Here is a 60,948-nt window from a genome sequence, read left to right on the forward strand (position 1 = left end):
AGCCCTTAAGTCATTAATTACTTTAAAGAGATACTCGTTCTTTCCCGAGAAAAGATACTCTTTTCTTTTTTAAAGAGATACTCGCTCTGTCAAAGAGTGCTTGAGCTTACTCTCAGTCACTCAGTCGTGTCCTACTCTTTGTGACCCCATGGACTGTAGCCCACCAGGCTCCTCTGTCCTTGGGATTCTCCAAGAATGAATACTGGAGTGGGTTGCCATTTCTTCCTCCAGAGGATCTTCCCTAGCCAAGGATCTTGCGTCTCCTGCATTGGCAGAGATGATAGGGCAAAAGGTTATATGTTTTCTCTTCAATTCTCTTTTCATGATTTACAACTATATTGTAAAATAACTTTTCATTAATGTAAGATGTTTGAGCGCCTTAAACAATTTAGAGAAAAGCTTAGTTCAAAGGCATAACAGCACTGAGTATTGACTGCAACTTGAAATTATAAATTACTGAAAACAAGTTAAGCCACAGTCAGTGTTACCTGTTGCCCTTCAGTATGGTAGTAAATTTACCTATAAGTTTTTGAATAGGTGGAACTGTATTAGGTGCTTAGGTAAAGCCAACACCAAGACTTGATATATTGAAGAAAAGCATAAAACAGTGAAACAGGTACATTATGAAATCATCATTTCTTTACTCTGGCATCTTTTACTGGAAAACTTTGGTGTGCTTATTATCTTTTACTGGAAAACTTTGGTGTGCTTATTATCTTTTACTGGAAAACTTTGGTGTGCTTATTTGCTTTATTTTTAAAAATTAATTTAGAAAACTTTTCACTTTTGGAAAGTAAAAAGAGTCATTGAAATATTACCAGTATTCATTCTTCATGCTAATAATGTTATAAGGGTTTAGAGCTGAAAAAGTACCTCACCTATTCATGCAGTCTTTACAATAACCATGTTACCCTTCCCATCTTGCCCAAGAGAAGTGCAGTATTCACAGAGATTGATGAGACCAGTGTCTCCTAACTGAGCAGTATCAATGTCAGATCCACATTGTCTGAGTTCAATTTTCCTTTTATTCTACTCCTGTCTTGTTGCTCCTTATCTTTTGTGGTTCGCATTGGTACACTGTGAACTCCTGTACAAACTCCCTGTATGTTATTTTAGTATAGCTAAAGCAAAACAGAATTAACAATAAAAACATTTAGAGAGATAAACTTGTCTGTTAAAGACAACTAGCACAACATCAAACAATAAAAGATCCTTCACGTGGTGAAACCAGAGTGGCTGAGGAGCCATCCTGGTTTGTACAAATCAGATATTGGGGTTACTCTTTATTAAAAAAAAAAAAAGAATTAAAGGGCAAACCATGATGTAAAACAGTTTCAGACCCAACAAGGGAGGAGCCAAGTGTGTTGAACTTAAGCTTTGCAAGACTACAGAGCAAAGTTTACAATTTTTTTCCTTTCCCACCATGAAGATATCATCTGTAGCAGTTTCATCACCTTCAAAAAAAATGTGTTTTGAACTCTGCCTGAAATTTTCAAAATAGAATACCCAATTTCAACAATCATCAACATTTTGCCAAGTTTATCTTTACTGCATTAAAAAAATTTCTTATTTTGGTTGAAACATTTTAAAGCAAATTCCAAACATGTTTTCATAAATATTTTTGAGTATTTTTGAATAGAAACATGTTACCCTAAATATTTTAGTGTGCCTCTTTACAAATAATAAAATGAGGGACATTTCTTTACGTAACTAAATGCTATTAATTTATTTAATAACATTAATGATAATTCATTAATATTATGTAATGCTAAGTTCATATCCAACTTTCCCCAATTATCTAAACATAAAAACAAAAGAAAAACAAAACTAGGGACAAAACATCAGCTTCCAAAGAAGGTTCACACATTATTGGGTTGTACTGTCTCTAATTCTTTTTTAAAATTTCTCAATTTAGAACAGAGTTCTTCTCTCTTAATATATTCCATTGAAGATTAAAAGTAATATTACTTCTAAGTTTACTTAGATATACTTTCTTCTCTCTGTTAGAAAATGGCATTAACTTAATATCCAGGCAGATTTATTTAGTTGTTTGCTTTTAATGTTTACAGACAACATATTAAGTTTTGTTTTTTATTTATATAGAAAGATTTAAAACACACCAAGGTAAAACCTATGAAACAAGTTTTGCTTCCATCCCTGTTCTCTTTACCCTCCCTCTTACTAACATAATTTTTATTGATTTTGGCTTATCAATCCACTATTGTTTCTTTTTGCAAATATTACCAAATATGCAACTTATACAAAACACAACATGCTAGATAACCTATTACGTACTTTCTTTCTTTCATATCATTTCCCATTACAGCTCCATCTTATTTCATTATGTTGATGAACCATAGTTTATTAATAAGTTCTCTATTACTGAAGCCTTCTTGTGGCTCAGACAGTAAAGAGTCTGCCTGCAGTGCAGGAGACCCAGGTTCAATCCCTGGGTTGGGAAGATCCCCTGGAGAAGAGGATGGCAACCCACTCCAGTAATCTTGCCTGAAAAATCCCATGGATAGAGGAGCCTGGCAGGTACAGTCCATGGGGTCACAAAGAGTTCAACTGATCCATTTCACTTTCACTTTTCTCTGTTAATGATCTTTTTCTGATGGGCGGGGCCATGCTCAGTAAATCTTTAATCCAATTTTCTGTTGATGGGAAAGAAAGTGAAGTTGCTCAGTAGTGTCCGACTCTTCGTGACCCCATGGACTGTAGCCCACCAGGCTCCTTCATCCCTGGGATTCTCCAGGCAAGAATACTGGAGTGGGTTGCCATTTCCTTCTCCAGGGGATTTTCCTGACCCAGAGATTGAACCCAGGTCTCCCGCACTGTGGGCAGACGCTTTAACCTCTGAGCCACCATGGGAGGGGCTCTGTTACCTCCTTGTTGTTTGACCTGAGACCAAACTCTCATGGAGGTAATGAAGGTAATGGCAACTTCCTTCAATAGAAAATTGGATCAAAGATTTACTGAGCATGGCCCCACCCATCAGAACAAGACCCACTTTCCCCCACAGTCTCTCCCATCAGGAAGCTTCCATAAACCTTTTATCCTTATCCATCAAAAGGCAGACAAAATGAAAACCACAGTCACAGAAAACTGATCAAACTGATCACATGGACCACAGCCTTGTCTAACTCAATGAAATTATGAACCATGCCATGTAGGGCCAGCCAAGACAGACGGGTCATGGTGGAGAGTTCTGAAAAACAAGGTCCACTGGAGAAGGGAATGGCAAACCTCTTCAGTACTCTTGCCTTGAAAACCCCATGAACAAGATGAAAAGGCAAAAAGATATGACACTGAAATATTAACTCCCCGGGTCAGTAGGTGTGCAATAGACTACTGGAGAAGAGTAGAAAATAACTCCAGAAAGAATGAAGAGACAGAGCCAATCCACAACAATTGTGGATGTGACTGGTGATAGAAGCAAAGTCTGATGCTGTAAAGACAATATTGCATAGGGACCTGGAATGTTAGGTCCATTAATCAAGGTCAATTGGAAGTGGTCAAACAGGAGATGGCAAGAGTGAACACTGACATTTTAGGAATCAATGAACTAAAATGGACTGGAATGGGTGAATTAAATTCAGATTACCATTATATCTACTACTGTGGGCAAGAATCTCTTAGAAGAAATGGAGTAGCCATCATAGTCAACAAAAGTCTGAAATGCAGTACTTGGGTGCAATATCAAAAATGACGGGATGATCTTTGTTCATTTCCAAGGCAAACCATTTAATATCACAGTAATCCAAGTCTATGCCCCGACCAGTAGCACTGAAGAAGCTGAAGTTGAATGGTTCTATGAAAACCTACAAGACCTTCTAGAACTAACACCCCAAAAAGATCTCTTTTTCATTATAGGGGTCTGGAATGTAAAAGTAGAAAGTCAAGAGATACTTGGAGTAACAGACAAATTTGGCCTAGGAGTATACAATGAAGTAAGGTAAAGGCTAACAGAGTTTTGCCAAGAGAACACACAGGTCATAGAAAACACCCTCTTCCAACAACACAAGAGAAGATTTTACACATGGACATCACCAAATAGTCAATACCAAAATCCTATTGATTATATTCTTTGCAGCCAAAGATGGAGAAGTACATTCTGTACATTCAGAAAAAACAAGACCAGGAGCTGACTGTGGCTCAGATCATGAACTTCAGTTCAGTCACAGTCATATCTGACTCTTTGCGACCCCATGGACTGAGGCGCTCCAGTCCTCCCTGTCCATCACCAATTCCCAGAGTTTACTCAAACTCACGTCCATCGACTTGGTGATGCCATCCAACCATCTCATTCTCTGTCGTCCCCTTCTCTCCTGCCTTCAATCTTCCCATCATTAAGGTCTTTTCAAGTGAGTCAGCTCTTTGCATCAGGTGGCCAAAGTATTGGAGTTTCAGCTTCAACATCAGTCCTTCCAAAGAATAATCAGGACTGATTTCCTTTAGGATGGACTGTTGGATCTCCTTGCTGTCCAAGGGACTCTCAAGAGTCTTCTCCAACACCACAGTTCAAAAGCATCAGTTCTTCCACATTCACCTTTCTTTTTCGTCCAACTCTCATATCCATACATGACTACTGGAAAAACCATAGCCTTGACTAGATGGACCTTTGTTGACAAAGTAATGTCTCTGCTTTTGAATATGCTGTCTAGGTTGGTCATAGCTTTTCTTCCAAGGAGCGAGTGTCTTTTAATTTCATGCCTGCAGTCACCATCTGCAGTAATTTTAGAGGCCCCAAAAATAAACCCTGACACTGTTTCCACTATTTCCCCATCTATTTCCCATGAAGTGATGGGACCAGATGCCATGATCTTCGTTTTCTGAATGTTGAGCTTTAAGCCAACTTTTTCACTCTCCTCTTTCACTTTCATTAAGAGGCTTTTTAGTTCTTCTTCACTTTCTGCCATAAGGGTGGTGTCATCTGTGTATGTGAGGTTATTGATATTTCTCCCAGCAATCTTGATTCCAGCTTATGCTTCATCCAGCCCAGTGTTTCTCATGATGTACTCTGCATACAAGTTAAATAAGCAGAGTGATAATATATAGTCTTGACATACTCCTTCCCGATTTGGAACCAGTCTGTTGTTCCATGTCCAGTTCTAACTATTGCTTCCTGACCTGCATACAGATTTTTCAAGAGGCAGGTCAGGTGGGCTGGTATTCCCATCTCTTGAAGAATTTTCCACAGTTTATTGTGACCCACCCAGTCAAAGGCTTTGTCATAGTCAATAAAGCAGAAATAGATGTTTTTCTGGAACACTCTTGCTTTTTCAATGATCATGAAATCTTTATTGCCAAATTCAGGCTTAAATTTAAGAAAGTAGGGAAAACCACTAGACCATTCATGTATGACCTAAATCAACGCCCTTACAATTATATAGTGGAAGTTACAAATAGATTCAAAGGATTAGTCTGATAGACAGAGTGCCTGAAGAACTATGGATGGAGGTCTGTGACACTGTACAGGAGGCAGTGTTCAAGACCATCCTCAAGAAAAATAAATACAAAAAGGCAAAATGGTTGTCTGAGGAGACCTTTCAAATAGCTGAGAAAAGAAGAAAGGCTAAAGGCAATGGAGAAAAGGAAAGATATACCCATTTGAATGCAGAGTTTCAAAGAATAGTAAGGAGAGATAAAGCCTTCCTCAGTGATCAGTGCAAAGAAATAGAGGGAAACAATGAATGGGAAAGACTAGAGATCACTTCAAGAAAATTAGAGATACCAAGGGAACATTTCATGCAAAGATGGGCACAATAAAGGACAGAAATGGTATGGACCTAACAGAAGCAGAAGATATTAAGAAGAGGTGGCAAGAATACGCAGAAGAACTGTACAAAAAAGATCTTCACGACCCAGATAAACATGATGGTGTGATCACTCACCTAGAGCCAGACATCCTGGAATGCAAACTCAAGTGGGCCTTAGGAACCATCACCACAAACAAAGCTAGTGGAGGTAATGGAATTCCAGTTGAGCTATTTCAAATCCTAAAAGATGATGCTGCGAAAGTGATGCACTCAATATGCCAGCAAATTTGGAAAACTTAGCAGTGGCCACAGGGCTGGAAAAGGTCAGTTTTCAATTCCAATCCCAAAGAAAGGAAATGCCAAAGAATGTTCAAACTACTGCACAATTGCACTCATCTCACACACTAGCCAGTGTTCTTGCCTGGAGAATCCCAGGGACGCACAAGCCTGGTGGACTGCTGTCTATGGGGTCTCACAGAGTCAGACACGACTGAAGCGACTTAGCAGCAGGAGCAGCAGCAGTACACACTAGCACAGTAATGCTCAAAATTCTCCAAGCCAGGTTTCAACAGTATGTGAACATCCAGATGTTCAAGCTGGATTTAGAAAAGGCAGAGGAACCAGATATCAAACTGCCAGCTTCTGTTGGATCACAGAAAAAGCAAGAGTTCCAGAAAAACATCTGCTTTATTGACTATGCGAAACTCTTCTGACTGCGTGGATGACAACAACACCATGAAAAATTCTTAAAAGAGATATCAGACCACTTTACCTGCCTCCTAAGAAAACTATATGCAGGTCAAGATGCAACAGTTAGAACTGGACATGGAACAACAGGCTGGTTCCAAATAGGGAAGGAGCCGAAGAATGGATGTTGGAGAAGACTCTTGAGAGTCCCTTGGACTGCAAGGAGATCCAACCAGTCCATTCTAAAGGAGATCAGGCCTGGGTGTTCTTTGGAAGGAATGATGCTAAAGCTGAAACTCCAGTACTTTGGCCACCTCATGCGAAGAGTTGACTCACTGGAAAAAACTTTGATGCTGGGCAGGATTGGGGGCAGGAGGAGAAGGGGACGACCCAGGATGAGATGGCTGGATGGCACCACTGACTCGATGGATGTGAGTTTGAGTGAACTCGGGGTGTTGGTGATGAACAGGGAGGCCTGGCGTGCTGCGATTCATGGGGTCCAAAGAGTCGGACATGACTGAGCGACTGAACTGAACCGAACCAAACTGAACGTCAAGGCTGTATATTGTCACCCGGCTTATTTAACTTAAATGCAGAGTACATCATGCTAAATTCCAGGCTGGATGAAACACAAGCTAGAATCAAGATTGCTGGGAGAAATATCAATAACTTGGCTTCCCTGGTGGCTCAGACGGTAAAGCGTCTGCCTACAATGCGGGAGACCCAGGTTCGATCACTGGATCGGGAAGATTCTCTGGAGAAGGAAATGGCAACCCACTCCAGTACTCTTGTCTGGAAAATCCCATGGACGAAGGAGCCTGGTAGGCTACCGTCTGTGGGGTTGCAAAGAGTCAGACACGACTGAGCGACTTCACTTCACTCATATACACAGATGACACCTCTCTAATGGCAGAAAGCAAAGAAGAATTAAAGAGCCTCTTGATGAAAGTGAAAGAGAAGACTGAAAAAGTTGGCTTAAAGCTCAACATTCAGAACACGAAGATCATGGCATCTGGTCCCATCACTTCATGGCAAATAGATGGGGAAACAGTGGAAACAGTGTCAGACTTTATTTTTTTGGGCTCCAAAATCGCTGCAGATGGTGACTGCAGCTATAAAATTAAAAGACGCTCGCTTCTTGGAAGAAAAGCTATGACCAACCTAGGAAGCATATTAAAAAGCAGAGACATTACTTTGCCAACGAAAATCTGTCTAGTGAAAGCTATGGTTTTTCCTGTAGTCATGTATGGATGTGAGAGTTGAACTATAAAGAAAGGTGAGTGAGGAAGAACTGATGCTTTTGAACTGTGGTGCTGGAGAAGACTCTTGAGAGTCCCTTGGACTGCAAGGAGATCCAACCAGTCCATCCTCAAGGAAATTAGTCCTGAATATTCCTTGGAAGGACTGATGTTGAAGCTGATACTTCAGTACTTTGTCCACCTATTGAGAAGAATCAACTCATGGAAAAGACCCTGATGCTGGGAAAGATTGAAGGCAGGAGAGAAAGGGATGACAGAGGATGAGATGGCTGAATGGCATCACCCACTGGACGGACACGAGTTTGAGCAAGCTCCACCAATTGATGATGGACAGGGAAGGCTGGAATGCTACAGCCCATGGGATTGCAAAGAGCTGGACATGACTGAGCGACTGATCTGAACTGATCAATGATCACTTGGGTTATTTCCAGTCTTTTGCTGTTTCAAATACTGCCATGGAAAGTAAACCTGTGCATAAGTTATATTTTTACAATAACAGTCTTTTTAAAAGTATGGAATAATGGGGACTTCCCTGGTGTCCAGTGGCTAAGAATCTGTCACAATGCAGGGGGCCTAGACTGGATCCCTGGAAACTAGATCCCACATGCTGCAACTAAGAGTTCACGTTCTCAGCTAAAGAACCTGCATGCTGAAAATAAAGATCCTTCACGCTTCAACAAAAATCGAAGATCCTACATGCGGCAATAAGACCCAAAGCAGCCACATTAATTAATTACTTTTTTAACAGTAGGGAATAATGAAAACAAGGATTCTTTAGTAGGGAATGTTTGCCAAAACTTATCCTTCTATTTTACAATACTGGCAAATGAAACCAGCGTACTAATAATAATAGATTACACATACGTAGGTCGCACAGAGTCGGACACGACTGAAGCGACTTAGCAGCAGCAGGTCTCTCAAAAACACCTCTGCCTTCATGTTTTGTGTCTGTAAGCTAGGTAATTAGCTAGGGAGGGCTAACTGCTGTAACAAACAACAAAATTGTGGGGACTAAACACAATGCAAGTATTTGCCTGGTATATTTTCTTGGCAGGTGGCTTTTGTGAGATTGATCTCATGGTTTTAATCTCCTATCTTACTTGGAAGTCTCCTGCTTTGCATCCAACTCTCAATAGAGAAAAAGAGGGTGGAGAAGGCACACTTACTTTCAAAAGCCCTGATGTGGAAATGACGCACACCACTTCCACACATCTTGACAAGAAACAGTCACTTGGCCACTCCCTCTGCGTGGAGCAGGACTTCTGGTGGAAAGCTCAGGAAGAAAACATGGGCTTGATGAACAGTGAGCCAGTCTTGGTCAGTTAAGGCTCTGGTTATCTGCTTAATATTCTTCAATATATTTGCTCCGATGTTTCTATAGAAATCTGTGACCCATAAAAAGATCGTGTCACTGAAAAGGTGCTGTGTCCCACTTGCAAAATTGCCTTTGGATATGTGTGAGGCAAGTGGAACAAAGATCCATGACAGGCGCAGCTTTCTATGTGTCTGTATTTTCACACGAGCTGTCATTCAACACAAAGTTTCAGCACCTAGGAGTGACTTGGGGAGATCTGACCTACCTCCACAATAAGCAGGCTGAATAAAAATGTGATGTTTTGTAAATGCAGTCTCAAGTCATGTCCCCTACTTTTGGGAGGCAATCAGATTGCCACAGACAACCAAGAGTAGAGCCTCAATATTTCGGATCCTATTTGAGAATTTTTAATATATCATTGGAAACAGAAACTGAACTATAGTTTAAATCAGCCACAAAGAATGTTTGTAAACCTACTTAGTAGAGAACACAAAATACAAACATTTCCAAATATATATTATAAAAGTTCTTGATCTTTAATACATTTATATATCATTAATGCCATTATAAATTCTTTTTTAAAGCAAATCTACTAATATTGTTCTTGGCAAAACTATCTTCTGGTCACTTGGAGTGTTATATATGATCTTCCTAGGTGGCGCTAATTAATGGTAAAGAATCCACCTGCCAAAGCAGGAGATGTAAGAGACATAGGTTCGATTCCTGGGTCACAAAGATCCCCTGCAGAAGGAAATCACAACCCACTCCAGAATTCTTGCCTGGGAAATCCCATGGACAGAGAAGCCTGGCGGGCTACGGTACAGAGTCGCAAATAGTTGGAGATGACTAGTTCTTGGCAAAACTATTTACTGGTCACTTGGAGTTTTATATATATTCATATGTAAAAGTATTATACCTTTGCTATATGTTTATTTTTATACATATCATATATATTTATCAAGTGCTCTGTAATTTATAATTCATTAATTTGAAACAGCACTTTCTGTAAAATTAGTAAAGTTTTATTACAAAATCAGTGTTGTGAAACAGGTTCTACATTATAATTATATATATAACTCTTTTCTCTCTTCTTCAGATTTTTATAAAATTCCTGAATTGTCAGCTAAGTTTGGAGAAAAAGTGATTTGTTTCATTTTTGAGAATTAAAATGAGTACACTGTTTTACTTTAAAAACAGGAAATAAAAATCTAAACAAAGAGCCAGCATGTAAATTTCCATATCCTGTGGTGAAATATGACAAATGACCTGGCCAGCTCTTGCCTAGACTTGTTGGAATAATCTATTAATGGAGGAAGAGTTCATCTCAGGCTGCCTCCTGCTGAGGTTCTGAGCAGTAGAGAAGGCTTATCGAAGAAATTAATAACTTATTTCACAAAACATCAGGACACTAGAAGATAATGAAAATGGTATTCATCTAGAAAGAATAACATTGATGTCTTCAAAATTGTTCAGAGATTGCATCTATTTCATTTAAAACAGAGATAACCACAGCTATATATGGTCATGGGCACTAATCAAATCCTCTTCCAAGGTTTTTAACTCATTAATACGAAACGATAAAAGAGCACAGAGAATGTACATCAGGTCTCTTTTATCCCTGAATGTCCCCTAAGTCTATTTCTTCATCTTTTAAAATGAAGATAAGCCATGATCACATCTACCTCAGACATGTTTAGGTTGAAATTTGACCTCTAGGTCAAATTCCATAGAAAACTCATAAAATGCCTTGTAAATGTACAGAATTTACAAGGTTCAAAAAAGTATTTTGAGCAATTGATCTTGCTTAATATCATGCCTCAAATATCCTAAACCTAGTGACTCATTAATCATGATCTGATAGCCTTATCTATTCCTATGAACAAAAGCATTGCTGTTTCACTGTCTGCCTGGGCCCAGACAGTGCAAAATCTCAATGAAAGTAATTCTATAGCAAACTGGGGAAAACTTAAAGCGGTTACAAAAGTAAACAAGATGATTCTCAGATAGATTGTTGGTTGGATTAATTAGCTTTCAACATTCAGAAAACGAAGATCATGGCATCCGGTCCCATCACTGATGGGGAAACAGTGGAAACAGTGTCAGACTTTAATTTTTTGGGCTTCAAAATCACTGCAGATGGTGACTGCAGCCACGAAATTAAAAGACGCTTACTCCTTGGAAGAAAAGTTATGACCAAACTAGATAGCATATTCAAAAGTAGAGACACTACTTTGCTGACTAAGGTCCATCTAGTCAAGGCTATGGTTTTTCCAGTGGTCATGTATGGATGTGAGAGTTGGACTGTGAAGAAGGCTGAGCACTGAAGAATTGATGCTTTTGACTGTGGTGTTGGAAAAGACTCTTGAGAGTCCCTTGGACTGCAAGGAGATCCAACCAATCCATCCTGAAGGAGATCAGCCCTGGGTGTTCACTGGAAGGACTGATGCTAAAGCTGAAACTCCAGTACTTTGGCCACCTCATGCGAAGAGTTGACTCATTGGAAAAGACTCTGATGCTGGGAGGGATTAGGGGCAGGAGGAGAAGAGGACGACAGAGGATGAGATGGCTGGATGGCATCACTGACTCAATGGACGTGAGTCTTGAGTGAACTCTGGGAGTTGGTGATGGACAGGGAGGCCTGGCGGCCTTCGACTCATGGGGTCGCAAAGAGTCGGACACGACTGAGCGACTGAACTGAACTGAAGAGTCGGACATGACTGAGTGAGTTCACTTTCACTTTTCACTTTCATGTATTGGAGAAGGAAATGGCAACTCACTCCAGTGTTCTTGCCTGGAGAATCCCAGGGATGGGGGAGCCTGGTGGGCTGCCGTCTATGGGGTCACACAGAGTTGGACACGACTGAAGTGACTTAGCAGCAGCAGCAGGTTACTCTATGCTGACAAATAATTCCAAGCAACCACTCCCATTTCTACACACACACACATATACACACATACATAAAGTGAAGTGAAGTCACTCAGTCATGTCATACTCTTTGCAACCCTGTGGACTGTGTCCATGGGATTTTCCAGGCAAGAGTACTGGAATGGGTTGCCATTTCCTTTTCCAACACACATACATAGCACCCACACAAAATAAAGCTGGGAAAGTCTTAGGGTATGGAAAAACCCTCAGCTTCTTCTCTGAGCCATGATCATCCTACTGAGAGGCCTAGGGAGTCGCACTTATCTGTATAAGGTTTTAACAATAGGTGTGATGGTTACACCTTTTATATGGTTTTCCCCTGGGGCTGAGTCTGTAGAGGACTGTGCAATATAAACTGAATGGCCTTAGACTCTTGCCTTTTTTTTTTTTTTTTTTTGGTGCTCCCTTAACTTCTCAGGATGAAAGTGGCATTTCGATTCCCAACAGTACTAAGATAGCCTTGTGGAATGTCTGATTTACTGAATTTAACAAATGGACTTTTCTCATTACCTTATAACATTGAGCAAAAAATATTTACTTAATAACCAAGACTTTTGATAAAGCCATTTAGTTTCAGAATTTATGGCAACATCATCATCTTTGGCAAACAGAAGAGAGGAGTAAAGACCAAATGCAGATTCCTCTTTACCTAGAGTGAGCAGTATACATGTGATAAACATCATGTTACTAGACATAGTAACTACAGTTTTCTAGTTTAGTGTGGAATCATTACATCTAGTGAGACACTACATTTTACTTCTCTAGATCTTTTTGACTGCTCTTCAGCTTTCAGTTGTATTCACTCTTTTCCTTGGTATTAGCATCTGTGGTGTCAAATTAAACGAGGAGGTTATTAGACTGAGGTGGCTCTAATGCTCTGAAAATAGCCTAAAATCTATACCTGTGAATGCCTCAAGACTATGAAATCAAAACCTAGAGATGACCAATTGCTTTAAGTTAATCAAATCTTTTTAAACCAATCAAATAAGTTCCTTTCTTTGCTTCCAGACCTTCCCTAAAGAAGTCTTCTCCCCTAGCTCCTGTTGATGGAGTACCTCTAACTACTTCCAGCTTGGCGGTGCCAATTCCAATTGATTGCTTTTTTTACACATTAAATTGATGATTTTTAAAACATGTTTAATAACAAGAAACTTTAAGTAAATGTTAGTTACTCAGTCACGTCCAACTCTTTGTGACCCCATGGACTATAGCCCACCAGGTTCCTCTGTCCATGGGATTCTCCAGGCGAGAATACTGGAGTGGGTTGTCATTTCCTATTCCAGGGGATCTTCCTGACCCAGGGATCAAACTTGGGTCTCCTGCATTGCAGGCAGATTCTTTACCATCTGAGCCACCACTTTGTTGAATTACAAATTTCATAATGGCTCACTTAATTTAAAAGTGGATCCAACCAATTTTTGCTCACATAAACTGTTAAATATGCCTCATGCTATCTTGTAACAGTGCTGATATCATCACCTAAAGTTTCTTTCTTAGAGATGCTTCTTAGGATATATTTTTGAAAATTTTTCTTTCACAAACTCTTGCCCTCATTGTCAGCATACTTACTAGAAAATTCCACTTGGATTCCCCGAATGGCAGCTTAAACTTTTCATAACATTCCTGGCTTTCCTCTTTCTTCTCTCCTCTGCTCATCCATGTCTACCCTTTTGGCATTTTCATTTCTATAGATGCTACTTCATATCCTAAACCATCAATCTAAAAAACCTGAGGATCTGCTTGTATGCCCTTTCTCATTTACACTTTATCCTTCCTACACTTTCTTAAATGCCACACCGAGTTACTAAATATTACTCAGTCTTCCTTCAAGATTTTACATCCTTGTCTTGGTTTCAGTGTTACATGGTTTTAGAGTTTATACCTAAATGACGTACATCAGCTTTATGACATACATCAGTCTTCTCACAAAAATTTTCTCTTTTATGATTTGGCTTTTACTCCATGCTAAATTAGTATCTTAAAATTGAGGAACACTGTATTCTCCCCTTCTCAGAAACAGTGATGGGTTTCTCAGTGCTGCAGAGTAAAGTGTGCTTTCTTTCCCCAAGATTTAGGTTGTTGCCTTACTATAACAGTTAAGATCCATTTCAGCAAGTGATAGGCAATCTAAAATTAAAGTAGGGACTTCCCTGGCGGCCCAGTAGCTAAGACTCTGCTCTCCCAATGCAGGGGGCCTAGGTAGGTTTCAGGCTTGCATTGTGGCTTTTTACTTTCATGTCAAAGGAAGACGGTGTGGTAGACAGGGGAAAAGATTTAGGAATCAAAGATACTTTATTTCATCCTTCCCCACATCCAATGTAGAGGACACCATCATTATCATCTGCTGCTATGTGATAAACACATGTTGGAGCATACATTGCATACCTTCTCCTTTAATCTTTCAACAACTACCTGAGAATAGGTGTTACTGTACTCTTTTCATAGAAGAGAAACTTGAAGCTCCAAAAAGTAACTAAGATGACACACTGAGAAGGAAGCAGAGCAGAGTTCTCTTCTTGCTCCAGAGCACATTCTCTTAACCACTGTTCAGTGAGGCAACAGTGAATTCCTTTAGCTGGATCTCATAGCAAAGAGTACATATTATCCAAACTGGAAAAGGTATTAATGTCGGCTTCTAAAGTACATATCAGGAAGCCTCAGCAGGGCTCAGATTAACTATTACATCAGGTTTCACAGTTTTAAAATGTCATTGTAACAATTCCGTGGGAGAACTGATTAACTCTTGCTACTGATTACAATGTAAAAATTCCTCATTTGTAAGGGGAAGAAAATAACAAAACTCTGTCAAATTGTTGGGAACTTCTTCACTGGAACTTACTTATCTACCAGATATGGAAGGGTCCTCTAATTTGATAAAACCTTTCAAACTGAAACTCAAACTACAGTACTTAAGAATACATATATTAAAACTTTTGGACATCAGAAATATATTTAATATGTAATACACTATTAAATGCTATAAATATAAAAGACAGATCATTACTGTCTTCAAGCTGCTGGACATGTACACAGGTGTTATTAATCTATTAGTTGGACGACTAAGTAGCTGGCATTATGATAGTGCTGTGTGTACAGTACTATTTTTTAAGCCCATCATTTGCAACTGATTACATGGACCATCTGTAACTGTCCTTAAATCACGTTAGAACTCACCGCACTGACATTTACAGAACATTTGTCATGTAGCAAACTGTTTAGCATAGAAAAGTTGACACAGAATAGCTTTGAGGTTTCATTAAATCAACTTTAGACACCAGGCTATAGGTACAACCCATTGATGTGTAATCTCCAGAAAGACACGGGTTATGATTTGATTAAAGAATATCGTCTCACTCCAAGCCCTCTAGGGGCAGACCGAAGTGTCTTTTCTGACCAGCAAGGGGGCTTTCATCACCGTTTTTCCCGTGAAAGTATCCCACTGGGGTGGAGGGGGGTGGTTAGGGCATTCAAAAATGGTGAGGAAAGACGAGGGAGTTAGAACTGAAAATGACGTGGGAGCAGTGGATCATGATCAGTCGGTGGCTCGAGACTCGCCCAGGGGGGTTAGAAGACTGAAATCACTATCAAGACTGTGGTCAGGGAAGGAATTGGGGCTCCTCTCACTGGACGCGTTCGCGCCACCTGTCAGACTGAAAAAGCTGGGCGATGCTGAGGTACCAGGGAAAAGAGTACCCCGGGCCTCGGAAGAAGGCTGTGGACTGCTGGGTCTCTGCCTTCGAGGTGCTCATTTGGAAGGGGAGGGCAGGAAGTGGGGCGCGCTAGACCCCGCGGAGACTTCACGTGGTCTCTGGAATCAGGCTAGGAGACGAAGGCGAACGGGTGATGGTAGGGTGCGCGATACTGCGTGCCCCTCCCGTGAGCCTCTCAACTCCGCCTCTCGGACACGTGACCACAGCCGGGGCGGGGGCGGGGGCTCCCCTAGCTCCCGCAGCATAGCTCGCTCTGTTTCTTCCCTCCCGCCGCTGTGCCCTTCTTCTCCCCAGTTCCAATCCCTCCGCCCTCCCCCACCTCCTTCCGCATGCTCCAATAGGGATTCGAGCTGTGAAGCGCCCGCCCCTCCGCCCTTTTCTTCGCTTTCTCATTGGCTAAAGCTTCAAGGACGCGTCCCGAGGGCGGGGGGCAGCCATTGGTGGGATGAGCAATCCGAGTTCCCGGATGAGGGAACATTCTGCAGTATAAAGGGAGCGGGGAAGGCGGGAGACAGCGCAGTTTGAATCGCGGTGCGACGAAGGAGTAGGCGGCTGGTTCTCGCTGGGTGTCTGACTAGTCCTTTCTCTGCCTTGCTTGTTTGAGCTTCAGCAGAATTCGAAATGGTAAACTTGGTGGAGACGCTCGAAGACTCCGCGGGTTTTTGCCGGCGGGAGAAAAACCCGTTACACACGGAGATGGGGGTGAAGCGGCGACGGTTGGGAACGCGCGGAGACAGGATTTGGAAGAGCAAGGGGAGGTGTTTTGTCGGCGGCGAGCGGAGCAGCCTCGGATCTCGCGGCGGGCGGTGACGGTTGGGTGGCGCGCGCAGCGCCGCTGGGGGCCGGCGGGCGGCGAGCGGGCGGACCGAGGCGCGCGGCCGCGCCGAGCGCGCGGCGGGGGACGGGCGGGCGGGGTCGCCCTTGCGGCGCGCCGCGGGCCGGAGACCCCGGCTGGGCACGGGGCCGCGCTCGCGCCCGAGCCGCGGCGCGGTGGGGGAAGGGCCCGCTGCTCTGGTAATCCTATATTCTGCGTTCCTCCTTCGCTCGCGGGCGTGTGCGCGCCGCAGGCTGGCGGTAAGGCTGGGAAGGACTCCGGAAAGGCCAAGACAAAGGCGGTTTCCCGCTCGCAGAGAGCCGGTTTGCAGGTCAGTGGTTGTTCGTGCATTCTGGGAATCGTGGCGTTTTTCTTTCCCTTTCCTCTCTTGTTTATCATCGCTCTAGCTGAGCGTTTCGTCTTTGCGTGGGTGATAGTGTCGCGACTTGGTTTACCGATGCAATAAATATCGGGGGGGGTGGCGATCACGTGTGTCTGTGGTGGGGCGCGTTGCTGCACCGGCGTCCATGACCCTGCCTTTGGCGCGCGTATAATTAATTATCTTTGGCTCGTCTATCTTTGTGCATTTATGTTTGTGTATGCTAAAAACGAAGTTCCCAGTGGGCCGTATTCATCGACACCTGAAATCTAGGACGACTAGCCATGGACGTGTGGGCGCGACTGCCGCTGTGTACAGCGCAGCCATCCTGGAGTACCTCACCGCAGAGGTAAATGGGTGTACGCCTATAATCTGGAAAAGGTTGGGAGGGGGTGGGGGGAGGCGGCGAGAGGGAAGGAGGAAAGTGATGCAAGAAAACTCCCAGGCTCTGAACGCAGCGAGAAGCTTCCGACAACGCTAGAGGGGGCTGGTGATCATGATGGGGATCCTCCTGAGCTTGACTTTGCGGCCTTAGGAAATAAAATTGCGTGCCCTCTTTATGGCTTTTGCTTATCTTGCCATTCAGGTAGTGGGGGAGATGACAGTTGGTAGATATACCTTCATCGTGAAGGTTTGATTCTTGTCTGGATCTTGACGTTAATGAAAGTTGGAAGGAGATTGATTGCATTCTGCCTTCTAGGTACTTGAATTGGCAGGAAATGCATCAAAAGACTTGAAGGTAAAGCGTATTACCCCTCGTCACTTGCAACTTGCTATTCGTGGAGATGAAGAATTGGACTCTCTCATCAAGGCTACAATTGCTGGTGGTGGTATGTAAATATTAACTTATAAATTTCTCTAGAGAAAAGAATTTGCTTTTAAATTTCCCTCTAGTAATTTTCAGTCTAAAAGAGGACACAGTGTATTTTCATTGATCTGTAGTATGGTTGCATTATGAAATTTGATTTCTCTATGTATTTCTGAATTTTTACTCTGCACTTACATTGAAAGACATCTTCCAAGTTGAACATTAAACTCTTGGTTTTAAAGTAGTATGTTATTTTATCCCTTTTCTAGGTGTCATTCCACACATCCACAAATCTCTGATTGGAAAGAAAGGACAACAGAAGACTGTCTAAAGGATGCCTGGATTCCTTATTATCTCAGGACTCTAAATACTCTAACAGCTGTCCAGTGTTGGTGATTCCAGTGGACTGTATCTCTGTGAAAAACACAATTTTGCCTTTTTGTAATTCTATTTGAGAAAGTTGGAAGTTTAATTAGCTTTCCAACCAACCAAATTTCTGCATTTGAGTCTTAACCATATTTAAGTGTTACTGTGGCTTCAAAGAAGCTATTGATTCTGAAGTAGTGGGTTTTGATTGAGTTGACTGTTTTTAAAAAACTGTTTGGATTTTAATTGTGATGCAGAAGTTATAGTAACAAACATTTGGTTTTGTACAGACATTATTTCCACTCTGGTGGATAAGCTCAATAAAGGTCATATCCCAAACTAGTTGTGTATAAAATTTGCTTGATTATAGTAGGAACAGCTTTGTTTTGAATAGGTATCTTAGCTTGCAATAACTTAAGCACATTTCTTCCCTTGAAATTACTGTTAATTCTGTCTGTAGATCAACAAAGTTAAAAGGCCCAAGTATTTTTTTTTAAAATACATTGTAATGAACTATTAAAAGATTTTAAAACTTCAGCACAAGTTGATGTTTTTTAGGCTAAGTTTAACCATCTGAGTTCATCAGCTTTGTTTGCTGTTTGTGATAGCAGCAAGCACTACACCAGAGCACTGTGGGGACTTGAGTGGGATTGGGGAGCAGAGGCCAGGTAGGAAGGTCCTGTATGTAGCTACCTACCTACACAGTCTAAACTTTTCAGTTTAGACTGATAATGTTTGCAGTGTGCTACACGCTCTTTTGAAGGTTACTTGCATTAAATTGTTCAGTATATGGTAACATCTTTGGGGAACATACTATTCACATTTAACAGAGAAGAATCAAGATTTCTTTGAAAGTCCTGAGTTACCATATTTGCTGCTATGGTAGACAATATCTTTAGTGAACAATGTGTGAAAGTAGTTACTTTGTAATTAGGTTAAGTGGATCATTTTGACACTTTCTGGCAACGTAATACCAAGCAAAAGGTGGGCCCTTTGCCTCCACTTAGGATACCAACATGGCAATTATTTCACAAGGGTGATGATTAAAATTAGGTATACCAAGTTTACCTATATGAGGTAATACATTGACAAAGAACTGATTCCTGTCCTGTTTTGGTCATGGTTACTAGCGTTTTGGTTTTTACCAGAATAAGTGCAAACTACAAATTAAGTGTTTGTACTTCTTGGGATGTACTAAGAGTTTAATGGCACTGAGTCAGAAAAAGAGTATGAATGAAATAAGGCAATGAAACAGGAGTTAGGGTCAAAGGACACCCTACTGGGCTCCTGAACAGCTGTGCCGGAAGCGGTGCCCAGGGACTGGCAGCCCGGTCCTCAACTGACCGAATTCTCCCTAGTCTGACCTAGGCTGAAGGGGGCCGGGGGGTGGGGGCTTCGATCCCTGGGGATTTTCCTGAAAACGAATGTCCCCAACTCCACTCGTCGGCCGGTCGCCAGGAAGGCGGCCTGCCGCCTTCGCGGGCCGCGCAGGGGGTTGGAGAGCACCGCGTTGCTGAGGCTGGCGGCTGGGTCCACGCCGCGACGGAACCCCTTCAGGGGAGCCCCTCTGGCGGCCAGCCGGCCTGGTATCGCCCGCACGCCCCCCTCACCCTCCAGGTCGGTGAGCCCCGAGCCTGTCCGCGCCGGCAAGGATCAGCGAGCCGGTTCTGACGGCCCGGCGGTGGAGCCCAGCCCAGAGGCCAGAGGGATGCGGCTCGCGCCGTAGCGACCCGCGGGGGGCGGGGAGGCCGCCGTGAGGAGGCGGAGCTGCGAGCCCGCCAGTGCGCCCGGGCCCCGCCGCCGCGGTCGCCTGCGCTCCTCCCCGCTCGCCTTCTCACGCCCCCAGCCCCGGCCGGCCTTGCCTCCTCAGCGGCAGCGGCGGCGGCGGCTTCCGCCCCTCGTTGCTGAGCTCCCGCAGGAAACGGAAGAAGGCGCAAGCCATGGAGGGGAACCGGGATGAGGCGGAGAAATGTGTCGAGATCGCCCGGGAGGCCCTGAACGCCGGCAACCGCGAGAAGGCCCAGCGCTTCCTTCAGAAGGCCGAGAAGCTCTACCCACTGCCCTCGGCCCGCGGTGAGGCCCTCGGTCCCTTTCCTCCCCGCCCTGTCCCCGGGCCGCCGCGCAGCCCGCCCCCGCCCCCACCCTCGCCCTCATGGAGCCGCGGAGCCCCCCACCCGCCGGACCCCGCCGGTCGGACCCCCAGAACGCTCCTCGCCGACACACCCCCGCTCGGGCCCTGAACATCCGGGCCGGGCCGGCCGTGGGCTCCCCGAGACTCCCTCCTCACCGGCCTACCTGCGAGATGCCGGCTCTGAGCCACCGGCTAGAGTTGCCGGTTCCCCTATCGGTTTTCATGAATGTCCAGCTGTCATTCTCCCAGGAGATTCATCTGGTCCTGCCTTACCAGATGGGGCTTTATATCTGGATGTGTGGTTGTGTGACCCCCTCCCTCCTCATCCTCATCGTCGATTAAGGCCTAGGTCCCTAGTGAAGTGAGAGGAACAGGGAACTCAGTGGTTAATATACAGGTCCCTGGTTCCACCGCCTCTGGGGTGGAAAACGCTGTTCCCAAAGCAAACATTTTCGAACACCTGAGATGACATTGCTTTTCCCTGGGAGAGAGTTCTTTAGAAGAGAGGACGACAAGAAGGATAAGAGTCAGTGAGGGTTTGCTAAATAGTGTCCGATTTGATAGCACCATAATTATCGACAAATGAGGCACATCTTTAGGAACAGAGCTCTAGACTTCCGTTAGTCGAAATCCTGCTCTTTTCTTGCTCTTCAGGCTCTAAAGTAATTATAGCCAGCACTTCGTGAGTGCTTGTGAAGTACCTACTGTTTAATATGACTTATTTCGTTTATTCCTCAGTTCGATCCTAGAATTCATTTGACCAGGCTCACTCTTATGGAAACAGACCTTTTGATGAGTGAATGAATGAATGAGTGAATGAATGAAAATATCTTACCCAAGGTCACACAGTAATTTGTAGCAAAGTCAGAATAGTATTTGAGCTCTCCAGCTTCAAAAGGCCCTTAACCACGACATTCCATTATCTGGTCCATAGGATACAGTTTCACTTGAGGTTCAGGATATTTCCACGTTAAGAAGAAAATTAGCAATAAGTCAGTAAGACTGTGGGGTTACCTGTTTTATATTGTTGTTTTCTTAGTTTTTTTCTACTTTTTGAAGTCCTTGAATTTCTATACTTTTCTTTGTCCTTTTAATTTCCCAGCTGTTGAGGAAAAGGAAAGAGGGAAATGAAAGAAAATAAGTGATTTTTTTTCTTAATGTGGCAAAAACAGAAGCTTACCAACTTAACCATTTTTAAGTGTACAATTCCATAACGTTAAGCATTTTCACACTGTGGTACAAAAGATCTACAGAATTTTTTGTCTTAACAAAACTAAAACTTTATGCCAATTAAACAATTCCGTTTCCCCTTTCCACCCAGCTCCTCGTAACCACCACTGTACTCTCTTAAAAATGTGGCTACTTTGGATACTTATTATATAGTAAGTGGAATTATTTAGTGATTTGCCTTTTTTTCACTGGCTTATTTAATTTAGCACAATGTCCCTGAAGTTTATTCATGTTGTAGCATAAATCTGATAGTTCCTTTTTGAAAGCTTCATAGTATTCCATTGTGTGCATATACCACATTTTCAATATCCATTCACCATCAAGGAATAGATTGTATTGATAGTTTCCATATCTTGGAAACCATCACAGTCTATATTGTAAATAAGGCTATAAGAACATGGGTGTACAAATACCTCTTTGTGATCCTGCTTTAATTGGTTTTGATATATACCCAGAAATGGGATTGCTGGATCATATTGGTAATTTTATTTTCACATTTTTTGAGGAATTGCCATACCATTTTCTGTAAGAGTTGCACAATTTTACATTCCTACTAACAGTGGGCAAGAGTTCTTGTTTCTCCACATCCTCATCAACACTTGTCATTTTCTGTTTGATTCTTTGTTGGTTTTTGACAGTACCCATCCTGGCAAGTGTGAGGTGATATCTTATTGTGGTTTTGATTTGCATTTCTCTCAAGATTAGTGATATTGAGGATCCTTTTATTTGCTCGTTGGCCATTTTTATATCATTTTTTGAGAAATATTCAAGTCCTTTACCCATTTTTAAATTAGGTTATTTTTAGTTGTTGAGTTATGCCGGTGTGGTAAATCGCTTCAGTCTTGTCTGACTCTTCGTGACCCTATGGACAATAGCCTGCCAGGCTTCTCTGTCCATGGGATTCTGCAGGTAAGATTACTGGAGTGGGTTGCCATGCCCTCCTCCAGGGAATCTTCTCAACCCAGAGATTGAACCCACATCTGTTATATCTACATTAGCAAGCGGGTTTTTTTTTTTTTTACCACTCATGCCACCTAGGAAACTTACCAGATGTCTGATTTGAAGATTTTTTTTCTCCCATTCTGTAGGTTGTCTTTTATTCTGTCGTTTCCTTTGATACACGGGAGTTTTTTCCTTTTGATATAGGCCCATTTGTCTATTTTTTCTTTTATTGCCTATGCTTTAGGTTTCATTAGAGCTTCCCTGGTGCCTCAGATGGTAAAGCGTCTGTCTGCAATGCTGTAGACCTGGGTTTGATCCCTGGGTTGGGAAAATTTCCCTAGAGAAGGAAATGGCAACCCATTCTGGTACTTTTGCCTGGAAAATTCAATGGATGGAGGTCCATGGGGTCGCAAAGAGTCAGACAGACTGAGCGACTTCACTTCACTTTGGTTTCATATTCAAGAAATCATTGCCAAGAGTTAAAACTTTTTGAATTTTTCTACTTATGAAGGCATAATTTCATTTAGTCATTATATAGTCTTAGGGGGTGCTTCCCAGGTGGCACTAGTGGTAAAGAACCCGCCTGCCAGTGCTGGAGATGAAATAGATACATGTTCAGTCCCTGGGTTGGGAAGATTCTGTGGAGGAGGGCAAGGCAACCCATTCCAGTCTTCTTGCCTGGACAATCTCATGGACAGAGGGGCCTGGCTGGCTACTATCTATAGGGTTGCAAAGAATCGGACATGACTGAAGTGTCTTAGCACACATGCATGTAACCACTCCAGACGGAATAACTTGGCTTTTGAAGCCTCACCTGTAACGCACTTGTAACCTTAATCTTGGGCAAGTTAGATAACCTATCTAGCTTGTAGCTTTTCTGTCTGCAAAATAGGACAATAATGTACCAATTTCATAGGGGTGGCATGAGGATTAAATGAATTAATACATGGGAAGCATTTAATAGTGCTTGAAAATTTGGTGTCATTTCCATTTAACAAGTGAGACAATTTTTAAACCTGTAGTCTGTAATTCTTCTATGAAACAAGCAATTTGAATCAATCTACTAAAGATACTGTAAGATATCAAAGCACAATACAGCTGTTGCTTTTAAAGACATGAACATTGGAAAAATTAAGACAGGAAGAGTGAAAGTTAATAGTACAATGTATTGTAAGGCAACATGTGATTATGACATAAAGTGATTAGCTACAGTTGTGGTGTAGTCTGAAGACCTTATTCAGATATGGACTTTGCCTCTGACAGATCTGAGTTACTCTGACAGGGATGAGTTACTTATCATTGCCAAGCCTTGTTTAGTTATGTATAACATAAGGATTTCATTACAGGGTTGATGTTAGGTGAAATAGATCATGTGCAAATACTTAACAAAGTGTATTTTACATAGAATGTTCTCAGATGTATACTGGAATAATTTAAGAATCCAGAGGAGGAGGAAAAGATCTAGAACACTTGTATAAGCTCCTGATAAAATATTTAGTGTAGAAGGGAATTGAAGCTGTTGTTTAAAATTAAATTAAAAATTTTTATCCCTGAATTTCATGTATTCTAGACCACTTTCACATCTTTATAACTTAGAGCTTTGGTTAAAAATATTCCTCTTGGATGTATTTTCATGCTAAGGTAGGCAAAATAAAACATTGCATTTTGATTTCTCTTATTTTTATATAGTGAATGCAAAAATGTGAGACTAAATTCTAGCTAAATTCCAGAGCTTTTGTCCCCTTTACAATTTTATTCTTGCTAGGTAAGGAATCTGATTGATAAACCACTTAAAAAAATTGGCAAGAGTTTTCCTTAAGGAAAAACTGCATCTTCAAAAGAATCTAGGACATTGCTTGCTTTCTAAGTATTTAGTTGAAATATTATTTTACAGTTTATTTAAATGGGCTTCTAAGCAAATTTGATTTATAACTTTCAAATATTTTCATATTATGAGTTTGGTTTACATTTGAAAGGGTTAATATATGTATATGATGCTACATAGGAAATATAAACTGGGAAAATATCAGCAAGAAGAAGTAAATTGCATTTTGATTTCTTAAACTTTATGTTTACTGGATTATTGATATGTTTTAGATTTTTACAGAGAGATACAGCCTCGCAGTTTTAATGCTTTACATTGCTTTTTTTTTACATTGCTATTTTAATACTTTAGTGTTTAATTCTAATTGTCAGGCAGTTTGAAGTATAGATTTTTTTTCAGAGAAAAACATTTTAATTATTTTCAAGAGTTTCATAGTAATTTGAACCAAATGGCAGTCTACAGCTTCAAAAATGACCATCCTGTGTCTACTTTAATGAATAGATAACTTATATAATTTGCAGCCTCTATCTGTACAATAGCAAATTAAAATAGTCCTCTTTTTATTATTTCCCCTCAGGTGAGAGCTATGTGTATAGATTTTTCTTCCTTTTTTTGCTACTTTATTTTAAAAAGTTCAAAGTTCTGTTCCCTTTACTGCTGCTGCTAAGTCGCTTCAATCGTGTCTGACTCTGTGCGACCCCATAGATGGCAGCCCACCAGGCTCCCCCGTCCCTGGGATTCTCCAGGCAAGAACACTGGAGTGGGTTGCCATTTCCATCTCCAATGCAGGAAGGTGAAAAGTGAAAGGGAAGTCGCTCAGTCGTATCTGACTCTTAGTGACCCCATGGACTGCAGCCCACCAGGCTCCTCCATCCATGGGATTTTCCAGGCAAGAGTACTGGAGTGGGGTGCCATTGCCTTCTCCTCTGTTCCCTTTAGTCTCACTTAAAATGATAAAACAGTTAAAACTGTCATTTCACATCTGGAGTATTATCCAGCCTATTCCTTTGAAGATAATACCATTTTCTTTCTGTTTCTGACTTAATCAAAATTTATTGATAAGTGTAAATTATACATTCAAAACATTATTTTGGTAGCACTAGTTAAATATTATAAAATTATTTCCACATTTCAGCTAATAACCAAACTGTTTCAAACATTATAGTTGAAGAAAGAATACTAAACTTAGTTTTGAACCTTAATTTAATGGTTTTATGTGTTTATATCCATAACTGTCTTTCTGAGCCTCAATTTTGATATCTGTAGGATGGGGATATATTTATTCAACAAATATTTACTGAATCTGTGCTTCCTTGTGGCAGGCACTATTCTCAGAACTAGGGAGTCAGTGATCAATAAGACAGTTCTTGTCCTCTTGGAGCTTACATTTTAGAGAAATGAAATAGGGAATCTCTGCTAGACACAAAAATGGTTCAGTTCCTATCATTCCCGTTTCCTTTCCTGAGCCACAGTTTTCTCATCTGTAATCTTCACAGGATTATTATGAGGTTAGTTTATTAAGTGCTATAAGAATTTCATGTATTAGTACAATGGAAAAAGTATTTGGATGATTCCTTGGAGTTGCTTATATAATAATTGTCTCTTTTCTGTCATTTTTTATTTACCTGTTTAACATAAAAAAATTGCCTTGTTAGGATGATCTCCATGGGAATCCAGGTACTCCTTCCATTCTTAGTTAATATGTAGTTCTCCCTGCTTTGCATTTATTCCTTGTATTATTTATGTATATAGCTCTTCCTCTCCTAGATTAAAAACTGTTCTTCTGTCAGGAACTATTTTAATGTTATCATCTTTTCTACTCTTGTGGTGTCTACCAGTCTTTTGCATATACTTGTGGCATCTATAAATCCTGGTTTTCTGGAATGATACCCGTTTAGGTAGTTTTATCTCTTATCAGTGAAGACAATTTGTTCATAAATAAATGAAAAAGTTATAGCGGTAAGGCTTTTTGTGATAATATATTCACAAATGAAATTTTCCCACAACAGACAAGTATGGGAAAATGCATATAAGGGTTGTCATTGTAGCAAAAATTTGAAAAGAGTCCATCATTGGGAATTGATTAAATAAATTGAATTGCCTATATATACTGTGCACTTAAAAATGATGATATGCCTCAGTAATTTTCCATTCAGTGACCCACCTTACCATGCTTATTGACAATAAGTTTCCAGTTGTCTTTACTGAATTCAGAGTTCAGCCTGCTGTCACTCCCCTATTGCAATAGTCCTGAATAAGGTCTTAAAAAATAAAGATGATGTGCACCTAGATTTATTGCTATAAAATGATATATGTTGAATTATAAACCTATTAAGGGCAGGCTACCAACATATGTAGATTATTCTCATTTTGTTTCAAAATATGTAAAAAGCTAGACAGCTAGCCAATTAGAGTAGCTAGAGTTAAATATATCACAATGGTTGAGTGATTTTTTTTTCTTGTGTGTGATTTATAGGAGATCTTTGCTTTGTTATCTTTTTTTAATGAACTGAACAACATTACTTTTATAATCACACAAATAAAAGCTATTTTCAGTTTGCCTGGAATGAAAAATCTGTTTTCCAAATCATATATTCTTATTTTAGGTTTTGTTAGTGATGAGTATTATATATAGTAGATGTGCAGCAGAACCTTATGAAATAAAAATAGATCTTGGTTATTCACTTTTGGATTATCCACATAAATATTTTTAATACTATGTTTATTTTTTCCCTGGTCCTTAATATGGGATATGTGTAAATTAAGTACAGATTACATTAAAACCATACAAATGACATTAATTAAGACATACAAGCAAAGCTATATGTCTGGAAAGTGAACATACAAAATAAGGTTGGACAGCTTTAAAACCAAAAGTAATCTGGTTTATAAGCAGATATCTTATATCGGTCCAACTAATGTTTGTAATACTGCACATTATTATAAATGTGATCTCATATAATAGCTAAGACATTTAATAGATCAGAAAAAGGTTGTGAGTTCCAAATTCTGGCAGTACTTGAACTGAACCACATTACCTTCTCAGGCATTGGTTCCAATGATTGTTAATACAGAAAACCTTGCTGATTCCATTTTTAAGATGATAAAACTGGATGTTGGGACACAGAGGTAATGGAACTTGTTCAAATTTTCACTGTTTGGAGCCAAAATGCTTGGTGTGAGTGCACATATATACATAGCCATTGTTAAGCAGAACCGCTAGGCATTGTAGAAAGATGTTCAGTGTCATAATAACTTGAAAATTTAAAACAACTATATGATCTTGCTTTAGCAATATCCAGCATCTAGCTGTTAGCATGGAATATGTCCAGAAAAACTGAGAGAATGTGTTTGTGCAAAGAATGAAAGGGAATGTACAGATAACTTCTAACTAGCATGCATAGGGACTTTGTGGCCACCTGTAAATATAAATACATATAACCACTTTCTCATCTGGCTTCACAATTTTTTCAAAATAATTTCTTCCTTTTAGGCTGAAATACTTCTATAAAGAGACACTTTCCCCTCACCTATCTTAGGGTTACACAGTGGTACAGTTCATATAGGAAAGGCAAGATATGATAAGTGCTTGACTGCTTTTATCAGTTTTCATGAAAAGGAATTGACTCCTGTTTTCCAAAAGCAGATAATATTATTTTTTAGATGTGGCCAGTGGAACCTCTTTAGGTTACCTCCTAAGTTTCATAGACACATTCCTAATAATCTTTAATAATTTTATTTTTCTTTGGTATGACAGAAAGTTTCAGGTTTCTCTTATACATTCCCTGTACTAGATCTTGAATCAACCGTATCTCCAATGAGCCCTGGTTTCTTTTAGTGGAAAATGCTGTTTTAGTATCATAGTCTGGTACTAACGATGCTGTGGTTAATAGATTGGTCATTGTTTCTGGGCCTTTTCAGTGTACAGACTAGGGATTTTTTTTTTTTTTTAAGTTAAAACAGCTTATACATTTATACTAGTAAGTGAAGTTTAAATTAAGTATTTTGGGGTCTTTAAACTTTTCTTGCATATATTTCTATCTTTTTCCTTCTACAGTAGTAATCCTGGTTTTCAAGGCCATGGCAAATGGTAGAATATGTCATGTTTATTTATTTGCTTTATGCCACATGATATATGTAATAGTTTCAGAGTAACATTACCAGTACTACCTCACTGATAAAATTACTGAAAACAGTTAAATTTTCTTTGCATATACTTTCTCCGTTTTCCCTCTTCATTTTAGCTTTTTGAAAATTCTGAAATATTTTGAAGCTTATAGGAAAGTCTTAAAAATAGTGTACACTTCCTATATACATTTCACTCAGTGCTTCCTATTTAATAAAATTTTACTGCATTTGCTTTATCATGCCCTGTTTTTCTCCCTGCTATCTCTCTTCCACCCCCACAGGTATATAGTTTGTTCTTATATTTTTTCCAGAACCAATCAAAAGTAAGTTATAGACATGATATCCTATTACACCTAAGTAATTCAGTGTATGTTTTTTAAGGACACTCATACATAACAACAGTATAGCTGTCAGAGTCATGAAATTAATTACCTCATTCAGATTCTGCCAGATCTCCCTGTTTCATTGCATTTATTTGGCATATTTTGTTATCTAGATACCATCTTTTCTCTTTTCCTTTTTTAATTTTTGTTTTATATTGGAGTATAGTTAATTAACAATTTTGTGTTGGTTTTAGGTGTATAGCAAGGTGATTCACTTATACATGTATCCATTTATTAAATTCTTTTCCCATTTGCACAGAGAGATCCTTGTTGATTATCTGTTTTAAATAAAGCAGTGTATTTAACTCAAACTCCCAGTTTATCCCTCTCCCCTACTCTTCCCCCCCTCATTCCTTCTCTAAGTCTGCAAGTCTTTCTGTTTTGTAAATAAGTATATTTGTATCATTTTTTTAAGATTGCACTTATAAGTGATATCATAAGATACTTAGCTTTCTCTGACTTACTGCACTTAGTATGATAATCTCAGGGTCCATTCATGTTGCTGCACATGGCATTATTTTGCTCTTTTTAATGGCTTAGTAATACCCCATTGTGTATGTGTGCCACGTCTTCTGTACCCACTCGTCTGTTGATGGATTAGGTTGTTTCCATGTCTCGGCTATTGTAAACCATGTATCAGGGAACACTGGGGTGTACATATCATTTTGAACCATTTTTTCTCTGGATATATGCTCAAAAGTGGAATTGCTGGTAGCTCTGTTTTTAGTTTCTTAAGGAATCTCCATACAGTTTTTCATAGTGGCTGTACCAGTTTGCATTCAGTCTCTTTTCTTTCTTGATCTTGTGTTTTTGATGAATGCAGGCCAGCTATTTTATAGATTTTCCCTCAATTTAGGTTTGGCTGACATTTCCTTATGGATTTTTGGCAGGCATACTATAGAAGTAATGTTGCATTCTTAGTGTGACGTATCAGGGAATGTGCTGATTTGGTCCTTACTGGTGAGGTTAACTTTGATCACTTGGTGAAGTTGGTGTTACCAGGTTTCTCTACTCTAAACTTACTTTTATTCCCCTCTTGTAGTTAATAAATATTTTGTGGGAAAATACTTTAAAACTCTGAATATCCTATTCTACAACAAACTTCCACCAGCTCCTTTTAACATCCAATGATGATTCTTTCCAGAATAAATTTCTGATGGTTGCCAAATGTTGGTTTTCTTATTCCATTATTCCTTCTACAGTTTATTAGTTGACATTCAACCATATCTATTAAAATGGATTTATGGATTCTTAATTACTCTATTATTATCACTGTTCATTTTGATGTTCAGATTGCCTCAGATTTAATCGTAGGAGCCCCTTCAAGCTCCTGTGTCTTATGACATATCCTCATCATTCTTTGAATTTCTTTACTTTCAAACACAAAGTTTTCAAGCTCATTTTCTCTGCCCTGGGAATCAATTCTTTCCCCAGGAGTCCTGATTCTTTTTAGTGGATAATGATACTTGGAAACTAAGATATGGACACTTGATAAGCTCATCGCTACAACTGTGTCATTGCCTCCAGATCCTCTTAGTAGACAGAGCTAAGACATATATGTATGCATGATGCATGAATGTATGTTTATGTGTATCTGTGTCTTATATGCATTTGTGGATATACACATACCTATAGTAATTTACACTATATTAATTTCGCAATCTGTGCAAAGATTCACATACCTCCCTCTGAAGTCCATAGGATTCATTCTTGCCTTCTGCATTTTCATATTTGTAATTCCATTCTCTGACAGCCAAGAAATGTGGCTCTTGTTATCATCAGTTTACTTATTTGTTCATTTCCCCCTATATGTAATGAGTTGCCTTTTTGACCTCAGTGATACATTCCCTATCAAGCTCAGTCATGCTTTAGGCTTTGAGTGTTACCTTGGTCCCAATAAGTTGTCTTGGTCCAAGACTCAGCTGCCAGATTTAAAAGCAAGAGAAGACAGTTTCTGGCCTCCCCACCCTCGCCACAGTTAAAGGAAAGACAGAGGAAGCCTACCACTTAAAAATTATCGAACCTATCTACAGTGTCAGAGTTCATTATCACTACATACTATGTACTCTTTTTTAGTTGTCATTCAGTCTTAATACAATAGGTCACTGTACATTTAGTGCTTACCGTTGGTCCTTTTGTCCTTGTTTATCTATTTATTTTGAATTCCTAAAGCCTTTAGTAGATTTCTACGAAGGCCTTGTAGGAACTGTGTTCCCTAAGTTCTGGGGAATGTTGAAAACAGTTCATCTGTGGGTCTTAACACTTGAAGTTAGTGATGGATACAAAATCTTTGGCTCAAATTTTCTTTCTTTGGATATATCAGTATATTATTCTATTGTTTTATACAAGTGCTACTGATGAGCAAAGACTGACGATCCAATACTCTTTCCTTTATAAGCCATTTAATCTTTTTGGCTAGATCTCCAATTAATTTTACTAGAATATATCTTGATGTTGGTTTTTCTGGGTCAGTATTTTTAGATATGTAATTTGTCCTTTCATTATTTGGTTTCAGATATTTTTATTTTTATATCAGAAAAATTTTCTCCAGTTATTGTTATATTGATTTTATTTCCTTTAATTTTCTTTTTCAGGACTCCTGTGTATGTTGGATCTTCTTTAACTACCTTCAGTATTTGCTATTTCTTTCTAATTTTTTGTCTTTTTCATTTAATTAAGACATTTTCCTTCCTTTTTATGTTCTCTTTTACTTAGACAACATTATCTGTTGTGTTTATTAACTCTTTGTTTCTTCTAGTTTAGTTCTTTTTTGAATTGATTCTTCCTTTTATTACCGCCGCCCCCCCTCCCCCCCGCCCGAGGTTTATCACTTAAGCAGTGGGTAGATAATTTGGGGTGTTGTTTTCATTCTAATTTATGTTGTTCTTCTGTATAATGTATAATTTTTAAGTCTTTTCAGCTTGTTTTGAAATAGTAGGTTATAGTGTTTACCTATTATGTTGGCAAGTATTTTTGGTGTGCTTTCTTTCATTGTGTTTGGAGATCTGTCCTGTTTTCTTTTATCTTTTGTAACTCTGTATCAGAGTTAACTTTTATCATTTTATTTATTTTTATGTGAAGTTAGCCTGTCAAATACACAGAGATCTCCAGTTTCTGTGTAGTGTTTGAAAATATGTCACCTTGATAAATAAGATCTCTTCACTCTCTCCTTCCTCACTTGATCTGAATTTTCTGTTTTCTTTTCTCCATTCCCCTAGCCTCTTCAGTTTGGATCTTGTTCCTAGAAATTTCTTCTTTATGTAGCGCTTTGCTCTAGAGAAGAGCTTTGACTGATTAGTTTTAAGAGTTCTAGTGACTGGAGTACTCTATGCCCTTAAGACTTTATTGTAAATCCTTTCAATCACATGCTATTGTAGTGAGCAAAACCCATTTCTTTTTATTCCTTTTTCTCATTTTTGCCTGCTGTGTTTCATAGAGAGTCCTTGCTGGCTCTTTTGGAGTTATTTTGTTCTATGGGCTGGTAAAATGCCCTGTTACTGTCCTCCATATTTCCCCACACAGATACTAATACCCACATAGATCTTGCAGCTGTTGGTGGTTTGTCCCAGCTTCTTGTATTTTGGGATTTTGTACATGATGCTTTGATTTTGTTATCTAATTGCTCTGATTTTATGAGATTTAAAATTTAAGCTTCTGCCTTCCCAGAATTTCCACAAAACTTTTCATATTAGAAAGTTGTGAACCACTACCCCCTAGACCATGAGGGCTTCTACTCTCAAGGTCAATATGATTGCATTAACTGTGAACTATAGTTCCTGGGCTTAAGAGGGCAGATGAATGTGGTCTCAGCTGGTCCCAAGAACTGCTTCTTGTATTTGTATTGTTCTGTCCTAAGAAATGGAGCCATCTTAAAAATAAAATCAAAGAACTCAAATTGTCTGTTTAGTTTGCACATTGTAACTTATAAGGGCTGCATAAGGTAACCATGTTGAGTCAGTATTTTCATTTTTATTCCAGCACAGATATTTAATGGAGGAAAATGATTGAGTCATACATGTGAAATTAATAGGTATTTATGAAATATTTCCGAAAACTTTTATTAGCAAACTTCAAAATTAGAAATTTTTACTTTTGAGTTTTTGATTTTCAGAAGTATTTTTTTTAACCAGTAGAATAGAATAATTAGATATAAAAATGGGCTTTGAAAAATTGACTTAGAAATGCAACCCAATAGGAATACATCCTTTTTTAACTAACTTAAAACTGTCATTGGAGAAGGCAATGGCACCCCCCTCCAGTACCCTTGCCTAGAAAATCGTATGGACGGAGGAGCCTGGTAGGCTGCAGTCCATGGGGTCATTAAGAGTCGGACACGACTGAGTGACTTCACTTTCACTTTTCACTCTCATGCTTTGGAGAAGGAAATGGCAACCCACTCCAGTGTTCTTGCCTGGAGAATCCCAGAGACGGGGAAGTCTGGTGGGCTGCCGTCTATGGGGTCACACAGAGTCAGTCGGACACGACTGAAGCGACTTAGCGATAGGAATAGCAATAGTTAAAAATAAACTATATGTTATTATCTTGTTAAACTGCTAGATAGCTACCTAATTAAGAGCCTTTCTGTACCGTCTACAACTAAATTGTTATAAAAACTAAATATCTTATGTCTTTGGTGACCTTGAATGCATGAGCTATGAAAAAGATTCGGAAGAAAGTTCTCTTATATGTTCAGTTCAGTTCAGTCACTCAGTTGTGTCCAAGTCTTTGCAACCCCATGAACTACAGCATGTCAGGCTTCCCTGTCCTTCATCAACTCTGGGAGCTTGCTCAAACGAATGTCCATCGAGTCAGTGATGCCATTCAACCATCTCATCCTCTATCGTCCCCTTCTCTCCTTCCTTCAGTCTTTTCCAGCCTCAGAATCTTTTCCAGTGAGTCAATTCTTCTCATCAGGTGGCCAAAGTATTGGAGTTTCAGCTTCAGCAACAGTCCTTACAATGAATATTCAGGACTGATTTCCTTGAGGATTGTCTGGTTGGATCTCTTTGCAGTCCAAGGGACTCTCAAGAGTCTTCTCCAACACCACAATTCAAAAGCATCAATTCTTCGGCACTCAGCTTTCTTTATAGTCCAACTCTCATATCCATACATGACTGCTGAAAAACCATAGCTTCGACTAGACAGACCGTTGTTGGTAAAGTAATCTCTGCTTTTTAATATGCTGTCTAGATTGGTCATAACTTTTCTTCCAAGGAGTAAGCGTCTTTTAATTTTATGGCTACAGTCATCATCTGCAGTGATTTTGGAGCCCAAGAAAATAAAAGTCTGTCACTGGTTCCATTGTTTGCCCATCTATTTGCCATGAAGTGATGGGACCAGATGCCATGATCTTAGTTTTCTGAATGTTGAGTTTTAAGTCAACATTTTCTCTCTCCTCTTTCACTTTCATCAAGAGGCTGTTTAGTTCTTCTTCACTTTCTGCCATAAGGGTGGTATCATCTGTGTATGTGAGGTTATTGATATTTCTCCCATCAATCTTGATTCCAGCTTCTGCTTCATCCAGTGTGGCATTTCACATGATGTACTCTGCATAGAAGTTAAATAAGCAGGGTGACAGTATACAGACTTGACATACTACTTTCCCAATTTGGAACCAGTCTGTTCCATGTCTAGTTCTAACTGTTGCTTCTTGTCCTGCATACAGATTTCTCAGAAGACAGGTAAGGTGGTCTAGTATTCCCATCTCTTTAAGAATTCTCCAGAGTTTGTTGTGATCCACACAGTCAAAGGCTTTAGTGTATTCAATGAAGCAGATGTTTTTCTGGAATATTGAAAATAATTACTGGTAGTTCTCTGGTGATCTACTGGTTAGGATTCAGCACTTTCATTACCATGACCTGGTTTCAGTACCTGGTCAGGGAGCTGAGACCCACAGGCTGTGTGGCAATGACTGCTGGATTTTTTTAATATCTATATAGCAGCTTTGGTGGTGGTGGTTTAGTCACTAAGTCATGTCTGACTCTTGCAACCCCATGGACTGTAGCCTGCCAGGGTCCTCTGTTCATGGGATTCTCCGGGCAAGAATACTGGAGTGGGTTGCCATTTCCTTCTCCAGGGGATCTTCCCGACCCAGGGATCAAACCTGGGTCTCCAGCATTGCAGGCAGACTCTTTACCGACTGAGCTACAAGGGAAAATATATAGTGCTTTATTGAGATGTAATTCACTTATCTCACAGCTCATTCAGAATATACCATTCAGTGGGTTCAGAGTTGTGCAGCCATTGCAACCATTAATTTTAGAACATTTTCTTCATCACAGAAAGAAACCTCATACTCACTAGCAATCACTTCTTACTTCTCCCAAATTTCATCCTTCCCTCCCCAGTAGCCCTTGGCAACAACTGATCTTTCTGTCTCTAGATTTGCCTATTCTGTTCATTTCGTATAAATGGTATCATACAGTATATTGTCTGTTGTGACTGACTTTTTCCACTTAGTATGTTTTCAGGGTTCAGCTGTATTGCAGCATATATCAGTACTTCATTTTTTTTTTGATTGTCATAGTATTCCATTGTATGGACCTGTCACATTTTATTCATCTACTCATCAGTTGATGGACATTTCAATTGTTTCCACTTTTTTCCTATTATAAACAATACTGTTATGAACATATGTGAACCAGTTTTTGTATACATGTATGTTTTCATTTCTCATGGTTATACACCGAGATAGGATTATTGGGTCAGGTTATAACTATATGTTTAATCTTTGAAAAAACTACCAGATCTTTTTTCAAAGCAAGCATTGCATTTCCTATTACCACTAGCAATATATGACTGTTCCCATTTTCCTAGTAATACAGCCTGGTCAACGTGTTATTGTCCACCTTGTTGATTATAGTCATCGTAGTGGATATAAAGTGGTATCTCAAGGTAGTAAATATCTTCTAGTGAAATCTTAGTGATAATTTTCTCAGTCTTTGTTTGAAAATGTTTTTTTTTTTAAATTTTAAAATCTTTAATTCTTACATGTGTTCCCAAACATGAACCCCCCTCCCACCTCCCTCCCCATAACATCTCTGTGGGTCATCCCCATGCACCAGCCCCAAGCATGCTGTATCCTGCGTCAGACATAGACTGGCGATTTAATTCTTACATGATAGTATACATGATAGAATGCCATTCTCCCAAATCATCCCACCCTCTCCCTCTCCCTCAGAGTCCAAAAGTCCGTTCTATATATCTGTGTCTCTTGCTGTCTCGCATACAGGGTCATCATTACCATTTTTCTAAATTCCGTATATATGTGTCAGTATACTGTATTGGTGTTTTTCTTTCTGGCTTACTTCACTCTGTATAATCGGCTTCAGTTTCATCCATCTCATCAGAACTGATTCAAATGAATTCTTTTTAACGGCTGAGTAATACTCCATTGTGTATATGTATGAAAATGTTTTTAATCTTATATAATTTCCAGAAAATTAGTGCAGAACTCCGGAGAAGGCAATGGCAACCCACTCCAGTACTCTTGCCTGGAAAATCCCATGGATGGAGGAGCCAGGTGGGCTGCAGTCCATGGGGTTGCTAAGAGTCAGACACGACTGAGCGACTTCACTTCTACTTTTCACTTTCATACATTGGAGAAGGACATGCCAACCTACTCCAGTGTCTTGCCTGGAGAATCCCAGGAACAGGGGAGCCTGGTGAGCTGCCGTCTATGGGATCACACAGAGTCGGACACGACTGAAGCGACGTACCAGCAGCAGCAGCTGCAGCAGTGCAGAACTCAAGTTGACAGCTATTCTCCCTGAGCATTTTGAAGCTATTACTGAATTTAGCTGCCATTGTTGCTGTTGGGAAATAAGTATGTGTGTGTGAAGTTGCTCAGTCGTGTCCGACTCTTTGTGACCCCGTGGACTGTAGCCCTTCAGGCTCCTCTGTCCATGGGATTCTCCAGGCAAGAATACTGGAGTGGGTTGCCATTTCCTTCTCCAGGGGATCTTCCCAACCCAGGGATCAAACCCGGGTCTCCTGCGTTGCAGGCAGATGCTTTATCCTCTGAGCCACCAGGGAAGTCACCAGGGAACTTCTGTTTCTTTGTAGATAATCTCATCGGCTACTTTAAGGATTATTGTTTTCTTTGGTATTCGGCAGTTTCACCATGATATTACAAATAAAATATATCATATGAAATTAGGTGATAGTAATTTTGAGTTATTAACATTAAACTTAATATTCTACTTCTAAATAGTGATTAGTGATCTGTGAACAGCTATGTACATAAGGGAATGCTTACTATCTATTTAAAAAGGCCCTGTGGTGTATCTTTCTGGAGTACACATTTTGTCAGCTTTATAACTTTCTTCTCAAGACCATGTGTATGTACCTTGATGTAAACAGATGGAGTATGCTTTCCATATCTTTCTACAGCACTGTTGGAAATTATCATGAAAAATGGAAGCACTGCTGGAAATAGCCCTCATTGCCGAAAACCATCAGGTAGTGGTGATCACAGCAAACCTAATTGCACAAAGGACAGCTCATCTGGTAGTGGTGAAAGTGGAAAAGGCTACACCAAAGACCAAGTAGATGGAGTTCTCAGGTAGGAATGAATATGACTTAAATATATGTCAATTGTAGTTGATACTAATGTAAGTTTAATGTTGTAAGACCTAAAAAATGGGTTTTAATTATAATTCAATAGGAGAACAAACATTGAGGAGTTGAACTCTTGGTGTCTTATGCTTTATATTCTTTATAAAGTAGTGTAAATTACCAATTCTATTGAAATTTCCATCTTTTCAATATAAGGCACAAAACTAATTACACAAAAAAATTTTTTTTAGAAAAATTGCTTCAGTTTTTTGAGACAGTACAGTGAAACCTTCCCTGATGGCTCAGTGGTAAAGAATCCCCTTGCCAATGCAGGAGACGTAGGTTTTATCCCTGGGTCTGGAAGATCCCCCATCAGAAGGGAATGGCAATGCAGCTCCAGGATTCTTGCCTGGGAAATCTCATGGACAGAGGAGCCTGACGGGCTATAGTCCAGGGGGTCGCAAAAGAGACAGACGTGACTTAGCAACTAAACAAAGAAAAAACAAAACAAACAACAACAACAAATGCATATATATATGTATGAAGGAGAATTTCATGAGGAGAATACTGAGGGCGGTTGCAAAGCGTTTTCAATTTTCTACTTATATACATGAAGGAAATTTTTTTCTATTTATATTATTTCTTTAAGGCTGTCTTTATATATAGCAAATACTATAGTCTTCTCCTTTTAATATTTTTTCTTACTCTCATTGTTCTGCTTCAGTGTTTTATTTTTACTTCATGATACACCTCTACTTAAAGTAGGAAAATTAGGTAGAATTGGTAAATTATGAACTGGGTTTTGGAGATTTAACTTTATTAATTTTGTAATTAAAATCTTTTCTGGAAAGAAAATGAACTGAGTATGAAACACTAGAAAAAATACAGTTATTATTTCCTTCTACAGCTTAAGGATGCTGTATTAATGTGGTACTGAAATTGAGCTCTAGGGAATCTAAAGTATAAGAGTGAAGGACTCTGAACAGTGATTAATGGGATAATTCAACTTGGAGAGTGAAGGAGAAGGCAATGGCATCCCACTCCAGTACTCTTGTGTGGAAAATCCCATGGCCGGAGGAGCCTGGTGGGCTGCAGTCTACGGGGTCACTAAGAGTCGGACACGACTGAGCGACTTCCCTTTCGCTTTTCACTTTCATGCATTGGAGAAGGAAATGGCAACCCACTCCAGTGTTCTTGCCTGGAGAATCCCAGAGACGGGGGAGCCTGGTGGGCTGCCGTCTATGGGGTCACACAGAGTCGGACACGACTGAAGCGACTTAGCAGCAGCAGCAGCAGCAGCAGCTTAAGTGAAGAGTAGGTAAAGCTAGTTTTCTTTCTCTTTTGCTCTTTCTTATCCTCTTTTAACCTTACTTCCTTTTTTTTTTGTTGTTTTTCCTTTTTTTCTCCATTCTTATTTTTAGTTAGTTCTTTTTAACTCAGCATTATTTGGAATTGAAGTTATTTTTAAATTAAATATCAATGTATTTATAGTTTACTTTTTTTCATACATATGCTAAAGTTTAAATGTAACATTTTATCTGTGTGTGACCACAATAAGAACAAAGACTCCCTAATTATGATGAAATCATGATAAAGGGTATTCGATTGGCCTGAATGGTAGTGAACTCCTTTAAGAATTATAAATAATGTTGGTGACCACTTTCATAACTGTAGTGTTGCATCAGAGGCTGAATAAGTGAGATAAGTGAATAAATGCGAGACTTGCTTTTGAATTTCTTTAAGAAAAAGCTTCTACTAAACTGTGCTGAAATGTGTTCTAGGAAGCCATCTCTCTCCAAAAACCAAATTGTATTTTCTGGTAGAAATTACTTTTTACTAGGAGAACATATTCTCAGTAAAAGACCTAGAGTGAATTTTGTTATATGTGATTCTTATTTAGAATTATTTTATAATTTGTTTTTAAAGAAAGACTATAGAATCCCCTATACATTGGAAAATATACCCCCTTCCCCAAATAATTGAAATTTTGGAGAACAGGAATCGCCTGAATCTGATATTATTTTTTAAAAATCTCTTTTCTTCGTTTCTTCTACTCTAGCCTTGAAGGGAAAAGAGGAGTAGCTCAAGGAATGGTAGAAATAAAGAGAGAAGAGCAGTGTTTTGTTTTCCTCTCTTTCTTAGTAGATAGGCAGGGGGACGTTTTGAGAATGGAAGAATGAAAGATGATGGCGGGTACAGACCCACTTTTGTATGTGGCCAGAATTGGGCAGATGGAAATAAAATGTTGAGAGAGATCCTGTCTGTTGGGTCTGTATTCTCTGTGAAATTGGAGATGAAGTTATCCTCTGAGGTTAGAAGAAAGAGATAAGATTGAAAGCTTGAGAAGAATGGTGAAAGTATGGAATACTTGCAGACAGAAAGGCAGACAGGAAGGGAGGATTGCTGGCCAGCACTGAGGAACCAGCCAAGTTTCAGACTGAATCCTTAGTGAGTTACAAGAATTAGCTTAGGTTTACGCCTGTGTTTAGAGATGGTTTCTCTGATCAATTTTAGCATACCTTTTTATTGTATTACGTAAGTGTAGTTTTGGGGGGGATTAATATGATCAGAACATTCTTTAATAGAATCCCTGAGTTATTCAGAGTATTTCATTTGCTACCTTATATAAGAGTTGCTTAGCTTTAGCTAATCATGTAACACTTATTCATCATATTAGCCTTCATAAGTGTGGCTTTAGTGAGGTAACAGATCACCAGCAAACACTTACATGCTGTGTGCTTTTGTTTTACCTGTACACAGGGGATTTTTCTGAAGAAAGCCATGTTATCTTGTTGGTTAGCATGATTATGTAAACAAGTTGCTCAGTGACATTTTGGCTCAAAGGGAGAAGCCATGCAATAATACTGCATCCATTGCATAAGTAAGAGCTAGCATACAGTAAGACTGAACAAAAAGTGTGTAACTTTGTAAAACTCATATTCTGTGAAACTAAGCACTATTTATTGTCTTTGAGTGTTGAAATGCATTGAAAAATCACAGTGCAAAAGGTGTCCTAGGTCTTATTTGAGGAGATTTTTAATATCTCATTGGGAAAAAAGCCCATCTTTTTGTTTTAAAAATATAAGATCAGTGTGAAATCATTAACTGGCCATCATTATGTTTATCAGTTAGGAACACTTCTGTATAACTGTTAAAATTATTTGAATTATGGGGATTTCATTAGGATTGGTTTTAAGCTATACTTCTTTAAATGGAAACAAATCATTTTGCTAAATTTATAGAATAAATAATCTTTTGTCTCAGGAATAAATAATTATTTTCCTAAATACCAATTAAATTTGGAGTATATTTAAAAATCATCTATAATAACAACAACAAAAAGTCATCTATAACATGTGAAAAAAGAATAGAATGAGGCCTCCCTGCCCTGGCCAATATGCTTTCTAGCACATAAAGGAAGACATAAAGTTGAGCCATGCGTACTCCTCCCTTGTTGAGCTCCCAGACACATCTTTCTGGCCTTTGTCCACATATTTCCTTCCAGCGCAGGTAACAGTTTACCTCTTTTAATTTTCTTTTTCTCCCTTCCTTTCTTTTTTAATTCTTCAGTGAGGATGGAGAAGAAGGAGCAAACTATAAAAAGTGTGACAAATACATTAGCTGGTGAAAAGGAGTATGGGTTAGAATAATACGTGAATGGAAATCTCTTACTTAGGTGTGAAAAGTTAAGTAAATAAGTATATTTTTAGCATTACTTGAAATATGTAGTCTACAGTTTGTCCATTGGTGACGTTGACTTTATACCTCTCTACTGGCTTCTCAAAGAATTTCTCCTCTTCTGGACACACAGATCCAGATTGTGCCTCAGATCCATTAACCTCTTACTACCTGTACATGTCCTTCTTCCCTTTATTTCTGTCACATAGTTTCTTAACATATCTAGGAAAATGAGTCTCTACAAAGATAGAGTAATCATTTTCTGTTTTGTTCATTAACTGATCTCAAGAACCCTGGGATATGAATATTATTGACTCAATAATGAATCAATAAATATTAATTATTTTTTGCTCAATAAACATTATTTCCTAAATAAAGGAAATACCATGATTATGAAATAAAATTGACTTGTGTCGGTATTTATTATCTAAAGTAGAAAAGTCTAATTTTAATTATTATTACTCTGAAGAAGACTGCCTAACATATTTTTGTTGATGTGATTACTAAAGAATTCTATAATCTTTTCAGTGTGTTCTCTTTTTACCCTTGTTCATATAACAAATGATGAATGCTTTCTTTATGAAAGGAGAACTAAAGTTCATTTATTCCATAAATATTTACTGAGAACCCCTCATGTACCAAGCACTGTGATGACTAATAGGTTTAGTAGCAAAAAAAGGTCAATCTTGTCTCTTTTCTTAGAACACTTAATGTTAGTCTTTGCAGTCCTCTAGCTGTCAGTGAACAATTATGCCTCAGATCCATTAACCTCTTACTGCCTGTCATCAAGCCACTCATACATGGAACACATTTAAAGTCATAAAGTACACACCAGAAAATATGTAAAATATATCTGTATTTTAGTGAAGGAAAATTATTAGGTCATGAGAAAATATAAGCATCCAAAAGGATTAGTGTTCTTTGCTCCATTCGCAGTACTTCTTTTCCTAACCTACTTCAAAGACTCTGGGCTTAAATGTCACATATTTAGGGTTATAAAATATGTAAGTAGTCTTTTAAGAGTATGTTCATCAAAATGAAAATCAGGTGTAACAAATATGTTTGAGTCCCATAATGTGTTTTATTATGAGATTTTATCTTTCATAGAGAGTAACACACGTGAACTCTCTTTAACATTGCCTAGCTGAATTCACTTGCTTTGACATTTAAGCCATGGGATACAGTAGTTGTTTTACATGCACTAAACTGTTGCTTTGCTATTTGGTTAGGTTTGCATTATGCAACCACAAAACTCTTAAAATGCAATGTCTGTTACTCCTTAGCTGTGACATCTTGAGAGCAGTTTTGGGATTTCTCATGTATTTAAGAGTACTATAAAGTTGTTCTTATTCTCTCATTTTAGTATGTGCTCTGTCCTCCATCCACATTTGTTATGAGCTTTGGTTTACTTCTCTGTAGTTGTGATAAATTGTACAAGGACATTCTCATGGTCAATTCTTATTAGAGAGGGGTTGGAGAAATGGTCTGTGGTTGAGAAGAAAATGGAGCAATGACCCTTAGTGGATAGACTATCATTTGACATTGAGAAAACAATCCACAAATAGTTCTTTATACTATTCTGGTGTTCATTGGGAGGACTGATGCTCAAGCTGAAACTCCAGTACTGTGGCCACCTCATGTGAAGACCTGACTCATTGGAAAAGACCCTGATGCTGGGAGTGGTTGGGGGCAGGAGGAGAAGGGGACGACAGAGGATGAGATGGCTGGATGGCATCACCTACTCGATGGACGTGAGCTTGAGTGAACTCTGCGAGTTGGTGATAGACAGGGAGGCCTGGCGTGCTACGATTCATGGGGTTGCAAAGAGTTGGACACACCTGAGCAACTGGACTGAAGTGAACTGAACTGAATCAATAAAAAATTAGAAGTATTACTCAGAGTTCTTCCTTGAAATTTACTTATAACACACTCTCTTGTTCACAGCATAAACAAATGTAAAAATTACTATGAAGTACTTGGAGTAACCAAAGATGCTGGTGATGAAGATTTGAAAAAAGCTTATAGAAAGCTTGCTTTGAAGTTTCATCCAGACAAAAACCATGCACCTGGAGCAACAGATGCTTTTAAAAGTAAAGTAAACCTTTTAAAGCAGTTTTCTAAGCTCTTTTTAGAATTCACTTTACAGTATTTCAGATACTAAGTCCTACCTTTAGATTTGGAGCATAAGCATTTTAGACTGGTGAGGACCAGCATAAGCATGGGTCCTCAAAATCCTTTAAAACTTAACTTGTTATACCAAGAGCCAAACAAATGCTATTTGGCTTCACAAAAGCATCATGTCAATTTTTGCAAATTTCAAAGTAACTTTTCTAGATACACAACATGCTTTCTTGTTTACCACACAAGTAGTGTGATGACTATGCATGAACTTCTAGCATATTATCAGCTGGTTCTAAAGGAATTAAAAGCAAAATATATTGTCTATGAGTTTTTGAAATATTAGAGACTGTCTAAAATTGGAAAATTACTTAGAATCACTGTTTGTCCAGTGTTCTAATATTTCTGTTAACTCGAGACAATTTTTTGCATTTTTCGTATGTAGTTCTAACATGATTTTTTTTTTCAAATATGTTTCTTTCCTCTTAGCTACTATTCATTTTTCTTCATTTTCTTTATTACTTCAGTTTTATTTTGTCAATTTAGTAAATAAGCGTGAGAGAACTGATTTTATAATTTCATGTTTATTACAGTTTATTCATAAGAGTTATTTTCTGATTAATAAGAAAATGCTTAAGTTTGTAATTATTTGTTTTTGTGAATTTGGCATTCATAGAGCCAACGTATGATGTTTACGGTGAAATGCTGGGGCCTTGGAATAACAGAGAGGAGACACTAATTTTTTTAATTTTCCTAAAAAATAGGTGACTCAATTGGTCATTCAACAAAATACCATTAAAATTGTTTCCAGAATGGTTTTATTTCTTAAAGGATGTTGCCAATCAGCATACATTTGGGGTTTATTAATATAGTTCAATAAAAGCAGCTGCCAAAGTGGTACTGGAATTAAAATATCACTGTGACAGTGAGAACCTTCTCTGATTGATTCCTTAAATTAAAAGTAGCATATTAAAAGTACAGGAAAAGCTTCTTTACTCAAGAACACTAACTTTTACCACATATTCCCCCCACCAAGTTAAAAAACCTTTTTTCACATTCTGAATTAAAATCATTTAATTTAAAATTTTTGGTTTTTAAGATGTTTAAAATGTTTGGCAGTGAATTATTTGCACGTCTGTGATCTGTTAGATGATTTCAGTATTAATTCTTCATTAATGCTAAGAACATGCTTCTTTCTCCCATTTCTGTATTGAAGTTGTGTTATTAATAGCATTATTGGTCTTAGAATAACAGTGGGTGGATCTACCAATATTTTTACAGCTTGTGTTGTGTTTTGAAGAGATGAGCAACATAAATGTCACCCCACACAGACACTCAGAGAAGTTTTACAAAGGTGATGCTACTTTGATGTGGTACATTTCAGAATCTAATGCTCTAATTTGCAAAACTAGAAACAATATTTATCAACATGCTGGGTGGTGACTCATCTATAGAGGAAAGGTGCACATTATTCAATCCACAGAAGGTTATTTGTAAATCAGAATGCCAATTTATTAATCCCAAAGAGATCATAATAGGATGGTGGTTGATGAACCCATTTTTCATTGAGTAGATACTACATAGAAAACCCAGATTGTTGGAACTTCCCTGGTAATCCAGTGGTTATGACTCTGTGCTTCCATTTCAAGGGGCATAGGTTCAATCCCTGGATGGGGAATCCTGCATGCCACATGGTGCAGCTATAAAGAAATAAAAGAAAACCCAGACTGTAAGCCACAGAAGACTGGTGAACAAAGGTAGTTAATTAGACAATATTACTGCTAGTGTGTCATCACAGAGAAGTGGCAAGTTTCCTTCATTCAGCACATAGGATCTTTGCATGACCTTCTGAATCATCTTATTTTCTCTTTAATCAATTGATCTTAACTTCTGTGTCTAGGATACCAAGCTATTTAGTCTAAATAAAGACTATAGTTTTTTGTTTGTATAAGAGATAAGTATAGATTTATTGCTCTGTGATTGCTAAAATACTTTTTACAGAAGATGGAAACCCTTTTTGTTTTTATTTCCTTCAAGAATAGAAAAAGAGACAATTAGTTAAAGGAATGAGATTAGATAGAAGATATATTTTCGCTGTGTGTTTTGTAAAACTTTAAAAACTTACCATCAAAGAGGGTAGATTAAATGAACTCTTAAGTTCATGTAGCTCTTTGTCCTTTAATTAGATTTGTGAATTTCTCAAAGCAGGGAATATTTTATTTACATCTAGACAATAACTTGCATAATACATATAAACATACCTTTAAAAATATTTGAAATGGATCCCTTTCCTTCTCTCTGATATATTTTTAAAATATGCCCTGTCTGCATTATCTTCAAAGACTCCAAGTATTTCATAGACTGTTTGAATAATACATGTGCCTGATGACATATGCATGAATCTGATTACAAAGGGCATTGATTAAGTGTTTATATGTTTGTTTGTTAAATAATAATGGATCAGATGCTACTGCCCATGTCAGGTTTTGGTAGTTCAGGATTCTTTTTTTTCTTTCTTTCTTTTTGACTGTGCTAGATCTGCATTGTTATGTGGGCTTTTCTCTAGTTGTGGCAAGCAGGGGCTGCTCTCTAGTAATGTTTCATACGCTTCTCATTGCGGTGGCTTCTCTTGCTACAGAGCCAGGCTCTAGGGCACACAAGCTTCAGTAGTTTTGTTTCCCGGGCTCTCGAGCACAGGCTCAATAGTTGTGGCTCACAAGCTTAGTTGATCTGAGGCATGTGGTGGGATCTTCCTGTACTGAACCTGTGTCATCTGCATCGGCAGGTGGATTCTTTACCACTGAGCCACAAGAGAACCCCCTCAGTATTCTTAACATCTAGAGTGAACTTCTAAGAATAGAGAATTCAGTCTACCTTATGGGCTAGTTCTAGAGAAATACAAGAAGAAAATATAAGATATCCTCTTATTAAATGAATTTGTAATTTATGAAGAGGAGACAAATCTCACACAGAACATTTGGAATCATAGTAATACCTAACATTCAACAAGCATTTTATAGTTTTTCATTCCCATTTTTAAAACTTTAATGTTATTAAAAATCTTCTGAAGTAAACAGGGACCAGTGTCATCCCTTTGCAAGTAAGAAAATGTGAATCTTAAAGAGATTAACATTTACCCAGGATCTCCCAGAAGACTGAATGTAATTAAAATTCAAAACATAGAATAAAGATATCCAAAGAAAAGCCAGAAAGATACAGCAGAGTTATAATCAGAGTAATTGGAGAAGCTTTCATATTATAGGTGAGAATTATGTATTCTCAAGATGAGTATGATTTCTTTGGTTAGAGAAGATGGCAGAAACTTGGGTATGAGAATGAGGGAAGTGATTTAAAAGTCAGTGAGGACTTCCACTTTCAGGAAGACTTTTCCCTGTTACTCACACTAAAGTACAACTGAATTAGTTATAAAACAAAACAAATATAAGTTATTCAGCATAGTGTTGGAAACTCTAATCAGTGCATTTAGGTGAGAGAAAGAAATGAAAGGCATGCAAACTGTCCCTATTTGCAAATAACATGATCATGTATAAAATACCAAGGAATGTACCTAAAAGAAAAAAAATCCTAGAACCAATAAGTGAATCCTGCAAGATTTCAGGGTAAAAGATAAACATAAAAAGATTGATTATTTCCGCATACTAATGTATACTATTTAGTATATTTCTGCATACTAATATGTAGACACTGAAATTTAAAAATGCATTACTATTTATAATCACACACACACAAGAAATACTTAGGTGTAAATTTAACAAAACTTGTGTAAGATTTGTTTGCTGAAAACTATATAATATTAATGAAAGAAATCAGAGAGGATCTAAATAAATAGAATGATATATCATGTTCATAGATTGAAGGACACAGTAGTAAAGATGTCAAGATTCCCCAAGTTGATACACACGTTTAATACAGTTCCTGTCAAAATCTTAACAGACTTCTTTGCAGATAAAAGGAAGTTTATTCTAAAAGTCATATGGAGATACAAAGAACCTGAATAAGTGATTCATTAAAGTAGGAGTAATAAGTGTACCTGATTTTAGGACTTACATTCTAACTATGGTTAGCAAAATAGTATAGAATTGGCAGAAGGAGAGACACATAGATCAGTGGAACAGGATGGGAACCCATAGAGATATTACAGAGGCGCAAAATCAATTCAGTGGAGAAAAGGTAGCCTTTTCAACAAAATAGTTTTGGAGCAACTGGACATTCATAGGCAAAACAAACAACAAAATTTAACCTTGAAATAAATCTCATGCTTTATATAAGAATGATTTCAACATGAATCTTATGAAGTATAAGAGAGCACTTCAACTTTTAGCAAAAAATCATAGGAGCAAATTTTTAGGATCGTAGGCTATATAATGACTTCTTAAAGTTTAACACGAGACAGTTTATAACACAAAAAGTAGATAAGTTGGACTTGATAAAAAGTTTTTTTGTTTACTTTGCAAAGATGCTATGAAGTAGAAGAAAAGACAAGCAACAAGGAAGGAGAAAATATTTGCCAAGCACCTACCTATCTGACAAAGGACTAGTGTCCAGAATATATAAAGAACTCCCCCAAACTCCCAATTAAAAAAATAGACAACCCTATTAGAAAATGGATATGAGACATGAAGAGACATCCTACTAAAGATTATATACACATGGCAAGTATGCATGTGAAAAAGTTTTTAGTATCATTCATTAGCCATTAGAGATATTGCAAAGTAAGACCAAAATGAGATTCTACTGCATACCTATTAGAATGGTTAATATTAAAAAAAGTAGGAACACCAAATACTGGTACAGATGCAGAGTAACTGGATCACTTACACATTGCTGATGGATTATGAGATGACATTGTCACTCTGTAAAACAGTTTGGCAGTTTCTCACAAAACTAAGTATTTAGCTAATAGACAACACAGCAATTGCATTTCTAGGAACTTATCCTAGAAATAAAAATATATATTTACACACAAACCTGTTCATGAATGTACACAGCAGTTTTATTTGTAACAACCAAAACCTAGAAACAATGCAGTGTTGTTCATTGGGTGATTAGTGAATCAGTGATACATCCATACCATGGAGAACTAATCAGCAATAAAAGGAATGAATGACTTACATAACAGCTTGGATCAATCTCCAAAAAACTATGCTGATTGAAAAAGATCAATCTAGGAGATTTCATTCCATTTATATACCGTGTTATTCCATTGATTTAACATTCTTGTAATGTCAAAATTATAGAAATAGAGAAGACAAGTCGGTAGTTGTGGGCAGTTAAAAGGGGAAGGGCGAGAAGGAAGTAGGTGTGGGTATAAAAGGGCAGCCTGAGATGGTGCTGGAAATGTTTTATATCCTGATTGTTATCAATGTCAGTATCCTTGATATAATAATTTTATAAGGTACTACCATGGGGGAAATTGGGTAATGGGTAGAAGAGTCTATCTATATTACTCTTTACAACTTCATATGAATCTAAAGTTAACCTCAAAATAAACAGTATAATTAAAGGGAAATTAATAAAGTGGAATGTATCTTTTTGTGAAGTAAACAACAGTGAGATGGAAATGTATTTTGTGAGGCTTTGAATACCAAAATGAATTTTGGTTTTAATTTTTAAGATAATAAAGAACTGAAAAAAAGTATTGATTATAGGTATAGCACAAGGTAAATAAATAGTAAATTAGTCACAGTAGATAGACTAAATTGTCTTACATATACAATTATGAATTATGACAATTTTTCACAAATATCATCTAAAATATCATAGCATTTGGAAATTATTTTTATAGCAAAGTCTTAGAAGTAGAATTGAGTTGCCAACATGTTAATAGTTTAAAAAGTAATAGCATTATGAACCTGAAATAGGTTCAGTGTATAAAGGTTAAGAATCCTAAAACTGTTACTAATACTGGAAGTACAGTTTTGGCAGATATTGATAGATATGCTTCTTTTTTGGGTAGGTACCTTGGTGGTGTTTATAAGTACATTACTTGGATCTCTGATTATGCTTTCCCATTGGAGCAATATTATAAATTATTGCTATATTTCTGAGTCATAGATCTATTTGGAAATCTAAAGAAAGTTTTGGGCCATCTCCTCAAGATAAATGGACTATTCACCTAAATTTTCATTCCATAGTGTTCACAGATGACTGGAAAGCTATCTCTGACTCAGAAAAAAGTTCCAGAGTATCTGCATATAATTAATTTCAATGTGATATGCAGTCATCCAGAAACAACTACCTAATGAGCATCTATTTGCTTGTTCAGTACCTATGACAACCACCACATGGGATCCAGAAAGTATTTTTAAAATAATCCCATATGCAAGAGGCTTATGATCTAGTTTGAGAAGCAAGTTGTATTTGTGAAATGATTAGTTATTAGAAATTTCAGAATAAGAATAGGGTAATTCCTGCTGTTAGATTAAAACAGTATAGTTTTTGTAAATTACCTCAAGAAGACATTTTGGTAATTAATGTGCTCTTTTGGACATGGAAATATGAGGTAGGAAATCAAACTTTTTATGAATATCACAAAAGTAGCAAAGTAAGATAGGAAAACTAGAGACTATATGGATTCATTTTTTTAAAAATTCAGACTTTATGCTAGACCATGGAGATTATGCAGTGAAACACACAATTCCTACCTTCATGGAGTTGACAGTTTAAGAGAAATAAATTGTTCAGGATTAGAATGAAGAATAGCTCACTCTGGGCTGGCGTGTGCAAAAAAAAGTTTTACGGTGTCGCTTGCAGAGAGATTACTTACTATGCTAAAATAACTTTGATCTTGAACAAGTTTCCTAACCCTTTTGAAACTTGGGGACTTCATCTGTAAAGTGGGGATAATAATGGATAATGTAATAAGATATTTGGGTTCAGAGCCTGGCAGTTGGTAGCTATTGCTGTTACTAGTGAGTGACTAGATTAGGATACTCAAAAAGTAAATAACAGCAGGCTATTAGGGGTAGAGCACAATAGTAAGAAAGCAAGATGGGCATTCCTTTATGTTCAAGGCAGTAGGGAGACTATACAGTATAAAAAATTGTATTGGGAGGCAAACATATAATTATAAGCAATGTATATAATACCTTTAAAAGAAATTGTTACTGTTATGTTTTTCTTCTGATTAGCCTCAAATATTTTTTGTTGTTGTTTGACAAGTAGTTTTTATATGGTACAGTCTTTTTTACTGTAAAAACTTTGCTTATCAACTTCTCATTACTTTTTCAGAGATTGGAAATGCTTATGCTGTTTTAAGCAATCCAGAAAAACGAAAGCAGTATGACCTCACAGGCAATGAAGAACAAGCATGTAATCAGCAGAACAATGGTAGATTTAATTTCCATAGAGGTTGTGAAGCTGATATAACTCCAGAAGATTTGTTTAATATATTCTTTGGTGGCGGATTTCCTTCAGGTATTTTAGTGTTAATTATAAATATTATATTTTATGAAGCTAGAGATCCTCACCACCAATTAGGCTATTTAGAGATTTATGTACCTCCCTCTGACATTTCTTATAGTATTATGATCCTGTGATAGTTCTTCATAAAAATAGGAGAAAAATATAGACTTATTAGCTTTATTGTAAGTCTGTCTTTTTCCCAGAATATATTTTAATTTTAAAAAGATGTTTTTTACATCTGTATTTTACATAAAGCTGAAGAAAGGATCTGTAAGTAGGAAATCAAGTGGCAATGTCTTAGTTAAATGCTGTTACAACTATAGGAAGTAATCTGTCTCTTGGACGACTATTTGACATGGGTTCTTTGAAGATCTTCATAGATATTTCATTAATAACATTATAAATATAGTATGAATACATGTGGAGATATTTTCCATTGAAATATTAAAATGTCTGAATCATTGGTTCTATATGAAGTGGGTTTTAACAACTTACATTACATTAAGATAGAAATAATTACTTGAACTAGTCTATCAAAGTAAAGTGCTGTAGAAGTACTGCTAAATAAATAGACTTCATAGTACAGCATATGTAGTATTGAGTTTTACTTACATTTACTGTGAGTTGCTTGTGTGGAAATTAATTTTTTTTAGGAGTAGCTTCTGTAAGGTGTTTAAAATTGTAGCTCTAGTCTTGTTTACCACAGTTTAAAAAGGTGCTGAGTTAAATATCCCATTCAAAATTAGGAGAGTCTTTATGAATGTAGCAGTATAATGTGGCCTGGTAGCACTGTCTGAATATTATTGAGAAACATTGTGGTCATTGATAAGGTATTTTGTAAAACATTCTTGAAAGAAAGAGGATATGTAAAACAAATTAATGCCTGAAAATATAACCTTGAGACGTATTAGGATATGTAATTCCCTCTCATAGAAAAATTATTCAGACTAATAATTTGGACTAAAAATATGCTAGGAACAATTAGAAATCTTTCAGGAAATAGTGAATTTCTGATTGCTGATTTGCAGTGTTTTTGCTTGTCTTAACATAGTTTACTTTATCAGTGATAGCTATTGCTCACTGGTCACCTTTTCTTGAAAACAGCTTGAATGTCATCAACAAGAAAATATTGGAAAGTTGTGGTCCACCTGTATGATAGTATATTATACAGCTGTTTTTTTTTTTTTTAATGAATGAAAGTAGTATCATTTGATTTCTAGAGATACTTGAGATTCGTTGACAAATGCAGAAGGCAGAGTTTCAGATTAATGATCGCAGGTTTGTAAAATCAACCAACCACAACAAAAGTCCTGTTTGTATGCAGTATTAGAGAGGAATTCTTACTCGAATTTTCATCAAGAAAGAGTTTCTCCTTTACTTTAAGAGAAACAAAGAAGAATCATTCTGGGTTTTGTCTACTCTTCGTTTACAGGAGGGCAATAAGAGTTCATTACTCAAATGTGCATTATTTTAGTAATTAAAAAAATAAAAATATAAAGGAAAATATAATTTTTCTGATCATAACTTTTCTCCCTAATTTAACCTTGCTTTTAATTTTCTAGGTAGTGTACATTCATTTTCAAATGGACGAGCTGGTTATAGCAATCAACATCAGCATCGACATAGTGGACATGAAAGAGAAGAAGAAAGAGGAGATGTATGTTTATGAAATGATTAGAAATAAGAAAATGGCAGATTCAGCTCAGGAAAAGGATAGAGTTGTATAAAAACAGATCATGTTGTTTTAAAAGGAAGTAATGAGTTTTCTTTTGCCAGAGGTGTTCAGCATAGACTAGAGAATCCCCTAGGGATGTTGAGGGATCAGGAGAAGAAGTCAGGGTGGCAGGTGGTTGGGCAATATGGCACCTTCACATTTGATATTCTATGATTCTAATGAAGATAAACCTCAAATGTTCATGTTCCTAAGGTAAATTCTTATTGTTAGGTCTAAAGAATTTAGAATTAATACTGAAAAACTTAAATTAGAGGTAACTTTCCTTGTTCTAATACAGTTATACATCATTGCATATAGCAGTTAAATTACACGAAGGAGAAAGGTAAATGGAAAGAGCTCTAGACTAGAAATTAAAAGGTCTGGGCCCCAGTTCTGCCATTTTCATCAGTGTCCACGTTCCACCCTCAAATCCAAGGTAAAAATAGTTTTGCAACCTGCTGCATATTGATAGAGTCTCTGTATGGGAAAAAAAAAAAAAAGAGGGAGACAGAGAACTTCCTCATCTGTAAAATGAGATCAGGTTATATCAGTTCAGTTCTGTTCAGTCCCTCAGTCGTGTCCAACTCTTTGTGACCCATGGACTGCAGCACGCCAGACTTCCCTGTCCATCACCAGCTCCCAGAGCTTAGTCAAACTAATGTCCATCCAGTCAGTGATGCCATCCAACCATCTCATCCTCTGTTGTCCCCTTCTCCTCCCACCTTCAATCTTTCCCAGCATCAGGGTCTTTTCAAATAAGCTGGTTCTTCACATCAGATGGCCAAAGTATTGGAGTTTCAGCTTCAGTCCTTCCAATGAATATTCAGGGTTGATTTCCTTTAGGATTAACTGGTTGGATCTCCTTGCAGTCCAAGGGACTCTGAAGAGTCTTCTCCACTACCACAGTTCAAAAGCATCAGTTCTTTGGTGTTCAGCTTTCTTTATAGCCCAACTCTCACATCCATACATGACTATTAGAAAAACCATAGCTTTGACTAGACAGACCTTTGTTGGCAAAGTAATGTCTCTGCTTTTTAATATGCTGTCTAGGTTGGTCATAGCTTTTCTTCCAAGGAAGAAAAAACAAAATGAAAACCACAGTTATGGAAAACTAACCAAACTAATCACATGGACCACAGCTTTGTCTAATTCAATGAAACTATGAGCCATGCCATGTAGGGCCCCCTGAGATGGACGGGTCATGTGGAGAGTTCTGACAAAACGTGGTCCACTGGAGAAGGGAATGGCAAACCACTTCAGTACTCTTGCCTTGACAACCCCATGAACAGGTTATATCAGTGTTTTCTAGATCAATGTCAGTATCTCTAGGTGAAGCACCTAAAAAGTTGTATTTTTAAGAATCATCCCAGGAAGTTGGTTTGATCAGGCAGATTTGGAAGCACTGAATCAGATGATCTCAAATGTCATTTCTGCCTCTAAAAATGTTCGACAACTGTTGGATTATTGACAACTACAGTTATATTGCAATATTGTTATTCTTTGATGATTTTTTACAGGGAGGTTTTTCTGTGTTTATTCAGCTGATGCCTATTATCGTATTGATCCTCGTATCATTATTAAGCCAGTTGATGGTCTCTAATCCTCCTTATTCCTTATATCCCAGATCGTAAGTAGCTAAGTGAAGTTTTACCCCCAAAATTGTTGTTTTTTACTTAGGTAACTTTAAAGGGCCCTGTGCACTTTTAAACTTTTAAGTGACAAATCTGTTACTTCATGTGTACCATTTAAAAATCTTTAATTTTAAAAATAATTTACCTAAAGCAGTAAGTTTTTATTATGTTAGTTTACATTTCTATTCTATTGTGGATAAGGACAGAAGTGCTATATTCGAACTTGATAGCAATTTAATGTAATAGGTAATGGGTTGACATAAAAGACAAAAACCTTCAGAAGACAAAAATACTTTAAAGACAAAAGTAGAATTGGGATTGATGCTACATACATAGATTTGTGTCATTAAAGTGGAAATGATGTTACTTTTCTGTTTATAAAATATTGATTAAATAAAAGCAAATATTACTTTTTATGTATTTTTCCACAATGTATTGTACTCTATAAGCAATCGGGACAAAGGAAATTTAATGCAGTATACATTCTAAAAAACTTTAGTATAATACAATGAAGATAAAGGAAACTTTGTAAAACCATATCACCAGTTCTTTTATAGTATTAAAATGATTGGTCTACAAATAATTTATTTCTTCCAAATAAGATTTTTGCTAACTAAAAATTGAGAGAACTTATGAGAACATAATGTATTAAAATATGATTACTTTTTTATCACATAAAAAAGTAGCTTTAGGTAATTTGAAATTATATAAATACTTGATTACCAATAGTAACTTTTTAATTATTTTTAATTGTTTTTGCTGCTTGTTTTTGTAGAAGCAGATCAGAATGTACAATTTTAATTAAAAAATAATGATCAAACATTTCTTTTACAGTGGATCAGGACAAACAATTAAAATGCAGACAGAAAACTTGGGTGTTGTTTATTATGTCAACAAGGACTTTAAAAACGAATATAAAGGAATGTTACTACAAAAGGTAGAAAAGAGTGTGGAAGAAGATTATGTGACTAATATTCGAAATAATTGCTGGAAAGAAAGACAACAAAGTAAGTTTACATTTTAAATGTTTAACATTTAAAAACTTATTCAGTCTTGGAATTGATTACTGAAGATTTCCTTACTCAAGGGATGTTCTGAAATTGCCTGGCACCTATCCAGAGCCTGGTACTTAAGTGAGACAATGTGTTTTAATGTACTTGTGGCCTTATAACAATATTTGGCATGTGGCAAAGACAATGGTATTTGTGTTATTGTTGTTCTTAGTAACTATAGGTGGAATAAGTAGATAGTATCAAATTTCATTGTATTTAAGATGTTGATGGTTGTAACATGCATCATTATTTTATGACCACTAAGAAAGAAAGTCTTCGCATAAACAATGTCATCAGTTTTAATATACATCCTGTTTCAGAATTAACTTTGAAACTCTTCATTAATTTAGCTTCAACAGGTAGCACTGTCAGTATACAATGAGTTTTGTTGGCAATTCATTTTCCTTTACTTATTTTGTATGTAGAAAAGTTCTTGTGAACACTTAATTGTTTAGCATCTTCCAGCCTCAGCTTCCTTAAGTAGTTGTATCTATAAAAAGATTGACCATGAGAATCTGCTGAAATGTTCCTTGTGAACTGTTTATTATAGTTTTTTGTCTGTCCCAAGTCATAAAGTAGATTATATAGTATAGACTTTGGAATTAAATAGACTGAAATTGAATCCTAGCTCTGAAATTTTTAGCTGAGTGATTAGTACCAAATATTCTAACCTCATGTATAAGATGGATGATAATGATGAGTGGGAAGAGGAATAACTATATAATACCTATTTTCTCAGTCATTGTCCCAAGCACTTTATATATATTAACTTATTTAAAATCTACAATAACACTTTGAGGTTATTATACCTAATTTGCATATGAGGAAACTGCTAAAGAGAGAATAATTAATAACTTGCCAAGGTCATTAAGGTAATCTGTGATTCAAAACCTATTTGCTTTCAGAATCTAGGTAGAGTGCTCTATAGTCTTCTCATTAATACCTAACTTTATGGGTTTGTTATGAAAATTAAATCAGGGAATAGCTGAAGTGTTTCACATGCAGTAAATACTCAGAAAATGGAAGCAGTTAACATTATCTCTTATCTACTAGGGAAAATTTGATGAAACATTACCTTTATATATTTCTCAGAGAGTTCTTATCTCTAGCCTTGGTTTCTTCATCTATATACTGATAGAGTAGAAACCTCCTTGGTGTTTGAGTCTCTGAGTCTGTGAATCAGTATGTTCTCAATGAAGAGAAGGTTACCTTAGTGGTTTTCAACTGGGAATGATTTGCTCCCACCTCCCAGTGGACATTTGATAATGTCTGGAAACTTTATGTGCATCAGCATGGGGTTGGAGTAGAAGAGATTGCTTCTAACATCTGAATGGGTTAAGGCCAGGGATGCTGCTGAAACATTCTGCAGTGCACAGGACAGCCTCCACAATAAAAATTATCTGGCCCTATATGCCAGTATTGTTGAGGTTGAGAAATTGTGCATTAGCCAGATGTCTTAAGTATTTACCAAATTTTGATTATTTAATTTTATTTCACTTAATTTTTTTATCTGTAGTACCTTGCACAATTGTTGGATGAATGAGTAATGGATTCGTATGAATAATGACAGGGCTCTGGTGTCTCAGATGGTAAAGAATCTCTCTGCAGTGTGGGAGACCCTGGGTTAGGATGATCCCCTGGACAATATAGCTGGAGAAGGGAATGGCAACCCACTCCAGTATTCTTGCCCGGAGAATTCCATGGACAGAGAAGCCTGGTGAGCTACAGTCCACAGGGTCACAAAGAGTCAGACACAACTGAGCAACTAATACTCACACACACATGAATGAATGAATGAATGAATGAAAAGCCTACCTCTTTTGTGCTAAAAGAATGATGAGCACATTAGATATATCACTTTCAAATACAAGTTCTAGTCCCCAGCCAAAAACAGGTGATTTTTGAGTTTTGCATGCTTATATTCTATTACCTTAAATAATAGGGAAGTGACTGCATAAATAGAAAGAAGGAAAGATACTCAACATTTATGGATGAAAGTGTAATGTTATGTTTAAAGTGTTGACTCTGGGAATCCCTTGCAAGATCCTGGCTTCAGCAACACAGTTACCTAGGCCAAGTTACTTAACCTCTCTGAATCTCAGTTATCTCATCATTAAAATATGGACCAGAACAGATATTTGTTAACACTTAGCATAATGCCTTGTACCCATATGTATTCTATATTATTATTTATTATAATTTTGTTTTACTCTTTACCTAGCATGAGCCAAGTGGGTTTTGTTTTTTGTTTTTTCCATAATTTAATCTCTTACCAGTTCAACAAGATCACTATCAATTGGTTTCATGGACCCTTCAGTCCATCTTCTGTCCACTATACCACATTGTCTACAGCTATATTGTACACATTTACATGTGTCTTTTAAAGTTATTATCAGAAGTTTTAGCTAAATCTGTTTTAATGTCATTATAAAACAACTTACTTGTGTTCAAAAATATCAATGAAACAAGGCAAAGCTCTTAAAGACAAAGAGACATGACAACTGAATACAGTATGTGATCCTAAATTGAATCCTGGGTGGGAGGAAACAGTTATAAAGGACATCATTGGGACAATTGGTGAAATTTGAATATGGACTATGTATTAGATAATAGTATTATGTCTAATAGTATTATGTCATTGTTAAATTTATGGATTTGAAAATTGTATTGTGGTTATATAAGAGAATGCCCTTGTTCTTAGGAGAAGCTTGCTGAAGTATTAAGAATAAAAGGTCATGATGCCTGTAACTTACTCTCAAAGAGTTCTATAAAATAATCACCACCACAACAATAACAGCAGCCTTTACTGTAGAACGCTAAAGCAGGTTTGACAGAATATGAAAAATTAGTCAATCAAGGTAAAGGGCTTTAGAATGTTTATTGTGGTACTCTTTAACTTATGTATATTTGAAATTTTTAAAATAAAATTCAGCAAATTCAGCACATCTATGTATAGGTTAAAGGCTTGGATACTCTTTCGCCAGCATTTTTCTGTTTTGAAGTCACTTCTAATACTGTCAGAGGTCTAGATTGGTAAAATGGGTGTTTTATAAAATACAAGCAGTAATTTGAGGTAATTAATGGAAAGAATATTAGGCTAGGTAAAGATTTGAATTGGCATCTAGATTCTGCCATTTACTAGCTCTATGAACTTTTTGGTTTATCTACCTCAGTTGAAAAGAATCACCTGCAGATGGATTTTTTGCAGAGCTGGACACAACTGAAGTGACTTAGCAGCAGCAGCAGCACTTGTAAATAAAAGCAGTGGAATGAATTTGATTGATTGGTTAAATCCTAACCTGATTGATCATTTCTGAAGATTTTTACAAATAGAGTATACACTTATCTTTGAGTTTATTTTGAATATCGTCCTGATTGATGTCTTCTAATTTAATGTCTGTTTTTGGTTACATCTTATCTACACTGCTCCCACCCTTTAGAAGTGTTAATAGTGAAATGGCTGAGACTACCAAGAAAATGACAAGGAATAAGTTCCTGAAGAATGTTTGATTTCTAGTCTATATTTCTTTACTAATGTTACCTACATATTGAAGGAAGGCTCAAAAGTACTTATTTGCTAAATACCACTACTCTGATTGTATAGCAAGGTTTTCTTTTCTTTTTTTGTGTTCCTTCAATAAGTTTAGTATATATGGTTTCTAAAAATTATTGGCTTATTTTGCTGTGCCAGGTCTTAGTTGTAGCACTTGGATCTCTAGCTGTGGCATGAAAGGATCGAACCTGGGCCCCTGCATTAATTCAGATAAACTCAGAACAAGATTGTAAATTTTTCTACTGAGACCTCAGCATAATTAATTAATCTGGAACTTTAATAAAGGTCGAAGCAAAAACAACCACTGACAGTATTGAATAGCATATGATATCTTTGGGGAAAGAGATCGAAAGGATGCTTTGGAGCAGTTATTTTTAAACCTTCGGGGACAGGAGTGGAGGAGGGAAAGAGTTGATAAGATACTATCCTTATTTCTTTTCTAGAGCAACTTGTATTTATTTTATGTGGTAAGACTCCACATGGCTTTTAGGTCTAGTACTTGGATTTCTTTAAAAAAAGAAAACAGCTAATAAGAGACTTCCCTGGTGGTCCAGTGGCTGGGACTCTGAGCTCCTAATGCCGGGGTTCTGGTTCGATGCTTTGTCAGGAAATTAGATCCTACATGCAGCAACTAAGAGTTCACATGCCAAAATTAAAGATTCCGCATGCTACAGTGAAGGTTGAAGGTCCTGTGCACTGCAGCTAAGACCTGGCCTAGCCAAATAAATTTAAAAACAAAAAACAGTTAATAGAAATATATTGAAGGGCTTCTATGAAGCATCATGAATTTAAACAACTAGTTGATCTAAATTATTTACTTTGCAAAATATTTTTGTTTGTTAACAGAAACAGATATGCAGTATGCAGCAAAAGTTTACCATGATGAACGACTCCGCAGGAAGGCAGAAGCCTTAAGCATGGACAACTGTAAAGAGTTGGAGCGGCTGACCAGTATTTATAAAGGAGGATGAATGGGAATTTTATTTATACCTTTTAGAGTACTTTCTATTTTTTCTGTAAGTTTAGTTTCATCATGAGAGCTAAAGAAAAAGATTTGATATTGAAAACTAAACTGAATAGTTGATCCTGAAATCTTGGACTGTTTATGATCTACTGGCTCCTTTAAATAGTAAGAAAATGAAAACTAAAATTATTATTTTAGTTATGCTTCTGTAATTATTTTTACTTTAAAAGCTTATATGATTCCTAACTAAAAATGTCTTGAGAAAGGATTATCATACCTGTAGCAATTTCTGGTTTTTAGATCCTCCATTTTTTTCCCTTGTCATGTAAATAGTTATGGAATGATCATTTTGTGTATATACAGTCTATTCCCTTTTTATTTAAATTCTTTTGGGTTTAACTCCATGAGACACTTTAGTTTAAATTGATGGAATAAATGTTTTATGACAAAATTACATTTTTCTTGTTAGATGTCAAATGTGTGGAGTTTACAATGAAACTTTATCAAAAAGAGAAGAAAAAAACTGAAGCTGTTTAACTTGTGTAAAATCTTGTAGCATTATCAGCTTAGAGAAAATTGATATTTTTAATATTGCCATTATATTCTAAAGTATATATTGAGATAAATGAACTGGTGTAAAGTATCAGTTTGCTATTTATTTAGTTTATGAATTGCTAAGCCATGAATAGATAGATTTTAAAGAAAATATGAGGAAATGGCTATATAAATATTAACCAAAAAGGGTCTTCAACAGTAAATTGCAGTTACGTCATTTGCAATTCCAGTAACTAACAGGCCCCCAAATGTTCATATGTACATCTTTGAAGGCTGCTAAAATTTATGAAGAAAAGGACCTACCTGTTTTACTCCTTGCCCCTTGGAAATCTGCAGTTTCTTCTTAGTGATCATTTAAGCAGGATCCAAAAGTAAATGGGTTCTTACTATTGTCTAAGTAATAAGAAAAATTACTACTAAAATGAAGCTTGTGCCTTTTAACCTGATTGCCAACTGTTAAACATATATGTAGATTACAGCACACTTACTTGATCAGAGCATGACTGTTTGGCCATACACACAGTGAGCAGAAATATAGCAGCAGGTAGAATAGTGATTTATAGCAGGTTATCTTTACAAAATTTGAGCTCAAATTTATTCACCATTAAGTAATTCAATTAATCCTATAGGAATAAGCTCCTTACAGTTACATCCAAAAATGTAAATTAGAAAAATCAGCTGGAAATTGAAGTTTTGGGTGCCTATATATTGGATATGAAGCTATTTGATTTCTAGTCTTCTATGTTTTAACAAGTTGTAGTATTTTAATGATTTTGCTTTCATACTCATTTAACAGAACATAAACACATCTTTGGTTTTTTTCTGTGTGTGGAAGAATGCTAGTTAGAACATGGTGTTCTTTTATTTAAAATTTTTTTTCCTGAGTATAATTTATATAGCATATGTTGAATAGAACTTCTGAAATGACCATTCTTTTTTAAATGTTCTCTTATCAATAGAAATGCCTTGATTGAATTAATCATTTAACTAAACAAGATACTGTCCTAGAAAAACTGGACAGCTTAACCAACTTTCTTTAG

At 37.5% G+C, this 60,948-nt stretch overlaps 2 protein-coding genes across 3 annotated transcripts; both read left to right on the forward strand.

The window, feature by feature from the left end:
• Positions 1-16,142: 16,142 nt before the first annotated feature.
• Positions 16,143-18,514, forward strand: H2AZ1 (H2A.Z variant histone 1). The gene is made up of 5 exons (XM_068975146.1): positions 16,143-16,280; positions 16,724-16,801; positions 17,085-17,198; positions 17,550-17,679; positions 17,927-18,514. The coding sequence occupies exons 1-5, from the start codon at positions 16,278-16,280 to the stop codon at positions 17,986-17,988; spliced, it is 387 nt and encodes a 128-aa protein (XP_068831247.1). The 5' UTR covers positions 16,143-16,277; the 3' UTR covers positions 17,989-18,514.
• Positions 18,515-19,963: 1,449 nt separating this feature from the next.
• Positions 19,964-59,854, forward strand: DNAJB14 (DnaJ heat shock protein family (Hsp40) member B14). Of its 2 annotated transcripts, XM_068975460.1 has the most exons (8): positions 19,964-20,096; positions 37,054-37,225; positions 42,841-42,986; positions 50,266-50,451; positions 52,002-52,096; positions 53,671-53,780; positions 54,619-54,791; positions 59,236-59,854. In XM_068975460.1, the coding sequence occupies exons 1-8, from the start codon at positions 19,964-19,966 to the stop codon at positions 59,358-59,360; spliced, it is 1,140 nt and encodes a 379-aa protein (XP_068831561.1). In that variant the 3' UTR covers positions 59,361-59,854. The 2 variants fall into 2 exon arrangements, with proteins under 2 accessions (XP_068831561.1, XP_068831562.1); XM_068975461.1 differs by lacking the exon at positions 37,054-37,225 and having other exon boundaries at positions 19,993-20,096.
• Positions 59,855-60,948: the final 1,094 nt, after the last annotated feature.

Source organism: Capricornis sumatraensis, chromosome 7 (assembly GCF_032405125.1).
Source record: "Capricornis sumatraensis isolate serow.1 chromosome 7, serow.2, whole genome shotgun sequence".
In the NCBI taxonomy this organism is placed as follows: Eukaryota; Metazoa; Chordata; class Mammalia; order Artiodactyla; family Bovidae; genus Capricornis; species Capricornis sumatraensis.

Coding starts and splice junctions, on each gene's coding strand:
- DNAJB14 (XM_068975460.1), top strand. CDS start 19,964: ATGGAGGGGAACCGGGATGAGGCGGAGAAATGTGTCGAGATCGCCCGG. Junction 52,097..53,670: donor GAGAAGAAGAAAGAGGAGAT/GTATGTTTATGA, acceptor GATTTTTTACAG/GGAGGTTTTTCTGTGTTTAT. Junction 54,792..59,235: donor CTGGAAAGAAAGACAACAAA/GTAAGTTTACAT, acceptor GTTTGTTAACAG/AAACAGATATGCAGTATGCA.
- H2AZ1 (XM_068975146.1), top strand. Junction 17,199..17,549: donor TGGAGTACCTCACCGCAGAG/GTAAATGGGTGT, acceptor TCTGCCTTCTAG/GTACTTGAATTGGCAGGAAA. Junction 17,680..17,926: donor GGCTACAATTGCTGGTGGTG/GTATGTAAATAT, acceptor TCCCTTTTCTAG/GTGTCATTCCACACATCCAC.